Genomic DNA, 71,079 nt, shown 5'->3' with positions numbered 1-71,079 from the left:
GTGGGGCATCCCTTCCTCGGAATAGATTGGAGGGTGGGCCGGGCCACATTGAACATTCACGGATGCAATATGTTGGTGTTTCTAGTTGAGCTAGACCAGAGAACATTTGCATGGAACGGATCCACAAAGCTGTTTCTAGCTGGGAAAGTGCATTTCATGGGGAGTGGTCTGACCACTTAAAAAAATTGATTTGACATGAAACACGGACACCGCGCTGCTAGAGAGCTGGGACATACTGCCGGGCCCACGGGAGGAAAGGGGAGGGGCGGGAGAACCGGAACCAGGAGGGAGCGGCGCAAACTTTCTGACCGCTGCCGAAGTCACGTGTGGCTTGCGAAAGGAAATCTGTTGCTCGGAAACAATAATGCTTTCGACCACAGGGAGCGCCAAAATCTACACAAGACGGACATTTCTTGTTGTGACTTTAACATTATAGGCACAGGAATGTGTTCCCTCAACTTTAGGACCGTTTTTTTATTTCTTTTACAAGCCTTGATGACAAGCATGTCCAGAATATTTACAATAAATGAATATTCATAGATAGGCGAGTGAATAACATGGTTACAGTAAAAGATAATGTGGAAATAGATGTTTAACTACCAATGCTACTTTTGAACCAAAACCCAGGTAAAAAAATAATAATAATACACTTTATTTATACAGCACCCATAAAAACAGTTTACAAAGTGCTTTGACAGACAGAGCAGCATTGGCAAGGCAAAAATACAACAGAATAGATCTCTGCCACATGGTTCCGTTTGTGTGTGGGAATGTGGTTTGACATTTTCTCTCCATTGTTAAGATCTAAATGAACTCTCCAAATGGTGCCTTTTTTATTTCAGTAGGAGGCTGTGATTGTCGGATGCCTGGATAAACTGTCGGCTTTGACCAATTTCTTCCACAGCCATCTGGACCATTCACCATTAGCGCATTAGCCTCAATGCCTGCACATGTTTGGCCTCCCTACACAGGAGAGGAGATAGTGGCTTAGATGACGCCAAAGGTAATGACGGGAACTCCAAGGAGCCCCTGCCATTGGTGCACGGACCAGACTGATAAGTTGGAGGTCGAGGAGGAGGTTTTTCTATTCCGGGGCCAGGCTAATTGCTGCTGATTGCCCGGGCAGATTGGTGGATCGTTGGCTAATCAAGATGGCAGCAAATTGATTTAAACCCCGGCCAGTCATTTGAATGAGAGCCTGTTTCCTCCAGACTCAACGAGATATCGCGGAGATTAATCAGCACTCGGGGTGGGGGGGAGAGAAACACCATGGTTTAGTGAGAAAGAAATGTGTCGTGTTCGTAAACGTGCATCTTTTTTTTGTCTGTTTTCTGTTCATTTATAAAGACGCATTTTTGGCCGCAAGAAAACAATAAGGCAACCGAAGGTATTCAATTATACTCCTACTTTACATATTTGGTGGTTCATTTTAGGTGCTATAAATTAGGATTTAATTACATTATTACAAGGAAATTAGACACACTAGTGACTTCTTGATTATCTTTGAGTTATTTAAATGTAGTCCTATAGTTTTCAGAATGAAATGCCACAAAGGAGTAACAATGCAAACCTCTTTTTCCAGGGTATGAAGTCTTTCTCAGCAACACCAGTCAAGAGAACCAGTTTCCTGAACGTCACTGAGCTTGGAAAATCATGTACCCTTCTAATCTCTCTGGAACAAATGCAAGTCGCCAGGGATCACTCTCAAGTTTGATGATGTGTTCCAGAAGGCCTTGTTGATGTATACGTACGTTAAATTGATGGCCTCGCAGAGAAACTGATGTCACATGGAAATATAAATATATGATGGTCACTGGAGAGCAGAGGTTGAATAATCTCTGAGTGAATAAACATCTATTTAAGTAATCAAATTTATGTGTGTCAAGATATCATTTTTACAAGGAAAATAAATCCATCATAATTAAATAAAGCTCTGCAAGTATAATTTAATAGGAGAAAATAAGAGCCAATAAGAGAAGACATAACTGTAATCTCAAAATCTCTCTGTAATGTGAAATATTTGTTTTCTTTTTTGTTTTGTTCGAAAGATGATGAATGAGAGGGCGAAGCGGTGGACTCAGCATCAGTTCCTGGAATAGATCTGATCCCCAGATATCTTGGAAGATGTCATGTGACATGTTCCATCTCATCTCGTTCATTTTGGTATGGAGCTTTGCTCAAATGAAACTCCTCAGATGGCTCTGGCAGCGCGAATAATGTGGAATCGTGCATGTTTACGACTGCAGACCGCAACCGCAACTTTCAAACTCAATCATCAGCCAAATACACTGTTACTTTCTCTAATGAAGCGTGAACTATAGAAACCCGTAGTTCGAGTATTATAACACGTGTTCTATCCGCTTAACTAAGCAACGGCAACTAATTTCATCTATTTTAATGACAAATTAATGAAAATATAAATTATATTTATTTATAATATATATATATATATGTATATATATTAGGGCTGTCAATCGATTAAAAAAAATTAACTAATTAATCGCACATTTTAAAAGGTTTTTTTTCTTCTAAAGACTAAATCTTCTAAATGAACGAGTAATCACTTCAGACAGCGTGTATTTCAGACACTTGTTTAATTGTATTTGTTTTTAAAGACAAAACTTCACAGAGCTGTGTTTTCAAAGAGTCTCCTACATATAAAGTGCCAGCGAGGTATTTAATATCGTGGATGATAAATTATTTCTTCAGTGAAACATCCAGATTAGTAAGAAAAGGTGTATTAGAGACCCCATTGGTCTTGTCATCTTTAACACTGAACAGCAGCAGAACCAGTGGCCTTGGTAAACTGACACATATGTCACGTTAACCCTCTGGAGTCTGGGCTCATTTTCTCGATTTTACAAAAAATGTAAATTCACCTTTTAAAGTCTTTTGCATATGACACATCCCAGTGTTTCCCCCACCATTCTATCAGGGTGAGGCCCCGCCCCCCTGTAATGTTCTCTATCGTGCCAGATTACAGCAGAAGTAACGTACGGTTCTTTCCTTAAAGACGTGTTTGTTCTTGTATTAAACTAAACAGCAGAAGTAACGTACGGTTCTTTCCTTCAAGACGTGTTTGTTCTTTTATTAAACTAAACGTCTGTTGTTGGTCGTCTCTACAGCAGCATGTCATTCTGTCTCCACGTGTCGGTCACTCTTCTCGGCTCTCCGTCTCGCCGCAGAGCTCCATGCCGTTGTGTCTGCGCGTGCATCGATCGGAGCAAAAAACAAAAAAAGTCCCCTGCAGGGTTGCCAGGTCTGCGTGACAAAACAAGCCCAATGGCCAATCAAAACCAGCCCAATGGCCAATAAAACCAGCCCAAAAACCAGCCCAATATCAGAACTCAAAATATGCCCATAACTCCTTCATGATGCCCCCATGTGATAGGAAAGTGACCCACTGGAGCGTTGTCGACCCCGGGGGGGTGTGAGAGTGTGCTCAACTGTGTGCGCGGAAGTGTCGGCGTGTACGTGCTGATCTGGAGTCAGTTTGGTAGGATTTGGGTATAAATAAATTATTTCATTTTAAATATGGATTTTTATTTAAAGATATTCATGTAATTTGCATGCAAAATATGTCTACCCGAACCAGCGGACAAAAAATTCAACCCGCGGCAACACTTCAAAAGTAGCCCAATTCCGCGGGAAAACCGCGGACCTGGAAACACTGGTCCCCTGCAGTGGTGTATAAAGTACCCAAAAGTCATACTTGAGTAAAAGTAAAGATACTTGACTGGAAAATTACTCAAGTAAAAGTAAAAGTCACCTATGAGAATACTACTTGAGTAAAAGTATTAAAGTATCTGATTTTTTTTATACTTAAGTATCGAAAGTAATTTTCTGATATTAAATTTACTTAAGTATTGAAAGTAAAAGTAAATGCTGTTAATAAAAAAAACAAAGGGTCAGAATTTTGAGAATTATGAAGTTGATTTGTTTGGGTGCTGTGGCCGCCATGAACAAGGAGTATGAGCTAGGATGAACCACTGGTCCCCTGCACCTTCCGCCCCGCGTCACCGACACGTCGCCCTCTGCTTCTCTGTGACTATCGAGGAGCAGACCGGAGGAAGGAGGCGGACTGCCGCGGCTTGACACTCAGAGGAGTGCAACAACTTCAACGACACCGGAAGTAAACAAAGTTGCATTAATTGCGTTAAAATATTTTAGTGCGTTAATCCCGGCCAAATTAATCGCATGGAGTAAAAAAGTGGATTTTACCGGCGAATGTCGAGATGCGAGTTTTGTCCGACGTTGATTAGAGCGACCTCTGAGGTCACACCGCCAGCGAGCTACGCTAGTCTCCTCAGCCATCACCTCCGTCTATAACCGCACTGTTAACATCAGAGGCTGAATTTGACAAAAACAAGCTCACGGCCGGTGGACGCCAGCCACCTTTTCTTAGGGCCTCTCCAAGTGTGTCCTCATTATGAAACTGTATGGAATACTGCCTCAGACCAATCAGACGACAGCTCTGCTGAGAGCGACACTTCATTCGGGATAGAGGCACTGTGGAGACATGAGGTTTTGATGACAGTTTGAGGACGCAATAGAGTTTTTTAAAAAGTCTTTCCAATGGTTAAATACTTGTAAAAACCCACAGACAGACAGTAAAGAATGACAATTAGGATTGATTTATGAAGAATTCCGCTAGATCGCAAAGTTGATAATGTGTTTCTAGTCTTTCCTGTTTAAATAAAGCTTGCATTCCATGATGGAAGGCATACAAATGACACCTTTCAAAATAAGCACCAAAAAAGACATCAAGGTACCTGGACTTGTGAGGGTAAAGAAAAAAATGGAGTTCAGAACAAATTATGAACACCACGAAACTATTAAAAAAGAATATTGTGCATAGAACACAATATAAATGCACAATGCAGTTCAATATTTAAGGTCTGTTTTGAAACTAAAAGGTCCACATATCATTGAGCAGGCATGAATGTGCAGCTCCTCATCTTGGATGCAAGCTTTAGCTTTGAGTGGACACAAAGAGCCGATTGTCCCTCTTGCTGACCTGAACACCTTACTGTAGGGCAAAGGGATCTCTGTTACTCAGAGAAGAGGGATGGGGAGGTGGAGATAGAGCAGTGACCCTCTGAAAAATGCATTTAAACAGATCTAAGCTTCAACCGCTGTAAGATGGCGCGGCTGTGTCCAGACGCCGTCGAGGTAGCTCCGCGGAGATTGTGCGCTCTTTTAGTTTTTGTGTTTATTTGCCACAAACACATCGGCACTAACAGCATACGACCACAGCACACTTTTGGACATAAACTTTAAAAACAAGCAAACAGGGTTTTGTCCACTTTTCCATCGATCCAGCGTGGCGGCAGAGATCGTCTGGCGAACCACATCAACAACAGTGGAGCCGCTACTACGGAGACGACAAAAAACGAGGGAAAACGGAGCGAATTCGAACAGACTGAGAGTTCAAGCCCGCCCACCTCTGCCCAGCATCCTTCTTGCTAACGTCCAGTCTCTGGAAAATAAGATGGATGATGTTAGATCAGATTCCAACGGGACATGAGGACTGTAATATCTTTGTCTGGCGGAAACTTGGCTGACCCGCTGGTGCGGATCGAGTCATATGCGTCCTTCTCTGTTTTCCGTGCAGACAGAACGGAAGAGTCTGGTAAATCTAAGGGTGGAGGGTTTGCTTCATGACATGTGGTGCGACCCCAAGAACATTAAGACTCTTTCTACTCCTGCGCCCGAACCTGGAACATCATTCTACCTTCCCGGAGTTCAGCTCGGTCATCACCACAGCCGTCTACATACCACCACAAGCGGACACTCGGACCTACATGATGTGTTATGTCGGCATCAGAACAAGTATCGGCTGTGGTGGTGGCTACTTTAATAGGGCAAACCTAAAAAGTCATGCCGAACTTTCACCAGCACATTACGTGTGCTACCAGAGGAAAGAACGTTGGACCACTGCTATCGCCATTCAAGAGAGGCTACAAGGCTGTCTCTCCCTCCGTTCGAAAATCAGACCATGCCGCCATTTTCTGCTTCGGGATACCAGCGGTAGTGACGAAAGCGGTGGTCTGACCAATCAGAGGCTGAGCTACAGGACGCTCTGCGTGTCGCCGACTGGGACATGATCCAATCCAGTTCCAGTAGTAGCAATGAGCCTCATATACGCTAACGGACACCATCGTCCCCACGGTAAAGTTAGGGCCTTGCCTAATCAAAAGCCGTGGCTTGATAGATCCATCCGTGAAGCTGTGGACGCTCGTACTTCTGCCTATAACTCCGGTCTTGTATCCGGCAACATGGACGAGTACAAGGCAGCGGTCTATGGACTGAGGAGGCGGTGAAGGAAGCCAAGAGGAAGTACGAGACAGAGTGGAATCACAGATGGAGCAGCGCGACACCAGGCGCCATGCAGGGGCTACGGACTATCACAGACTACCAGAGCAGACCCGCTATGGTGAGTGCCGGCGCATCCCTAGCGGACGACCTGAACTCATTTTATGCACGGTTTGAGGCTAGCAACAACAGCGCTAGCCGCCACAAACAACAACACGTTTAAGCGTGCCGGTGAGTTCTACCGCTGGGGATGAACACACACTCTCTGTGACCGAGCACAGTGTGAGGAGGGCTCTGTTGAGGTGAACACCAGGAAAGCTGCAGGTCCAGATGGCATATCTGGGTAGTACTGAACCTGTGCTAACCAGCTAGCTCCAGTGTTCACCACAATATTCAACCTCTCCTGGCTGAGTCCGTGGTCCCGCCTGCTTCAAGAGATCCACTATTGTCCCTGTGCCCAAGAATGCTTCTCCAGCATGTATGATGACTACCGACCGGTGCCTCACCTCGGTGGTCATGAAATGCTTTGAGAGGCTGATAAAGGACTACATCTTTCCTCCATGGACCCGCTGCAGTTTGCTTATCGCCCAAACAGATCCACAGATGATGCTGTCTCCCAGGTACTGCACACCACACTCTCTCATCTGGACAGCCAGAAGGGGGGCTATGTGAGACTGCTGTTCATTGATTATAGTTCAGCTTTCAACACCATAGTCCCCTCCAGACTGGCCGGCAAGCTGATTGAGCTGGGACTGAACACCCCTGTGTGCTTGGATCCTGGACTTCCTGACCGCCAGGCCACAGGTGGTCAGGGTGGGCACACACCTCCAAATCCCTCACCCTGAACACAGGATCCCCCAGGTTGCGTCCTCAGCCCCCTGTACCTCCTGTACTGTACACATGACTGTGTGGCCAGGTTCAGCTCAACACCATCATCAAGTTTGCGGATGACACAGTGGTGGTGGGCCTGATCTCCGAACAGACGAGAAGGCCTACCTGGAGGAAGTTGCTGATCTGTCACTCTGGTGCCAGGACAACAGCCTCATCATGAATGTCACCAAAACTAAGGAGCTGATTGTGGACTTTAGGAGGGTACAACAACAGAGGACATACTCACCACTGGGGATTAACGGGACTACTGTGGAGAGGGTGAGGTATAAATACCTGGGAGTCCACATCACCGAGGATCTGACATGGTCAACAAACACAGACACTCTGGTGAGAAAGGCAACCACCTCAGGCAGCTGAGGAAATTTAAAGTTTCCCAGAGGATCCTTCAGTCCTTCTACTCTGGAGCTGTAGAGGCGTCCTGACGGGAAGCATCACAGCCTGGTTTGGCAACTGCTCCGCTCAGGACAGGAAGGCTAACTTGGAACCACACTCCCACCCTGCAGGACTTGTACACCAGGAGGTGCAGAACCAGAGCCGGCAGGATCATGAAGGATCCTCACCACCCCAACAACAGACTGTTTCAGCTGCTGCGGTCAGGCAGGCGCCTCCGTAGTCACGCTGCAAGAACAGAGAGACTGAGACGGGGTTTCTTTCCTCAGGCCATCAGGACTGTGAACTCCGACCTCACCAGGACCCCCACATAGACCCACACAACTGCCCCTCTTAGGCACACACACACACACACACACACACACACACACACACACACACACACACACACACACACTTACTGTAAATATTGTGTTGTTTTTTATTGTAAATAGTGTGTACTTGTTGCCCTTGCACATTCCTGCTGAGCATTGCCACTTTCATTTCACTGCACACCCTGTGTGTGTATGTGACAAATAAAACATCTTGAATCTTGATCTTGAATCTGAATCTTATTTATAGCTGCACACCAAATTGAGTCAACGCTTGTGGTAATTTTTTGTGGATTTCGTTTACCCTTCAATTTTGCGATGAAACCACAGGGAATAAATTCAATAACGTATCAAGCTGAGATTTGTCTCGGATGGATTTAAATCCGGCCTTATTTCCATTTTGGGGAAGGGCTGTTGGAGATACAATCACGTCAGAGACGAGGGCGGGGTACAGGGGACGGGGGGGGGGACAGCAAACTGTTGTTTATTCTTTAGTTTTCTCCAGGGCAACGAGAAAAAATGCCAACAAGGTTTCCATTGTGAAAGAACAGACGCCCTTTGTGTGCCCTGCCACTGAGTTCTGTGTTTCCATAGCCCTGTGCTCTCCACCCTCTAAATCATATAATATTCCTGAATTACAACGACATGTGCAGGATAGGGTTTCTCCTCTCTTAGACGCTTCTGTCAGAGCGTCTTAAAGTTTAAAGTTTTGTCTTGGCCAGGTAATCTGAGCCACGCTCCACAGGCAGCGCAACACAACTCAAGACAACGATCTTCAGTAATTTATTAATTTAGAGGGGTCTGGTGTAAAAGCCATGACAAGTTCAAGTCTGATGGAAGTTGAAGCAGTTGATTTTGGCATATTTTTGGTGACGACAGCATCCAACATGGATTTAGCTGTGCGTTCCAATACCCAAAACAATAATAGCCCAGCATGCCTGAAAAAAAGATGTTGTATGTCCCAAAATACATATCATATATCAAATACGTTCTCCTAAAAATACCAGGATGTTCCAAAGCATCCGGTCATATTTTGCTATAAGCTAAATGCTATCGCCAGCATGCTAACATGCTCACAATGACAACGCTAACATGCAGATATTAAGCAGCTGTAAGGCTTACCATGTTTGCCATCTTAGTTTTGTGTGTTGGCGCGCTAACATTTGCTAACTAACATGACTTGGACCACTCGAATATCTGTACCGAGTTGACAAGCTATCCAATAGTAGTCCAGATATGTCAGTCAACCGGCGGGCGACCATTCATTTCTTGAGGCATGCTGCTAGCAGGCCAAAGTAAGAATGACGGTCTACAATTTATGAGTTGCAAGGGCACTGTGTATTTGCAACCGTCAGTGTCATCCTAAGCATGCTAGCGTTTACGATGTTCCCCCATCTTTATTTAGCGCGTTAGCGTGCTAACACTGGCTAATTGGCATGAAACACAAAGAGCAGCTGAGCCTGATGGGAATATAATTAGCTTTGAAAGACATTTGGTCTTAAACCGAAGCAGTGCTGAAATTAAAGTGTTGACCTGATCATGGCGCCACATTGGGAAAATGTGGGTTGACCCAAGTTGTCCAATGTCTCTTCTGGGGTTGGACATGTCAATACGTCAAAAAGTGGAGACATTCTAAACCACAATTGTTAATCTAATGGTGGCCCTGGATGAAAAGTCAGGGGATTGCCAATGTAAGATTAATCATTCGGGCCCCAGAAGTGCCAACTTTCATGACAACCCTTTCAGACTTTTCTGTCAACCAGTGAGCAGACATTCATTCCTTGAGGCATGCTACTGAGCTTAAAATAGGAGTAAGATTGAATGTCTACAATTTAAGAGTTGCAAGAGTGCTGTATATATATCCGTGAAACGCATTTGCACATATAAGTGTGTGCTTCTCGGTTTGACTTATACATTAATATCTAATACATAGCAGAAATACCGTCCGTTGCAACTTCCCGCATACTTCTGCTTTTCTCCCTCCTTCAATCTCCATGCCCCCCAGGTCCTCCCATCCTCTCCTATTGGCTGCCAGAAACACATGTCTGTGGTTCTGTGGAATCCTCCCATGTAAACAAGCGTGTATCACCGCCAGCAGCCAAAACCACTCAAGTTGTCACCCCTCACACCCTCAGGGTCCGTAGGTGTTTTGCAGCTTGCAAGGTACGAGCAAAGGTACTTCAGGGGGTGGGGGGAAACCTCAAGGCAGAGTGAGGCCCAGAGATGGAGGAGATGTGGTCGGCGGCTTACGCTGTTTTGTAGGTGTGCTGAAAGTACAAACCACCAAACAGCCTCCAAAAGTAGCCAAATACAACCATCATCTGTTTACACTTCAGACTGTTATTTTCTTTTTTTCTAGCTTGACAGATGTTACTTCTGAGCGAATTAGACCGTCAGGTTGTCATATTTCTCCCGGCGCAGTTACGCTGTGTAACCAATGGTCACTGGCAGGCACTGCACAACCAGAAGTTGGCATCTGCCCGGTATGAACCACAAACCCACTGGTAGCACGTGGTTGGAAATGTTTAATATGAAAAATACATAAGTTAAACATTTTAAGCGCTTTGTATCCTCCAGCTGAAAATTCAGGGTCTCGAGAGTTTAACAAAAAAGCTTCAGAGAAATCCCATAATATCACTACACGGTAGTGGAGTTCATTTTAAAAAGGTCCTTTTTAAAACACGTTTATTGTAGAATTGTCAATACTTTCTTGACATTTGAGGTCTCATGAGCCCAAACTGAGAGGGAAGGAAGAAGGAAATGTGTATTGCAACCCCTAGTCGGGACCTCTTGAGGACAAGAGCCAAGTTAAAAACAATCATTTATTTTATAGGTCATCCACTACACTGTTTTTAATGGACTGAGAATTTCATTTACTGAACGACTCAGAAAGTGTTATGTTTCAGCAGCAGTTAGATTTTTTAATAAACATCTTTAGGTTTTTTTATTTATTTAGATTCAGCATCTTTCTGATGGTCATATTTAATGGGGCATCTTCTGGTTTTGTTTGTTTCTTCCAGTGTGGTCATTAGGTAAAAGTAAAGTAAAGTCTAAAATTGCTTTTCTAAAAGCTAAAAAAAAAAAAGTAGTCTAAAATCTTCTTAAATTTTGGTTGTTGGTTTAAATTTTTGGTGTGTGTCCAGGGTTTTTTCCTGGGTCAGTTGGTCTAATGTCGGTAAAAAAAATATGTTGGTTTATGGCACCTGCTTATTATTGAGGGTGCAGGTTGCGTGATGATCAGCAGGCTGTCCGTCCGTCCATTCCATTCCTCACAGTTGCCCAACAGTTTGACAAGACAAAGACATCATCTCCAGTGTTCCCCTATCCCCTATGAAATCCCCATCCCCAATCGCAAACAATTCTCGGCTCGCGCGCGGGCGCGCGGCATCGAGACTCTGCCGTGATCGATGCGACACGGGTGGCACACCGTATTCGGTATCAATCACCTAGCACTTTAGAAAAACAAGGCGCAGATGGCAAGTTCAACAACGGTTCAACAAAGAGTTCGAAAGGCTGAGTGTCGCGGTCGGTTCTGGGTGAATGATATGGTGAGCTGTCGCGAGACTTGGGCGACTTTCCATACGGTGGAATCAAACGTGCAAGCACAGAAGCGCCAGCAGAGGCCAGCAGCCGCCAGCAATAGCTGCTGTCCGCCTGCTGCTCCGCTCGCCACTGCGCGCTCCGCGCTCTTCCGCTCTGCCTGCTCCGCCGCCGCGAACGACGTCAACTACAACGCTGAGGAAATGCTTGCAACAACAAAGAGCTCATCACGAAGACCAACGCTGCAGTGCTTCATTCTTGTTTCCACGAGACACTGGACCAGACCACCGCGAGCAGACAGCTGATTCTCATGCTGCTATTGGTTATAAATGGCGTCCCAGAGTCAGATCCTGAGGTCATGGGGCATGAGACACAGGGACCTACTTCAGCGTTCTTGAACTGTGTTTCTTGTCTGTTGTGCTCATTTGACTGTCTATTGTTGTCTGTTTGAATTTTTGGTGGAAAATGAGTTTCCCCACTGGGGATTAATAAAGTTTTATAAACAGGTGGTTTTCACAGCCAGAACCGAGGTGCAATGGTGGCTTTGGAGCTGATCTACTTCAGTGTTAGACTATTATACTTATATACAATTCAATAATTTATTTGTGGTCTTAACTATTTGTACTTGCTAGGGATGGGGTTTGATAGCATATGATCAAATTCAAGTCAAGTTATCCCCTTATTGAATACAAATTATTTCAAATCTCCATATTGAGTCTAACGAGGTTACGTTTCAATATTTCAATATAGTTACTTAAATGTGAAAGTGAAAATATTTAAAAACGCCATATTCACGGCATGAATACGAGATGGTAAGCATTATATTTAAAACAAGAACAGATAAACGGTGCGACGAGAGACTTGTTTGCGTCTGACCTGCACAAATGAGAGTTTTGCTGGCCGGGAACAGATCCAAAATGGAACTGGCTATTGGAACCCAGTGGCGTGCCGTGGGCCTGGGGCCTGAGCCTTCAATATTTCCCTATTTTTCTTCACCTTTTCATTGTGCAGCTCCGTTGCCCTGCGCGCTTGTTCGTTGATCTGTAGATCCGCTCGGGTGTCCCCAAAAGTTTTCAAAGCACCATTGCTTGTAGGTGCCGAGCCGTACTTTGGTGTCTCGTTGCTGCCTCGGTTAGAGAACTCAAGTTTGCAAAGCCAGTGTGGCTCCAAACACCAAATCGATCACTTGCAAATAATAGGCATTCCCAGCAGTCCAGTGTGCAGAGCTTCTCGGAGTCTGAGCCATCGGTAGCGCTCGTAGTTGGAACTTTGAAAGTGGCGAGCGAGCCCCTGTCCCGCCTGTAGCGTCGGCGTCGGTCTTAAAGTTCGTCTTGAGAATGGCATTATAATTATATCCTCGACCAAATCGATATCTTCTCCTCCTTCCGCCATTGTGGGTTGAAAAAACAGCTTAGTAGTACGCGAATTAATTCGTTTATCAAATTCAGTTTCCAAGTTCTGAGGTTCTGCATTTACCTGCCCATAGGCCCCGCCTCTCAATATTGATAATCCAATCAAAAGACGTGCACGCCCTCCACCTGCTAGCTGCTCCTGTGCCGGTTCCGGGGCCAGCTAGCTGGCTTTCAGGAGCCAACTCTAAAGCTGATTGGTTGACACAAAATTTTCATTCCCATTCACTTTAAATTACCAGCGCCCGCAATGTTGATTCTGCAGGCCTAAGGGCAGATGTTAGCCCCCTGGCAACACACGATGGCTCAATATGATTGGATAAAAGATCTAAGATAAAGACCAGCCCTCCAAATCTCAACCTGGGGCTGGAAGCAGTGCAACCAAGAGGAACGCTATGAAATTAAGAGAATAACTCTTACTCTGGGGAATAATTGAATACATATTTGTGGGAAAATATATTTAGAAAAAAATATATATTCTGATGATGTTTAGGCCAGCAGATAAGGCCTTGCTGGCCCTGACGGCCCGCCACTGTTGGAACCCATCCCTGATTGTCCCTGATAAACCTGAGTAACAAAACACTCACTAAAGTTATCTCAGCCAAACACAGTCTGCACTGAGCACACTTAGAAATAAGGGTTTCAAAGGGGTTCTGCCTGAAACCAGCAGACACAGGAACAGCTTCTTTCCACTGGCCGTCACTCGGATAAACTGTTAATCAGACACATCCACATACTTGCATTTTCACCACTTTCTTTCTGCACTAACATCCCCATTCGTTGTCACTGTTGTTGTTTTATGTTGTTTTATGTTGTATAAACATTTATTTGCTTTTCTGTTGTCTTCAATGTCTTTTTTCTATTTATCCTGTTATTTGTAAATTCATAAATTACATGTATGTACGACGAGAGTGTAAATGAAACCGGAGTCAAATTCCATGTACAGGACTGTCTCAGAAAATTAGAATATTGTGATGAAGTTCTTTATTTTCTGCAATGCAATTTAAAAAACAAAAATGTCATGCATTCTGGATTCATTACAAATCAACTGAAATATTGCAAGCCTTTTATTCTTTTAATATTGCTGATTATGGCTTACAGCTTAAGAAAACTCAAATATCCTATCTCTAAATATTAGAATATCATGAAAAAGTATACTAGTAGGGTATTAAACAAATCACTTGAATTGTCTAATTAACTCGAAACACCTGCAAGGGTTTCCTGAGCCTTGACAAACACTCAGCTGTTATAAATCTTTTTTTTTACTTGGTCTGAGGAAATATTACAATTTTATGAGATAGGATTTTAGAGTTTTCTTAAGCTGTAAGCCATAATCAGCAATATTAAAAGAATAAAAGGCTTGCAATATTTCAGTTGATTTGTAATGAATCCAGAATGCATGACATTTTTGTTTTTTTAATTGCATTACAAAAAATAAAGAACTTCATCACAATATTCTAATTTTCTGAGACAGTCCTGTATGTGCACATATACATGGCCAATACAGCTGATTCTGATTCTGAAAGTTAGGGTTCTACATCGAACCAATTCTTCTGAGGAATCCTTGTTTTGAAGAAAGAGGTTTTCAAGGGCTCTTTGTGACACTAAGGGGACCAGTAAGAAGTATTGAAAGCATGGGTGTTGAAACTCAGCCCAAACTTTGATTGTGAACCATGATTGTTGGCAGGTCCAGCCCTTTAGGGTTCTAGATATAACCCTTGGACACAAACACACACACACATCTCCCATTACGTATCTGTTGTCTTTCTACGGCTCATATTCGCCTGATGCAGCATGAACAGTTGAGAGACAGTATGGGGGGGAGAGAGAGAGAGAGAGAAGAGGCAATAGTTAAAAGAAGAAGAAGATAGAGAGAGTTTGGATAGAGATGTGTGCGTGTCTGAGGGTTCACACCTGCAAGGTGGAGGAGTGGTAGGCAGGCCCGGGGTGGGTAATCGGGAGAATCGGGAGTGTTCCCGGTGGGCCGCTTAACTTCTGGGCCGGTCGAGAATTGTATTTGTTGACATTTGTCACGTTAGTCCATCTTCTCTTAAAGTGGGCTAAACACGTTCCGCATTCTGACACCGCAGCCTCTGCATGGGTTGTACCGTGCGAGGAAGTTCACCCCTCCCAAATAATAGAGTTGGTTCAGGCCATTATGGAACCAACCAACTCAATTTGGGAGAGGAGCACTTCCTAATAGAGTTGGTTCGGCCCTTCGCTGTCTTTTCCAAAAAGTTTTCTCAGCTCCTGATAGCTGGGCCGGCTCGACCGCAACGATACGCGTCAGGGAGGATGGACGGGAGGAAGAGGGCAGGAGGGGCTGAAAAAGCCAGGTTGAAAAAAAGAAAGGCATTGGAGGAGGATGCTGCCAAATGTGCCAAGCTTACAGATTTATTTTCAAGAGGACAAACACAAGTGGCAACTGGTAAAGAGAGACAAAGGCCTAATGATTAGCAACATAACTATTCGGCTAATGTTGTAGCCTTGATTAATATCATTGTAGCGTTGTCAACCTATTCCCAAGCAAAATATTGAATTGAATTAAAATATTAGCCTTTTTATATCACCCAAAATATGGCGATCCATAGACTTTGCAAATATTATGGAAATATTGATATATACTATTGATATTGATATTGAAGTATGCCGTAATATGACTCTTAATTTTTCTTTGTAGCTTCGGAGCAGCAGATAAGACAGTCTCCTGCTGAAAATGATGAGCCCAACATTTGCAATGAGGAGGCCATGACTACAGGGACAGGTAGAGAGGATAACAGAGGAAACAATATGAATTAAAGTTATATATTCTAAGAAAGAGCAGTATATGACAGTACTTGATGAACCAATATGCATTGTTTGCTCAGAAGTGGGTGTAGTAAAGGAGTAAATCACCACTATATAATACACATGCAGAAAAATGATAATGACCATGACAATGACGGCCCCCATGAGGTCTCACTCCAACAAATCTGGCCTACTGCCTAATCTGAGTCTGACACCCCTGCTATGACCTTCTGCCTTTTTTAATGTTATGCATATTTTTTGTTAACTTCTCATCTTAAGTGGATTATTATTGTTGTATTTAACCTTTACATTATTTGTTGGACCATGGTATTAATAAAAGAACTACAGGATAGTAAGAGCTGAACTGTTGCTTCATTTATCCAATTTCCACTACCATAAAAAAAGTGGGCTGGTCTTGAGCCTGAAATTCCCGGGCTGAAAAGTGGCCCCACTCCGGCCCTGGTGGTAGGGGTCAAGGGGACAGCAAGTAGGGGAGGAGAAGGGAGAAGGGAGGAGGGAGAGCAAGAGAATAGAGGGAGTGCCAACCTCCCCTTGGCCGAGCTGAAGAAAACACATGCCGGCCTCCCGCTGATGTCTGTGTTAACCGTGAAACCGGTCCGGACAGGTCCCCCCCCCCCCCCCCCCCGATCTCTCTCTCTTGCTCTCTCTCTCTTGCTCTCATTCTTAATCTACACTCACTTCTTCAGCACGCACCATTTGCTCTCTCGCTATGCATTTCCTCCCTTTTATTTTTCCTCCCCTGTTTGGTGTTGCAACTACTCAACCTTTCTCCTCCCTCTCCTGCTCTCATGCACTCATAGTTTACCAATGAGAAGAAGAAGAAGTAGTTCTGGGAAATAAATCAATAATCAACAGAGTGTTACTTAGTTAGTCACCTAATCAGGTAACATGGGCAGAACCTATTGTGGAACACCTGTAGTTGATGCCCATCCTATATTGTATACATATACCCAATTTTTGTCTTGGGACTCGTGTGTCCGTCTATCTTGTGACTGTACCTGAAAAAAGTGTCGGACTTCGCTTGCCTTTCCGCGCACAGCCTTTCCGCGCACAGCCTTTTTTCCTTTATTTTGCCACGGGGCACAAAGGTCAACCCGGCACACAGAAAAGGGCCCAGGGAGCCTCCCGGAGATATCTGGAGAATGCCGAAACATGGCCGACAAATGAAGACGCAGCTGCACTCGCCTGAGAGCCCCCCCCCCCCCCCCCCCGGTCTCTCGGGAATGAGGAGTTACGAGGCCGCTCACACACACACGCTCTGTTTGCTTAGTCTCTGACACGGAAAAGACAACTAACTCAAAGGATGGGATGAGAGGGGAGAAGAGGGGTGAGACTGTCACTGGAGAAAAGTAGAAGTGACATCAGATGTTTTTATTCATTCTAATCTCTGGCCACAAGGGTGATTGGGCCTCTTTTATTTTTTCTCCCCTTTTTCTCGTAATTGCAAACAGCTTCATCCATTTCTTAAAAGAATTGCTGAGTTTTGTTGAAAAGATATCTATCTATTTCGCCATTGAAGCCCTCGGGGATCCATTTTTATTCTGCAACTGTATCTTTTGGCAAAGTCGTCCGTAATCCTTTGAGAAGCTCGTTTCCCACATTTATTTTGAGATGTTCAGTTTCGTATCATAAATGACAGAGATAAGCACGACTTTGACATATTTAAAAAAAACTGGCAGCAGCAACAACAACAAAAAGAAGAAAATGAACCAACTCATCTTGACTTCGATATTGTAGAAGGACATGAAGGGAAACTGGCTTTCCTGGATGGAATACGTTTGAAAAGTAAAATGACCATAACTAAGGTAAAAGACTTTGATGATCTGCGGCAAATGGACCACAAGGAGCAAAGCCACCGGTGTGGTCCTTTAAAACTAACATGAGAATGATAAACACACCAAGACTTCATCCAAAAGGTGTCAGCCAGGGCTCCTGGTTGGTGGCCCGCTGCTGTCAGTCTCAATACACACACACAACCACAAACACACACCTACACACACACACCTACACAAACACACGTACACACACACACACTCACACAGTTGAAGCAGCTGGCCGAGCCAAAGCTGTATCATTGGAGGCAACAAGTTCATTTGAAGACGGGTTCTCTTTGAAGCGGCGTCACTCGGTCAGCGAGCAAACATTACTGTGAGCCGAGGAAGATTTACGACCATCTTCTCCCACAGCTGCTTTCGCACTGTCTGCTGGTGGTGACCCAGCAGGATGAAACTGATGATGACTCGCACATCAAGAGAAACACACCCAAATGTGCGTTGTGAAGTCAAACCCAAAGTAAAACTTCAGTATTTTGTTTTCTTTGGCCATTTTTGGTTTGAATATGAATGCAGAATTTAATTTGATTCTTGGTTTGAATCCTGGTCTCATCAGGTGTTGGAGGGAAGCTTCAGGTTTAGTTCCAGTGAGCCAGCCACAGCCTAAGTCATCAGCCAGTGAAGTAGCACCCCCTAAAGGCCACGGGCCAGTACTCTGATTTGGATCCTTTCTGGCAGGGGGCTGCAGGATATGACCGATAATCAAAATCAAAATGAAGTGTATTGCAAAGCTATGGATGGCTGCATTCAACCATTTGTATTATCCATTCATCTGTGGATTGTTTCTCTTTTATCAATTGTTTGGTCGAAAAAAGTCAAAAGAAATTGTGAAAAATGGCAACTTCCAGCCCGAAGCGACTTCTTCAATGACTCGATGCAGATGATGACTATCATCGGCGTTTGATCCGTTGATTATTTTCCCAATTGAGCGATTCATTGTTTGTCTAAAAATGTCAGAACATCTTTTTTTAAACTGTTGATCGGTGTTTCCCAAAGCCCACTGAGATATTTGGTTCACCGTCAGAGTAGAGAAGCAAAAACGTTTGTGAAGCTGGAACCTGAGGGGGGAAAAAGCAATTAATCAATCGTCAAACGTGTCGGAGATTAATTTTCTGTCTTTCGACAAATTGATTAATTGCCTTATCTTTGCAGCTCCGCCGATATGATGCACATTAATATCAATGGACACAAAAACATTGCTTATCTCAAATTAACAAAATCTGGTGCTATATCACACACACAGACACAAGTTTAACATACATTTTCAAATATCTAATAGCAGACAGCAGCGGCTGATTTAATGCTTGCCCACCTGTCTTCCCCCCCAAAGAAAGAAATAACCAAACTGCCCTTAAAGACCATTATTTATGTCCAAGCTCAGGTTAGAACAAAAGCGTTCATCTCTGGGGGCTCCAAGTGAACTGGTGGCCACCATTACTGATCTAATGCATCTGCAACGCCTTATTCATTGCCATAAAGCTCAGAAAAAGAGGTGCGCTCTGTGATTTCATGTCACAGAGCACAGAGGGACATGTCCCACTGCAGTTTGCTTCCTAAAAAGTCCTCTGTTCTTACCTCCTGTCACCTTGAAATATTCGGATGCCCCCTTCTCTGCTTTTCACTCAAGACGTTTCCCTAAAAATATGGCGATGAGGTCATTACTTGTAATTGTTTGGCTGTGAAACCTTGGGAAGCAGGAACAAAATGCTGGTCGTGCCGATTGTGTGACGATCTGGATAACAGCATCAGCTTCGAAGCCTATAGGGCTTGAAGGCAACGGTGGTCTGTGAAGTGGACCGAGTAAAAGACTGGATTTAAACTTCAATGAGCAGTTTGGATGAATTGAGATCTGTATAGAATCCACAACGAAAGGCAGAACACAGATAGAGAGGGCCTTTGATATTGTGACAGCTTCCGGGCCGTCACCCGTAGGTTTCCCCCAAAGCACCAAGGACCAGCCAACAACAGTGAGGTTCTGTTAGTTAACATGCTTTATTTCTCAGCAGACCACCTCTGCTCACTCTCTCTGTCTCTCTCTTACTCACAACTGCTCCTTTTATGGGAGCAGCGTCGGCAGCTGGTTAATTACCAATCAGCCAGTTGATTACCAATCAGCCAGCAGCCGAGGCCACTTGGAGACCCCACCCCCATAGCTGCCACAGATATATAACCAGAATTACAGTCTTACAGTTGAACGCCTCAGTCATGTTGCAGTGTGCATCCATTCATATCAATTCAATATCGCTTAATTTCTTTTATCCTATTGTGTGAAATTATCTTAGTTATTTAATATTTATTATTAAAATGTGACCTTTGACCGTCAACTCGAAGTGGACATTTGTGCCAATTTTTTAAGAAATTTGCTCAGGTTGTTCTTGAGACATCGCCTTCACGATACGTGAGGTCACAGTGACCTTTGGCCTTTAAAATCGACCCACTTCATCCTCGAGTCCGAGTGGACTTTGAACCTAATTTTGAAGAAATTTGTTGGAGACCTTTAACCTGCAATCAGTCTATCCTTGAGTCCAGGTGAGCGATTGTGCCAAATGTCAAGATATCCCATCCAGATGTTCCTGAGGCACAAAACATAATCCACACAGATGTCACCGGTACAAAGGCGGAGTGAAAACTGCTGCGAAAAGGAGAAATGGTGGGAACCCACGTTTGTTCTCACATTTTCAGTAATATAGTGCTTTGTTAAAGAAAATGTACCTGCACCTGTTTAAAGCAATATCCTCCAGTTCATAAGCATTATGTCTTCAAATATGTTGAAGAGCAACACACTGAAACATAAAATAGTTTAAAATGTCCTTCAGTTTCTCAAAGTCGATGTCTCCAAACAGTCCACAACACAAAGATTTGAAGTGTTACGGATGAAATAAAAATCCTCACACTGGAGAAGCTGAAACCAAAGAATTAGTTTCTTAAGAAATGATTTTTAAATAAATAATACAGTTCAAACTGTTATTGATTGTTAATACTGTTGAAGTCATTTACCAAAGAAGACCGCGTTGGTTTTCTGTGGTTTAAATCAATGTAGAGCTGCAAATGTTATCGAATTAACTGATTGGTTGATTGAGATAAACATTACTTGGCAGGTATTCTGATTATCAAATATTCCTTTAGCTATTTCTTCATGCAAAAAAATAACAAATATTATAAAAACCTGAAACATAGTCCAATAAAATAGATACAAGTGGTCAGGCGCGTGCACAGATAGAGCCCTAGTGGTGCTCAAGCACCAACCCTTTTGCCCTGAATGAGAAAAGTGCCCTTTTTGCTGGAGCCCACTTTTTTCATTCATCAGGATTTAAGAATAAAAGTTACTCTCTCTGTCATCAAGTCCCCCCAAATGTGTTTTAATATCAGACGGGGCATTTACTTAAGTTCTTGTGAGAATTTATCCCCGACATGCTCCGCGGCGCTCACGAGCCCCTCCTCCCCTCCGCGCCCATCCCTCCTCCTCCTCCTCCACTTAGTGCTCGCGCAGTGCTCCTCACGCCACCAAACGGGTGCACCTCCTTCTCCTCTGACCCGCAGCATCAGACACACAGGTCATGACGGTGTTTGTCCCCTGACGTTGTTTGGTGATAAATCAACCACATTAGCGCTGCTGAAAACATGACGTCACAACTGGTCCGACGTTTCCAAAAAAAATAAACAAACAAAAAGTCAAGAAATCCGTGATTTCAAAGCCTTGTCCAGCTGTTTACTGACGTTAATTATGTTTAGAGAATAGAGAGAGGGAGAGAGAGAGATTAGAGAGAAGAGAGTGAAGAGAGAGAGAGAGAGAGAGAATTCTTATTCCGTTCTACTTAACAAGGGCTAGTTTAGGATTTGCGTGGGCAGACTGGAAAAAAAATCATAAGGCCTCTGGTATTGTTCAGAGGTCCGGGCCAAATGTGGAGGCGGGCCGTATCCGGCCCGCGGGCCTTAGTTTAAGGACCACTGCTCTTGGCTGTTGATGTCTATCAATATCGCTCATTTTGAAAATGACGTAGGCCTAAGAGGGTAATACAGATCCATATCAGACCAGCGAGGAGGGCAATACGTGGCTGGCATGACGCCCATTAGCCAATCAGAATGCGTGTACTGTTGCTAGAAAATAATTCATCTTTATTCATAAAGAAAATGTAAGCTAGCGGTCTGATGCTGCCCAGAGGAAACGCAGGTCGAGGACAGCATCATCGGTGTATTGTTGCTTATGCTTCAACTCTGTCAGAATTTTTTTTCCGCATTGGGTGCCCTTTTTTGGGGTTTGAGCACCTGCCCCCCAAAATGTCTGTGCACGTGCCTGCATGTGGTAAATAACAAATGGATAACAGTACATTACGACAAGCATATATTATGAAATAAAATTGGCATGTGCTTTTTAATAAGAAAGGTAAAGATGTGCAAAGGGTGTTTGAAATTGTCCTGTGGATGTGAGATAGTGGGGGTCCCGGGTTGCATAGTCCTGGGGATGTAAGAGAGAGTCAGGTAGCGGGGGTCTCGTGGATAAGACATGTGACAGCGTCACCATTGGCTCACGGTGTCCTGGTGTCCGCTGCATGAAAGCATGGTGGAATTAGCGAGTTAGCTCGGTAACTAGCGAGCAGATATGAGTCAACCGTACTAACTTAATTCTCAATCCACAGAGAGAGCACATTGTTATTGTTGTGAGAAATGACAACTTTGATCAGGTAGTTTTGTGTCACCGGTGTTAGCAGTGGAAGCGCGGTGGAATTAGCCAGCCGGCTGCTAGTTAGCTCGCTAATTCCACCGCGCTTTCCTGCAACACTGGTGGCAGAAAATAATCCCGACAAAGAGCCATTGCTGTGTCGCTCTAATAGTTTAGCCCATGAGAAAAGTGCTGGTGAAATTACTCCTTTATTTTCTTCCTTTGGGTCACAATATATTAATTAAACTGGTAAAATAGAGAGTATAAGTGTCCATTAAACTCTTACTTTATTTTTTAAATGTATAAATGCGCATCTGTCCATAACAAGATCCGTAGCCATACTGTCAAGTTCGCATTCAAACGTGAAACAAAACTGCGATTCCATTTTACCTTTTCAAAATAAAAGTCAAATGTATCTATGAGAGAGGAAGTGGATTAAAACCTCTATAGATTCTTCAAAAAGACATCAAAACCAAAAAGGCAAATACCAAACAGACAATCAACCCAAAACAATAAACCTTATATGGGGTTATTTACAATTAGCATGCAGCGGTGCAGCAGCCTGGGTGAGCAGGTCAGTGGGAGGCTTCGCGAAACTATTTGAAACGCTTTGACAATATTGTAGCTCACCGCAAACTAACACCACAGTCGATCATCTGTCATCTACGCAATATTGATTCTGGCACCCAACAACACAGCATACACTCACAGTTTCAGGCTCACAAAGCTTCCTGCCAACATTCTATTCCTACCCGTCACTCCAGATTCGTACGCTTTTTGGACCCCAAAATCTCCAAAAATCCTACATCCTGTGAAGATTAGAGCTTGGCTTTCAAAAAACATGCAGAACTTCCGACACAAAAAAGCACAAACAAACAAACCCCAAGAAAAACTGGGGTCTGAAAATTGCTACGTTAGTAACCATGAAATTACAAGGCAACATTATGGTTTATAGAACTATGAAAATGTAATTGTGCATTGCGGCTTTATGAATACTGAGGCTTTTCAAACTTAGGTCCCTTAGAAAAGCGAAATACCTTTCTGTTAATTTGTTCCCCTTTTCCCAGGCCTTTGATTTGACCGCTGTGGTGAGATAAACGTTTATAAATCACGGGGTTAGCGGCTTTCTGCGTGCACACTAGGGCGTCGGGCCAGAGTGGATATGGATATGGATTTGAATCGTGGTGCGTGCCGGCCAATGCCAATCGCCAGGGAGCACTTGAGAAAACCGTAATGGGTTCCGCAGACATGGTTTTTTGAGCTTGGGGGATTCCGTCAAAAATCCCTTTAAGCGTTTATGTAATTTGGTTAAATATACAGAGTCCCCTTTTTATCCGTTTACGTGACCATCATTTTTTTAAACCGCAAGCCTAAATTTAAAAATTTGATGTTAAGTGGAACTCCCAAAGAAAGTCACCTCTGTTATGAGACTTGACCTCTACAGTGTGTGTGTGTGTGTGTGTGTGTGTGTGTGTGTGTGTGTGTATGTGTGTGTATGTATAAGAGACAGACCGAAGGTGATGCTGAGTGACAGAATCGACCGAAGGTACAACCAGACAATGTCATTTAAATTCCCACCGTGTCAAAAAATGTCCGCCGGAAAATATAAGGAGTGACAGGCTTCTGCAACCTGCTGAGCTTAATGAGAAAGAAGACAGCGAGGCTGATGTCATTAATGAGACCAGGGCGCCAGGTTTTCTTTTTGACCTTTTTTTGTATTTTGGATTCGAATCCAGGAATCCACAGACCTCATTATGATTAAATTCACAACACCCAGTTTTCACAGAAATATAGAATAGGTACCTTTTTAGCTCCGACACAAGCAGCTTAAAGAACATCATTAAAACTGCCGCTCTAAATATTTTGTATATAAATGTAAATAAAAATCTTTTATTTCCTTATGATTTAAATGTTCTCTCTACCAGTGGCGACTGGTGACATTTTTGGGGGGGGGGGGCCGCAGTTGGGCGACGCGGTTTAAATAGCACTCAACAATGAGAAGAAAAGAGGTTTTGAGTAGAATATTGTTAAAAACAAAGCTTTATTTAAAGAACACAGCGTGCTCAACACTGTCCAATAACAAGTAAACACACTGTAACTTTGGGCATGAGAGGTTCAGAGCAGAATGCTTTAAGAAACATTGGGTTGGGTTTCAGAGGTTTGCAAAATAAAAGAGTTTCACCCTCACATGAAAGAGGTTCAGAGCAGATGTTACAGATGTGGAACGGGCATGGAAGAAGTCGGCTCAGATGGTGGATTTTCCCAGCACTTATTTATTCTGCAGAAGACAACAGAACACACACATTTGCCTTCTGATCTGTCTCTGCACTTCCACTTCCTATACACGCAAAACAACACAATTTACACAAGGAAAATATACGTCGGGGCGACCGGATGTAGCTAAACAAACGTTGCCAAAGTGGCTCAATGAGACCGCCACCAAACGTATATGTTGACGGTCTAAATGACACGACAGCTGGACGCCGTGATCGTATTAGCGACCATTACTGTATGTAACATAAACGGTTAATTTGTATTAAAGAATATAGCCAAAATAGTGCGACATCGTTTTTCACTCAACTCACCTTCAGCAATATAAAACCATTGTGAGCAGGGTTGCCAGGTCTGTGTGACAAAACCAGCCCAATGGCCAATCGAAACCAGCCCAAAAACCAGCCCAATATCAGAACTCAAAATATGCCCGTGCCAAACCATATACACTGCTTATAAAGTCCAACAGCATTGCTATCATTGCCAAATGTATTGTAATATCTACAAAGTAACAACATATGTTTAGTATGCCAGCATTAAAAGCAGTTTTCCCTAAACAGTTATTTCACCTAGGTCCTAAAATGGCATTGTGTAATTAGATACAGTATATTATCATAAATAAAATGTGTGTGTACTTGCTGATCTGGAGTCAGTTTGGTAGGATTTGGGTATGCATAAATTATTTCATTTAAAATATGGATTTTTATTTAAAGACATTCATGTAATTTGCATGCAAAATAGGTCTACCCGAACCAACGGACAAAAAATTCAACCCGCGGCAACACTTCAAAAGTAGCCCGGTTCCGCGGGGAAACCGCGGACCTGGCAACGCTGCTCTATGGGCTGAGGGAACATACGGGTCTCTGATCTGCCGAATAGTCCACGTGATGTGACCAGTGGCCATGGCGCACATTTTTGTGACCCAAGATTCACGTTTCATCCGCCAATGAGAAGCCGTCCTTGCCGAAACGACTGAAATGTTTTTCTCGCTGCCGTACACACACATTGGGACGGTGTCCTGAAGAAGGGGAGGGGCTTCTCTCCGTGATAATGGCGATATATTATATTTTTTCACATTAACTTAAGTGGTTGTTGACAGGCTGACGGTCTCCCACACACATTTAGCGCGTCAACACGGTATATTTACTATTTAAATGATTTGGCATATAATGTTTTTTGACAGGATTTTTTTTTTTTTCATCTCAAAATTTTAAGAGGGGCGGCGCCCTAGCGCCCTCTATGGACGAACCGCCACTGCTCTCTACATTATCACCCGGAAGAGGAACACACAAGCAAATGAGTTTAAATGGCAAACTGAACATTAAATCGCCTTTACACTAAACACTTTTTGGCACCATTATTTTATTTAACGACACGCCATCAGGCAAAAGGTTGTCCGCTAGATGTCTATCTGTTAGTGCTGTAGGCAAGTTTAAAGAAGCGCCTCCATCGCTTTAATCCAATGCTATGTCTCAATGCAACTGAGGACGATGCCAACTTAAAAAGGTACAGTGTGTATGTTGTCGTGGCATCTCGTGATTTGTGGCAGGTTGAAACCATCTAAACACCTGTCTGATGGGACACTTCTGCGTGAGTCATGCCTACCATCTAGTGTTGGGAGGAGGAAGGGACACATGGCCAAGTGATTCTGCAGGGAGACGCATACGATGAATACATATGTCTATGTCCAAATCCTCCATCCTGTCAGGTCCGACACATCAAGTGCCACCCCGAGCCAATTAATAGGGAGTGGAAGTCCCGGGGGTAATCCGACAATGTTTAAGCAGTGCATCGCTGATTGGGTAGAAAAAAACTCCACTAATACCACTAGAAATGTATTTCTGTTCATCAGAAGTATGGAGCACCCATTGCAGACAGGTTCTAAAGCATCACTCATGTGCATGCATGCTCTTGTGTTTGTTGAGTTTGTACCAGCTGGAGAACCGCTCCCCGCAAGTACCGCACTCGTACGGCTTCTCCCCAGTGTGCATCCTCATGTGTTTTATCAAGACTGATTTGTGACCGAACAGCTTGTCGCACACGTCGCACGCAAACGGCTTTTCCCCCGTGTGCGTCCTGCTGTGCTGCTTCAAGGTCGACCGGATGGCAAATGTCTTCTCGCAAAAGGTGCACTTGAAGGGTTTCTCCCCTGTGTGCACTCTCTGGTGATTTTTGAAGGACGAGGAATCCGCAAAGTCCTTTCCGCAGTCGCCGCAAGTGTAGGGTTTCTCGCCCGTGTGAATTCTCACATGTTTCTTCAAGTTCACACACGTGCTGAAGCTTTTATCACAGGTGTCACACTTGTACGGCTTTTCCCCCGTGTGCACCCGAGCGTGCTGGTCGCGGTTGTACTGCCGGTAGAACCCCTGTCCGCACACCGTGCATTTGAAGGGCTTCTCGACGACGTGAATCATTAAGTGTTTATTCAGATCCCAACTCTCCCGGAACATTTTCCCACAAGTCTTGCATTTAAAAGTCTTCTCGATGGTGTGGGATTTCATGTGGAATTTGTAGTTTTTGAAATTGGTCATCACTTTGCCGCACCTGTCACACTTGTAAGGGTTGTCATTGTCCTGGACGCTACCGCCTGATGTGCTCCCGTCTTTCTTATTTGATGTCGGGTCGGCATTCACGTTTGATGTTGTGCTCTCGCTGTTGCGTTTCTCACTTTGTGTTTGCCTTGTTATTATGGTTGACGTTGTAGCTGCACTGGTCATCGTAGTCCTTTCATCCTTGCGTCTCTTATTTGGTGTTGGGTCAGTACTGCCATTTGATGTTATGCTCCCATCGTTTTGTCTCTTATTTGGTGTTGACTCGTCGTTACTGGTTGATGTTGGTCGCCCATCATTATGTTTCTTATTTGGTGTCGTCTTTGCACTTGTAGCTGATGTAACTTTCCCATCGTTGTTTTTTGTTGTTGTTCTTGGTTTAGTACTTTTTGCTGATGTGTTCTTACGGTTACAATTCATATTTGCTGTTATCTCAAAGCTTCCAGTAGAAGTTATTGGCCCATCATTGGATTTATTATTTGCAGTTCTTTCAGTTGATGTCTTCTCATTGTTACATTTCTTATTTGGTGTCTGTGCACTATTTCTGCTTGATGTTGGGTTATTGCGTTGCTCGTTTGGAGTTAGCTCGGTGACACTGGTTGACGTTGTGGTTTTATTGTTGCATTTCTTCGTAGGCGTTAGTTCAGTTCTTCTGGTGGACGTTTCATTCCCATCACTAGGTTTCTTACTTGGCCTTGGCTCAACACTTCCAGCCGAGGTTGGTCTCCAGTCTTGGTTTTTTGCATTTTGAGATGGCTCACCATTTTCTTTTGACGTCGGGTCATCATCATTACATTTCTGGTTTCGTGTCTGCTTTCTACCTCTAGTTACTGATGAGGTCTTAACTTTACTTGCATCTTTTGTTGTCGCTTTTGTACTTTTGGTTGATGTGTTCTCACCATTATGTTTCTTACTAGACATTAGCTCAGTACTTCTGGTTGATGTTTTTTTCCTGTGGTTCTCATTTGGTGTTGTCTCAGCATCTGTACTCAATGTTACGTCCTTGTCTTTGCATTTATGTGGTGTTCTTTCAGTACTTGTAGTTGATGTGAAATTCTCATTGTTGGATGTATTATTTGCTGTTGGCTCAACACGTTCATTTGAGGTTGGCCACCCATCTTGGCTTTTCTTACTTCCTGTTGGTGTCTCATTTGAGGTTGTGCTCTCATCTTCATCTTTCCCATGTGGTGTTTGCTCAGTACTAGTTACTAATGTTTTTGCATTATCTGTTGTATTATTCATTGTTGGCTCAGTGGGCCCGGTCAAATTTGATGTTGCATCACTATCCCGACTCTTGTGTGGTGGCGTCTCAAAACTTGCAATTGACCTTTTGTTCTCATTATGTTTCTTACTCAGTGTTTGCTCACTTGTTCCACTTGATGTTGGGTTGTCATTGTTATGTTTCTTATTTGGTGTTAGCCTGGTATTTCTAGTTGATGCTATGTTCTCATGATCACATTTCTCATCAGATGTTTGCTCAGTACTTGTCGCTAATGTTGTGTTCTTGTTGTTGCTTTTCTTATTAGATGTTTGCTTAGTACCTGAAGCTGATGTGTTCTTGTTGTTGCTTTTCTTAAGAGATGTTTCCTCTGTACTTGTAGCCGATGTCGTGGGCTCATCATTGCTTTTCTTAAAAGATGTTTCCTCTGTACTTGTAGCCGATGTCGTGGGCTCATCATTGCTTTTCTTCAGAGATGTTTCCTCTGTACTTGTAGCCGATGTCGTGGGCTCATCATTGCTTTTCTTCAGAGATGTTTCCTCTGTACTTGTAGCCGATGTCGTGGGCTCATCATTGCTTTTCTTAAGAGATGTTTCCTCTGTACTTGTAGCCGATGTCGTGGGCTCATCATTGCTTTTCTTAAGAGATGTTTCCTCTGTACTTGTATCCGATGTCGTGGGCTCATCGTTGCTTTTCTTATCAGATGTTTCTGCTGTCCTTGTAGCGAATGTTGTGTTCTCATCGTTGCTTTTCTTATCAACGTTTTGCTCAGTACCTGACACTGATGTTGCGTTGTCATCGTTGCTTTTCTTATTTTGTGTTGACATAGTATGTCTAGTTGGTGTTGCATTTTCGTGGCTACAAGTTATGTGTTCTTGGCTCTCAGCTCTCACATGAGATTGGAGCTGGTGATTGGTGCTTTGTGCTGATGCTGCAGAACTCTCCTCGTCAGATCCAGATAACACGTCTTTACTTGAGGTGCGGGATTGGTGATCTTTATTTGCTGCGCTTTCAGTTTGGTCAGGGTCCAAACACTGAGACTGGACACTTCTCTCACAAGTTGCAGTCGACTTCGAGGCTTTGGTCTCCTGTTGCTGTGCAAGCGGATGTCTTTCTTGACTAATGCACATTTCCTCATGTTCCTCTTTAATCGGCGGAGGTTCTGGTGGGACCAAACTGGTACTCGCATCCAGGTGTAGGTTCTGCTGCTGAATCAGGAGAACCTCTTCTTCCTCTTTATGGACACCCATCTTCTGGAGCTCTGAAAGGAAGGACAAAGAAATGTTGAAAATATATAAGCCTTTATTGCAGTTATAATTAAAGGCACTAAGTGACAAATAAGCACCAAAATTCTAAATGTTCTCCTTTAAATATTATATGGGCTGTGAATGGAGAAGAACGGAAGTGGTGGATCTGGCCTGTGCTGCAAGTCATTTAGGTAAATGTTCTTAAGACTTGTTCTTTTGCCCTTTTGTTGTGAAAATAACTCTTTAAAGGTGCAACAAAAGTTTTTGAAAATTAAATAAAAACATTATTATTGCATAGAAATATCTTCTTTTTTTGTATCAAAACAAGTAATTCGAAGATGTCACTATTTTCTGACATTCTATTTACCAATTAAGTGATAAATCGAGAGAATTCTTTTATTTATTATTGCAGTCCTTTTTTCATTCATATAATTTGTATTATTATTTGTTATTGTACAAAGTACACGGTCTCTTCCAAAGTATAGCTCATATTTCCTTCTATTTTTAGTCGTTAGGCATTTGTAAAAGAGACGTATTGCCTGTATTTAAAAAAATCTTAACTAACTGCCAGTAATAGTAATACAAGCATTAGTCATCAAAATCTCTCTAAAAGGTGCTGTGTGTAAGATTCAATTCAATTCAGTTTATTTTGGATAGCCCAATATCACAAATTTGCCTCAGAGGGCTTTACAATCTGTACACATAGACATCCCTGTCCCAGAACCTCACATCGGATCAGGAAAAACTCCCAAGAGATAGAAGAAAAAAAACTTTCACAGTGAAAAAAGGGAAGAAACCTTCAGGAGAGCAACAGAGGCGGATCCCTCTCCAGGATGGACAGGTGCAATAGATGTCATGTGACCAGAAGGAATCATTATAGAGTTACAACACGTTCAATGAGTATAACACAGTGTATGAATAGTTGGTAGTAGTCATGGACCACGATCCAGACCTCCACAATCCATCAGGCAGATGGAGGTAAAGAAGAGGAGTGGGTGGGGTAGATCAGCAGGGCCATGGCATCAGACCCAGCCAGGTCCAATGGACCCTATGAGACGTGAAGTCACAAGGACTCCAAGAAGTATTGCCCTCTAGTGGTGACATTGCGGATTGCAACAAACTAAAACGTTTCTTTTGTAAGAAAACTACAGTGGCAAATGTGAAAGTGTGTATCTTTCATTAACATTCCGTACACCTTCAGTAGCTAGCGTAGCATAGAAGCACTAATGCTAATTAATGATGTGCTGAGGTTCCCTGCTCATGTTAGCTCCACAGGTTTGTTTGTAGAAATGTCACAGTTTAGAAACAAACATCTCCGTCCAACCTCCCCGGAGAACAAGTATCACTAGTACACAATGTTTAATCACAACGAACTCCAAATTCACAAAAACCAGCCGGAGAATGAAAAAGATCTTAAACCATTGCATTAAGAGACAGATAATTGTCAGACCCTGGTCGGAGCTGGCAAAAAGCTGCGCTATGATTAGTCAGTCTGTGTTTGAGGGGCGGGACTTAGCGAAGGGTCAATTGCACGCATAGTTCCATTCTCTGAGGATAAATTGGAGAAAGAAATGTGATTTGCATGATTTTTTGGTGAATGTCACCCGTGACCCCCATTTCATGAAACTGCCAATATGTAAATTCTGCAATAGCTTTATCCAATCACCATTGTGTTACCCCCTTCAGAAATAGATATGGACTTAACAAACTTTAAATACAAATCTTGAAATATGTACATCTTTGAACAACGGGCTTACCCAGCAAAGTATATTGTTCATCAGAAAATCTAAGTCTCGTTCCCCCCTTCAGAAGTACTCCAGCTTTAATGGGCATCACATTTAGAGGGTGTAGCACCAGGTGGCTTACATAACTCAAAGTTAAAGGGAGGGTTACAGGGAAGAACCAATCTAAAAGCTGCTGCTGGAACTATTCTATCGTCCTTTCATTGCCGTTTGTTTCATGTCATTATGCTTTTGCAATACCTATTCATTTATCTTTTTGTATCAGTTTTTTTAACCCTTTGTTGCATCACCGCTGATAGCAGCTGGGTGCAGCATTATGGCGCAAGCAAAATGACCCCATTACTGGGGCAATAAATGATCTCTTACCCACCGTATCTTAACTCAACGCTGATTGAGCTTTTAGCCCCGTTGATAAAAGTATTGCTATATTTCTATATTTACAGGATTACAAACTGGGTGTCCCGTGGACCCTGAACACATAATCTCATCGTCATCACTCAAACAGACATTGTAACTCAAACCAGGACTTAAATCTTAAGGATTGCTACAAAACAAAGTAATGGGAGTACAGTATTATCGAATAAAAATAAGTAGCGTAAATAAACAAGTATCAGTGCTGGAACCATCATACCTTTTAAAGTATACCTTTGAAGCTGCATTTAGATACAGTACTTGACTTCTTGTTGAGAGAAAGTTATCCCACGAAAAATTAGCAGGAGTAGTGTGTATAATGTGTATTGTGATGGTGATTTGGTTCAAAATAAGCAGGCGGCTACAAAAGAAAACGTCCAACACAGAACCGGCTACTATTAAAAAAACATGTGGGCCAACCTGTCCGGTGAAACTTTATCTCGGGTGACAGGGCGTCATTCAGGAGTCTGCGTTGACGAGCCAGTTCCGTCTCGTAGTTTTCTATCTTCTTTTCGAAGGCTCCCAATATCTCCTGAGCCGCCGTCGTCAGTCGATCACACACGAACAGCCTCATGCTTTCGACTGTAGACATGGCGGGATTAGGTTGAGGTACTTGTTCTCGATAATAATAAAAATAAAAACGTTGTCAAACTCTTTAGAGGCAACAGAAGGTGCGTTCTCTTTCAATTTACTTCCGCGAGCGACCTTGCTTAACGCTCTTCTTCGTTGTGGGTTTCTCGTGTTACTGCGGACGCGCGCCGCGATTTGCTGCCCCGCTCTGGTGTGGCATTGTCACTGCATCTCTGTCGGCTCAAATACAAGCCCGAATAGAGTAAATGGTGTTGCTTTTTCCTTTCAATTTAGTTTCTATATTTACACCTCTCCCCATTCAACACAATATATAATTTTTATATTTAGTATTTGAGGAGTAATTGTAGAAACATCAAATGGAATAATAAGCACATTATGTAAGAACACTTTTTTACTTGGCTCTGTCAACAGAAGTTCCAGACAGCCCCAGATCTTGATTTCTTACTTTCTTTATTGTCAAAAACTACCCACAAGTAATATACCCTTTGTTACTCAGCAATTGTTGCATTTGGCCCATCAATTATGTATGTGTACAGATTGTAAAGCTCTCTGAGGCAAATTTGTAATATTGGGCTATATAAAATAAACTGAATTGAATTTCCCCGGAGACTACGGAGATATTTTTGTCAATGCTTGTTTGGATTGATGTTTTAAAAAATAAATTATCAGCTAAATTGTTGGCAATTGTCTAACCATTTAACTGACCAAGTATTCCAGCACTTATTTACATACAAAAAAAACAGAAAATATAGAGTGAAGACTACAAAACATACACAACAGTAACAATGCTGGCCCATCTTTTAAATTAGTCTTTCCCAATAAAAGTAGCTAGCAGCATTAGCTCAATAAAGTTGCTAAATCGAGCAAAAAAGTCGCCAAGTCGGCACCAATGACAGCCTGTGCCTTCAGGGGGGGGGGGGGGGTTCTGTCCAAAGCCACTCCCCAAAATGATCGCAACGAACATAAAGGACAAACATTGCTGTTATTTTGCTGCATTCCGAGTATCTCGGAAAATCAGAGCTGGGAACCGATGTTTTGCTCCAGTCAAGTTAGCTGTTGTTAGCAATAGCCTACCAGTTAATAACAACGCATCACAGACGGTATTTTAGGGCCGCTAAAAAACATAGCAATATGGGTTTGTCTGATTTCCCAGTTAAAATTTCCGATTGGGAATTTGGAAATAATTCTAATTTCTCAGTTCAAATGAAACGCCGCGTTAGTACGTACAGCTGTAAAGCTAGCAGCTCGCGGAAGACACCCGATTGTTACGTTTGGTAGGAATTAAATGATGATTAAATGATTTGAATATTTGATTGCCGTCTGGACGTCAATTTCAACAAACATAACAAAAACATGTTGTGGAAGAAGATTACCAATCCCAGCTCTAAATGTTTCAACATGACATATGATTGTGAAAACAGCCTCCGGTCAAACGATCACTTGCGACTTCGGGATCAAGCAGCTCGCAAACTCTTCCGGTTCGAAGTGAGCCCCTCCTGGACCTGCCGTGAAAGCCCTCCCCGGCGTCCTCTGGCCTGTGTGCCGCCGGACGTGTTTCGCCAAGGCCGAGTTTGTCGACAGCGCCTTCTCGCAGTAAAGGCAGCGGTAGGGCTTTTCGCCCGTGTGGCTCCTGGTGTGCACCTGTAGGTGCTCGACACGATGGAAGGTCCTCGGGCAGCGGTCGCAGGCGTGCGGCCTCTCGCTCGAGTGGGTCGCCATGTGTCGTTTGAGATTCCGCTTGAAGCTAAATCCTTTCCCGCACGCCGCGCAACTGAAAGGCTTCCCCGCAGGGTGGGTCATCATGTGAACTTTAAGGTGCGTGTACAGGTAGAAGTCTCGGCCGCAGACGTCGCACTCGAACGGTTTGTGGCTCGTTTCGGCCTCCGGAGACTTCGACTCGCGGGACGCGTGAAAAACAAACCGATGGCCGCTGCCTAGTTCCAATTCACATGTTGTACTTTCCGTTGGAATGCTGTCTGGAGACCGCTGCTCTGCTGCCTTTTGATTTCGATCGTGATCCAACTGCAGAGTCTGGACTTCCCTTTGGTCATTTCCCTCCAAATCCGTCGCCTGCGTCAGCACAAGCCGCTCTTCCTCCTGACCGCCGCATTGTTCCTCCGGTTCCTCTTTAACCCGTTGAGGCCCCTGGTCCTCACGGTCCAGACCGGAGCTCCTCTCATGGAAACAGAGCTGCTGGTCGGCGACAACCTCTTTTCCCCCCTCGCAGACATTTTGAAGCGGGAACTCTGAAAGGAACAGAGAACGAAGGAAGCACTGTAATCAGCTGGTGGTGATGGAAGGGAAGGGGTTAAACTCAATATCACAATATTGGTGTGGCAAAGTCAAACGAAAGCTGGAAAAAATATTTGATGAATCTATATAATATATCAATTGCACTTTTTGAATTGAATTACTGAACAAAATAACTTTTGACAAGAGTATGAGAAAAGGAAAAAGGGAATAATATGGCTGACTGCTTGATAGAGGCTTGATGAAAAAGGATGTAACATGCAGACGGCATAGTAACGGTCCGGATCCAGAAGATGGCAGCAAAGCAAAATACCGGGTATCAACTACCGTAAAGAAAAACAATGAAGAAGATCTTATAAAAAAACAACGACATTTCTGAGAGAAAGGTAGGACAGAAACGTGAGAAGGTGTACTGCAACGTCTGGGAATTTGACACGCAAAGGAAGAATACATTGTTACTCAGTATTGGCGGTACACACCTGTCCTGTGGAGCTTTATCTCTGGCCTCAGGACGATATCCAGCAGTGTGCGCTGGCGACAAATCTCCTCCTCGTAAACCGATAACGTCCGTGTAAAAACTCCTAATATGTCTTCGACCGCCTCAGTCAATCGCTCGTTGATTACAGTTCTCAAATTCTCAACGGCAGCCATCTCTACTGTAAGTGTGCGAGCGTGTGCGTGTGTGTAATAAGATAAATGAATTCTGTAGCAGGGTTTTAGTCGCGTGGCTTCCGGTCGATCTTTCAGATTAAAAGCGTCATGTCCACGAATCTCCAGAAGAAAAATCAAAAACGGACGTACACACTCTGTACAATGTATTTATACACAATAAATAGCTTTTTCGTTTAAATAAATACAGTCGTTGTGTACAGTGTAAATCCGAGAATGAAATAAACACTGGTTCCTTAAAAAGACACATTAATTAATGAATTGCCTCCCAGTTAGTCAGGAAGAGCAACAGCATTCAATTCATGCGTTGCTAACTTTTAAAGATAATGATTTAGACAAACATCAACTCTGTGTGTGTGTGTGTGTATATACACATACATATATATATACACACACACACACATTCTGTGAATACGTAAACACGTGAATACAGCCACTATGTGTTAGTTACAAACAGTGGCCGTATTCTTATGCATTTCCTTTTCTGTGGCTCGTGCTCCACAAGATAAATTTAAAAAATAACAGGAATGGGAAATAATTTTATGATAGCTTGACACACAAAACCATGCAGACTGTAAACGGACGTTTTAAATCCCGAGCCCTCGGTTTAGTCAGACCGGCCTTCCGTGCCAATGAATACAGTAAACACCTGTAAGTTAGGGACCCAAAGAGCTCTAGATGACATCTTCGTCTTGCTTTATTCGTCTGACCAACTGTTCAGAATCCAACATATTCCATTTGTAATAACAGCAAATATTATGCTGCTGCGTGCGGAAGACCCAACGGTCTAAATCGTGCTAAACTTTGAGTGTAGCGCTTTGCGTTTCCTCCCGTGTGTGGATCCTCCGGTGTATCCTCAGTCCTGTACCGTGAGCAAAAGTCTTCCCGCACACGCCGCACGTATACGGCTTTTCCCCCGTGTGGACTCGGGTGTGTATCTTCAATGTTGTGCGGACGGCGAACCCCTTCCCACACAGAGCACATTTGTAAGGTTTCTCTCCCGTGTGCACTCGGACGTGGTTCTTCAGCGACGAGTGGTAGGGGAACCCCTTTCCGCAGTAGACGCAACTGTACAGTTTCTCCCCTGTGTGCGTGCGGTGGTGCCTCCTCAGGTCCACCCCGCGGCTGAATCCCTTGCCGCAGGTGGCGCAAGCGTGGCGCTTCTCGCCCGCGTGGGTCCTCATGTGGGCGGTGCGGTTCGAGCGGCAGTTGAACTCCTTACCGCACACCGGGCACCCGTGAGGCGTCGCCCCCGCATGGATCCTCGCGTGCTTCCTCTCCAGGGCCTTCCGGGCGAACCCTTTCCCACAAGTGACGCCGCTTTTGTGGCTTTTTTCGCTGATGTGGGCCCTCGCGTGAACTTTCAACTTCAAGGGGTCGCAAAACTCGTCCGTGCAAAACGGACACCTGAAGCACGTGTCCTCAGGTTTCCGATCGTTGCTCCAGTCTTGGTGGGAGTTGCGAGAGAGACCCGAACCCCCTCGGTCGGATTCAGATTTGATTGCTGTGATCGAGATGTTGGTCAGTGTCTCCGAAAGCAGGGTGGGATCCATTACCGCATGGATAGGCCTCGAGATGAACGCGTCGGCCCCCTGCTCCCCTTCACTGGTGTGCAATTCCTCCAGTTCCTCTTTAATCCAAGGAGGATCCGGGTCCTCCTGACCCAGACCGGAGATGCTCTCCTGATCACAGACCTGGTTCTCAGCTAGAACCTCTTCGTGACAGATGGACAGCTGTGTGATCTCTGAGAGGGAAGACAGGAAAAAGTGATGAGGTTTAAAAGGAGCACCCATGCAACACGAACCCCCAGAAGCAGCCCTCCACAACTCTGTCGCTAGACCAGAACTAAACTAAAGAACATATCTCTCCGGTCTTAGCGACGCTGCTCTGGCTGCCTTTGGCATTCAAAATCGATTTGAAAGTCCTTTAACTTGTGTACAAAGATCTAAACGGCTTCGGACCGGTTTAACAGGCGACCCTGTTAACTGTCGACTTGTTGTCGTAGTTACAAAGGCCGTGCGAAAAAAAGGGTCGAGAACACGTATAGCTGTCATTGTGAATGCCTGCATGGTTTATTTTTGTAATAGTGTCAAACCCTCTCATATGCATAATAATATATACAATACAAATTAAACAATGCGGCATTCACGGTGGCAGCTACGTGTTCTCTTCCTATTTTCAACAGCAGTCTGTAACTACGACAACAACGGACGCGTTCGGTTCCAAGTCGCCAGTTGACACGGTCGCTTAGGATACCATAACACCGGCCTACATCACATGTTCCTCCGCAAACCCCATAAGATCCTCCATCCCTCTTATGCTCCTAACTTATTACAGCATAACTCCCAAAACGTTAGTGGACATTTTCAAGAATCGCCTAAAAACAGCATTGTCGGTGCGTTTTTTATTATCACTTATAATTATGCTATCTTGCGACCACTTTTTTATTTTATTTCATCTGTAAAAGGAATTATTTTGTATTCATTTTGATTAAATGTACAGGCCATTGGCGCTATAGGTCTGTATTTAAAGTGCTGTACAAATAAATATTATTATTATTTATATGTAAAGTAGCAACACCAGTACACCACCATAAATTCTAAATGTTATGCAAGGTGTGTTTGACTCCTAATGCAGAATGAGCTGTTATCCGTCACATTAGAGCAGGGATTCCCAAAGTGTGGTGCGCGCACCCCTGGGGGTGCGCGAGCTGTCTCTAGGGGGTGCGCGAGAGGAAAAATGTAATGGCGGTCTAATGGTGTAATAATTAATATTAAACATTCTCAGGGCTCTCAAGTGTCACGTATTGAGCGTGAGACTTAGTGGCGTCCCTAGGCTAAAAAACATCCGGGGCTAAAGCCCCGAATGTTAATAAAAATTTAAAAAAAGATTTGGCACACAAGTGGTTAACACCTCCAGGTCGCACATGACGTCATTCACCCAAAACAGCGGCGTCAGACTGGCAGCAGGCGCACGTAACAGCAAGCTGCTGTCTGAGAGTGTTTCTATGTCTACACATTTCGCTGCTTCACTCCTCTGGGCTAAGCCCAGCGCCGCCGCTCCCATAACGCGCATCGCTCTGCCGTGTTACGCGCTGACACATCCGCGCACACAGGTGAGCACACTCTCACGAGAAAAACTCACTAGCCCCCCCCCGTCAACAACTCTTCTCGGATCAAAAAAAGAAAAAGTGTGGGGGATTGGGGGTGCGTGAACCCGGTCGGGATGTAGAAGGGGGTGCGTGGCCTAAAAAGTTTGGGAACCCCTGCATTAGAGGAAATGTACAGGTGTGTTAATGTTGGAGCCGTAGCAATAAATCAAATCAAATGTGAAAACTGAACTATAATATATAAAAGGCACACGTAATGTGATGAAAGGGTCGGAGTCATGCGGACTGACTTCTCTTGTGCAGTTTGATCACCGGCTTCAGAACGGCGTCCAGCAGTCTCCGCTGCCGCTCGATCTCCTCCTCGTAGCCCAGCACAGCTTTCGCAAACACGCACTGAATTTCCTCCGCGGCGGCGGCGAGTCGCTCGGTGACGAAGTCTCTGAAGCAGAAAACGGAAGACATTTTTGGCGGCGGATTACAACGTCAATTTAATTTGTAATCCGGTTTGAAAACACGGCGGCTGAAGCAGAAAGCAAGAAAACAATCCGTCCGCTTTGCGGGTTCTAATGTTACTTCCGCCGGACTCATTACGATGTTACTCCGGATTAAAGGGAACGCGTGCTGCCGGCGGAAGAGGATTCCTTACATTTAATTTTTTTAATTATATTAATCATTCTTGCAAAAATCTATTTGTTTGAATTAGATACGTTTAAATTTACAAGCCACAGACATATTGTTGTATTCCTCCACAAAGAGTTTGACCTGTATATAACACATTAAATTCTGTGCCAACAAAAAAGCCATAAAACAAAAGCAGTAATGGGATGCATTGTCTGTAATATATATAAAAATATTTATTTATATATCACGGTTTTTTTTCGGAATTATGTTCTAAAAGTATCCCATATGTGCAGGCTCCATTTACTTGTTGCACGTTAGCTCCCTGCACGTTGCTAAACCACTGGGGAAATAAATTCCTTTGCTACATGGAGTGTCGTTATTCCCTTAGAAACACATTTGTTTCTATATATTATATTCATATAAAAATCCTTGATTGGTGAAGCTCCATCATATCTTAAGGAGCTTGTAGTACCATATTGCCCCACTAGAGAGCTGCGCTCACTAAATTCATCTCTCCATTGTATATTACAAACTCTTCTTCCTCCCCGGAGTCCTTTTGACTTCACGTCTCATAGGGTCCATTGGACCTGGCTGGGTCTGATGCCATGGCGCTGCTGATGCTCCGCTCACTCCTCTCTACCTCCATCTGCCTGATGGATCATGGACGTCTGGATCGTGGTCCATGCCTACTACCAACTATTCATACACTCTGTCATACTCATTGAATGTGTTGTAACTCTGTAATGATTCCTTCTCTACACATGACATCTATTGTTTTTGTCCATCCTGGAGAGGGATCCTCCTATGTTGCTCTCCTGAAGCTTTCTTCCCTTTTTCTCTGTGAAAGATTTAATTTCTATTTCTTGGAATTTTTCCTGATCCGATGTGAGGTCCTGGGACAGGGATGTCGTATGTGTGCAGATTGTAAAGCCTGCTGAGGCAAATTTGTAATTTGTGGGAATGGGCTATACAAAATAAACTGAATTGAATATATATATATACACACATATACACTACCGTTCAAAAGTTTGGGGTCACTTAGAAATGTCTTTATTTTTCAAAGAAAAGCACTGTTTTTTCAATAAAGATAACATTAATCAAAAATACACACTATACATTGTGAATGTGGTAAATGACTATTCTAGGTGGAAACGTCTGGTTTCAAATGAAATATCTCCATAGGTGTATAGAGGCCCATTTCCATCAACTATCACTCCAGTGTTCTAATGGTACATTGTTTGCTAATCGCCTTAGAAGACTAATATCTGATTAGAAAACCCTTGTGCAATTATGTTAGCACAGCTGAAAACAGTTATGCTGGTGATATAAGCTATACAACTGGCCTTCCTTTGAGCTTGAAGAACAAAATTAATACTTCAAATATTAATCATTATTTCTAACCTTGTCAATGTCTTGACTGTATTTTCTATTCAATTCATTTGATAAATAAAAGTGAGTTTTCATGGAAGACACGAAATTGTCTGGATGACCCCAAACTTTTGAATGGTAGTGTATATATTTACATATATATATACTCTTTAATCTATAATAAATGAAATTACCCATATTCATATATATTATTATTACATATTATATATAATGTAGTTACATCTATGTTAAGAGACATTTGATTGTACAAATAATTGTGCGCCTTTGAGAAAACCGTGTAGTTGTATTTTATGCAGTACATTATAGTTGTAATTGTATTTTATCTAGTACGTTAGTTGTCTTAATCTTCCACTTCATCCATGTCTTCTACGGCATGAATGTACTCAGAGGGTCATATTTGGGACACTTTGAAAAGAAAATGTACGACGTACTATTCAATGACATTTTGATGATTCTCAGTCATATACTATATTGTTCTGCTTATTGCATACTGTACATGTTTACAATATTTGTTTGACATCGCATCACAACAATTATACTACAATTTCATGTTTTTGACATTAGGACTTTTTTCATGACATAAGATTGTTATGGCATACCAGTTGATCTTTTAACTTTAACAACATATTGCACTTCAATATTTTCATCACATGACTAATTACATGTTTAATTTAATTAAAGTGTTCCCCTCTTCTGATCTCACCATCACTACATTACAGAATTTAATGACTTTCTGAAAGATATCCTGTATAACATGAGAGAAAACCAAAACTCACCGTCTCAATCTGGAAATGTGTTTATTCTGCTCCCGGGATTGAAGCAGAACGCAGCGTTCACAAGCAGGACCCCCGGACCCCGCCTCCCATTCCAGACGCTTATTCTCATTCAAGTATTGGATTAATTTAGCACCTAACCAAGTTAAAAAGGAAAGCAAGCTGATAAAGTTTCTTATTAACAAGGGGAAATTATTATTATAAAAGCAAAAAGAAAGGGTGCGCAAAGTGAACATTCTTTTCACAAACCAAAGCAGTTTTTTTTTTTTAAGTCGTTTGTTTTTTATCTATTTAAAGATTACACAAATACTTCCATGTATATGAAAATGAAAGGACATAAAACCACATTAGGGCAGACAACGTCACTACTAACAAAGATCTATCAATAGTTAAAGTTCTTCTGAATCTCTGGTGTTTTTTTATGTTTCTTCATGGTTACATGGAGCAGAGCAACAAGACCACAGCATTAAACATCACTTGCATTAAGCAGTTTTTCATATTCAAATAGAACAAAAGAAAAATACTATTTAGTTGGCCAAATGAATGCTTCACATTAACAACAACAACAAAGTCCACCTCCGCATGAGACTATACAGATGAATGAAGGCGTACATCGAGCCCTGCTGGTCATCAACTCCTCCGTCCCAGAAGCACATCGGGTAAAAACTGCATTTTCTAGAGAAGCCAAACTTGAAGAAATCTACAACTAAAACAGTACACAACCGAACATGTTGGTTTGTGTAATACAGAGCAGAGTGAAGCTGCGGTTACACTGAAACATCTGTAGCTTAGGGAAGAAAAACAAAACAGCCACACTGGCCCTGAGGCAGCACAGAGGAGGTTACACTGCGTTAGACGCTTTCGTAGTCCTTCTTGTCCTTCTTGCCTTCGCCCTCGAAGCTGTCCGTGCCCTCGCTGTTGTCGTGGCGACGCTTGCGGCTGTTGCGGACGTTGAAGCGGGGGTTTATCTGCGGCAGGGGGTCCATGCCCAGGACTTTGTAGATTTGACGGAACGCCAGGAGCCTCAGAGCAAACTGCGTTGGGAGAAAATGGACATTTCAAACAAAAGAAACAAGTCGCTTTTTTGTGTGCGAAATTCTTAAAACTTATTTAATGCGATCCTTCAAAAAGCCAGCACTATTCTGAGCTGGACCACTGAATCCAGTGCGTTAGTCATCACATGACCCCCAACGTCGTCATGATTCAATCAGTTTGATAGAATCAGTAGAATTCAAGAACTCGTACTTGGGCACTGGAGGTGATGTCCTCCCTCTGCTGCTCCCCCATAGTCGTGAGGGTATCCACGGGCCTCTTTTCACAAGGATCCACCAATCCTGGCCCACCTGTTCAAATAAGGGAAAGAAAGAATAAATAAATCATCTTTGTCAGTGTCTCTGGATAAAAACCAACACCCGAGGTCTCTGACAAATTCATGTCATGGAAAGTTTAGAATATTCAACACCAAAATTAAACAAAGAAATCACGCGGCTAAAAGCTCTGACGTGGTCAGGAGTTCAGGGGTGATGAGTTGCTGAGGGCGCTGCCTCTGGACTGAGATAACAGTATCATGATGCGTTCACATGTAATCTCGTAAAATGTAGTGTTGGCGATAATCACCTGCTACAATCAAACGAAGGGATCAGCATCTGCCAATATGAATAATCACTGATGGGCAATTAGCATTGGAGGCAGAACAAAACGTGATCAGAGATCATTTTTTTAAAAATTGCCACTCCAATCAGTGAGTCAGATACTCAATCCCCAGGTTTTTTGAGCCGTTGCGCGACTAATTATCATCGGGACAGCGTTTGTGCACACGACGTAGAAACACTTCAGGTCAAAAATCAAGTGATTTAAGAATGAATGTCAAAAAACAGGATTCTTGCAGTGCATTGAGGAGTGTGAGCTGACCTGGCAATTGTTTTGTCGAAAGACAAACGACGCAATAAATAAACATCTTACCAGCGAGTAAAATCCCAGAAGAGATACATTCAAAGATGCGTCTCACAGCATCACCGGGGCTGAGGGGGGCCGAGGCGCTGCTGATTGCCTTCTCCACGAGCAGCTCCATGGCCTGAACAGAGGGGAGAGTGAGGGTTTGGCTTAGACACCTGGCGCACACACAACATCACTGCTGCCATTACATTCGTCAATAAATTACACACTAAATCACGGAAACTGTTAAAAATGTGAACTTGTGGGTATTTTGTGCAAAAAGGGGGCAATAAAATACGACATAGGGACATGGGTGTTAATATATTTCTGGTTTAGTTTCTCCCACAGTCTTTAAAAAAATTAATGCTTCCTGTGCACGGTCATGATGTCTTGGTCGTAGCATTCCCGTCAGAATTCTCATCAGCAACATTTTTGGTTGGTCTTTTTCTCCCTTAGATTGGTGAGCAGAGATGTCACATTTACTCTCACGGACTCTCGTCAGTCACGAAGCGCCACCAATCCGTTTGCAATGTGGGCGGGGCACTGAACCTGAGGTGAAAAAAAATGCAGCCTGCAACCAAAGCTGCTGAGGAGAACAAACCCGACGTGGAGCCGTTGGCCAATCACTCAACCGGTAGATGAACAAGTGCAACACAGCCGTGACAGAACAAGCGCAGATAATTGCTGTGTGGGCCGCTGGTTGCTAATGGGCCTCCAAGGCCCACCCCCCCACGCCAAGTGACGCTTAGCCCTACTCCCATTCAATTTGGCGGCGTAAACTAATACTTACCCAACTCGGGAAGGGTGACCACGTGGGAACTCGCTGGCAGAGGTCTCGCAGGATCCGGATGATGATCACGCAGGACTGAAGGCCGTTGGCTCTAGCCTTTTGACGCAATAAAGTTAGGTTTTATGGAGTGACAAGAGATGGACTAAACAAGTGAATCAGTTCTCTCAGAGGTCCAAACACTACTGTGCATAATGGAAGCTTGAGTATGTTTTGTAGGGGTTCATGTAAGAGCCATTAAAGAGCTTGCAATCAGCTGCCATTCCCAGTAGTCTTGTACCTCACAGTTAGTAAACGGAGAGTTCAAGGTTTGCAAGATGCACAAGAAATGAGAACTTGTCATCTTCTAAACCCTGACCCCCGGGATTATCCAAGTATCTCACAAACAGGTACTTTTAAAAAAAAGTACAAGAGGCCACCTGTGAGGAGAGTATAGGGACTGAAAGAGCAGACATCTGCTTTACTTTACTTGTGCTTTTGCTCGGCGAGCAAAAGCACAGGAAACTACTCAGATGTTCCTTTTTCTCTCAATCCCTATTCTACTAAATGTATAATTGTATATATAGAGAGAGAGAGAATAAAAACAATACAAACGAGTAACATGAAATCACTTCTTGATCGCACAACTGTGCGCAAGTTATTGTGCAGCCTTATGGAATCATATGGAACTCTATTGCAGTACTTACAAATTGGAAATAGAATACAAGGATGCCAGTCAGATGCTAGAGTGTTTTTTTTTCTTCTCATTTTTTTTTCTTCATACAAGAGTTTCAAATGGACTAAAGAATCACAATCGATACATATGACCATGAACCAGATCTGTGTGGTAATACGTGGCATCCTTGAATATGTTTTTTCTTTTCTTTTCTAATTTTCTTTTTCCTTACTTCAAATAGTAATAGTTTTCCTCATTGCTATAACAATCAAAAAAACCAAATGTGTAAAACACAAATAAAGGACTAAACAAGTGAATAATGCATCTCATAAGGCTACAATAAGAAAGTAAAATGATGTTCCGAACCTGGAACCACTTAGCGTGGCGCAGAGCAGCCAGAGCGTCAAGGCATTTTTGCCTGTCCAAGACGTCCGCTGGGTCTTTCACCATACCCGAGGTTACATCTAAAAATGGATTTGAAGTGTCAAAAAAGGTGAGGAATGGGTGTTTGACCAGGTCAGCGAGGCTGGCAAAGAACAAACACATTGCCACACATACCAATGTCTCTCTCCGGGACGACCATTGCAAATTGGTTGCTTATTTTTTCCAATAAAGAAAAAAGTAAACGACAATAAAAAGCTAGCGAAATATTGCTGATTCTTATCTGACTGCGTATACGGCACTTTACAAGCCCGAAACTAACTCAATGGTTTAAAGGCTCTCGAATGTTTGGAGGCCAATATAATTTTTGAATCAGGTCATCTTAAAGCTTACCATGACCTCGGTAATGTCATGTTTCATCCGAGTAGTGTTTCATTGCGCAAGCGCTGAGACAGCAATTTGTGCAGAAATAAAGAAAAAAGGTCAAACATCTGATCTTTTTTTTTTTTTTTAAGTCGGATGGCAATAGTAGGTGTGGCAATGTTTTTGGGATGTGAGAAAACCTTGGTCAAAAATCCTTCCAAAAGCGGTTGGGCCCTACTAATCTTCTGATGAGACAATGTACTGGAACAAATTGTTTTGTTTTTGTTGTTTTTTTCCGAGGAAATTAAAGGAGTCTTTGTGCTGGACTGGTAAATATTACTATGGATACAAAAGAGGAAGCAATGGGTGCTGAAGAGAAAAAGAAAAAAAACGAGAACTACCAGCAAACAAAAGGGGTTAGGATATCACTGCATGCATACCTAACATCATTAGGTAGAAATAAGACTCCAACAATCATTGGATACCAAAAGAATGTACTCGGGTCCATCCAAAGATTCCTTTGTCGTAACCTTCTGTACCTGAACTTTTAACGATACTCCCCTAAGAATCATTGGATATAATAATTGGTTAATCTTGATCTTTCTATTGTCAATGAAGTCTAAAAAGAGAAAATGGTCCCATCTTTAAAAAAGGATTAGTTTCCTCATCTTTCCGTTACAATGAAAACGACAATATCGTCAGAGGCTTGTCTCATATTAATGCGTGTGAAGGAGGCTGTCAATCAACTCAGGGGACCTCAGCATGGTGAGTACACAAAAGGAAGATTTGTTTCCTGTGGGAATGTAATATCCAATTTCCTCTGCCAAATCTAGATTTGAGGTAAAATAATTTAAACAAAAGTTGCAAAAAGTCAAATAAAATCAATTCCAAATTAAACTAGAGTAACAGAAGGGTCTGCTGTTGTCTATTTCGTTATCTTCTGCAGGAATTGTCTTTTTTTTGTCTCATCTCAAAAGTAAATTTGGAAGAACGATACTGTAATGCACGTCACCCATTGGTTATGGCGGCAAACGGTAAAATGGAAACAGAATCCCCTGGAACACAGGAAACAAAGTAGAATCTCACCTGGGATTAACTAGACTGACACAATGCAAACACTGGTCATGCTTCGTTTAAAAAGGATCAAAGATAGCATTTGAGAGGTAAGAGCAACAAAAAGCCTCAGAGCAATACTGCTGGCACATTCCTCTTTCCATTTGACACGAAAGCTGATCTGACCCACATTTTTAGAAAAAGCAATAATTGCGAAAACCAAAATGGGCGCCCATCTTGGCCAATAAAAAGAAGATATCTCCGTAAAAAAATTTGTAAATAAAAATGATATTCAATGGTTTAGTCGTTTAAACAAAAGGTGGTGTAAAAATAATAAAATAATTTGTGTAGGCCAGAAACTGAGCACCACAGACGCTGAAGGAATAGACCACAGCCAAATATGGCAAACACGATGCGTTTGCGGGTCCTTGGTTGCCCTGTCGTTCATTTCCGATTTCTAAAATCCAAATTAATTGCACACGAGCGTGCCAGGATGAATCGGATTGAAAAGGTTTTTTCTGCGTGCCAGCAAGTCAGCGCTCTTCAGGGCATCGACGAACATACCGAGACTGATTTCATAGAGATAGCAGAGCGATAAGAGAAGAAGTGCAATGGGGGAGGGGCTGTGATAGGGTTTCTTTCTTTCTTTCTATTTTGTTTCCAACCTCCTTCCCGGACGCTTTCCTCCCTTATGACGGGCGACGTCAGAGTGATCGTCACTTGCATCTTCGGCTCGGTGCAGGACATCAGGATGATCGCCGCCTCCTGGGCGGAGCTACTGACGTCATATTTCTCCTGCGTTACCACCTGGAAGGAAATGCGCCGGCATTATTTCGGTCGAATCTCAAAGTTAGACGGGAGCGCCTACTCTCGTCAGTGGCCACTTTCAGAGGAGCTAGTCGTTCGTGAACATGGACTGGCATTGTAACAAAAGATGCCAGTCCATGTTTCAGCAACTACTGTGCTCGGGATGCAGGTTATACTATGTCATCTATTTTTCATATGTTTTGTTGCATAAACACATTTGTGCAAGTGCATATTAAATCGTTGTCATCTCTGAACTCATTGGACCAAATACATTCATTAGTCTTCATTCGTTTGAAGTCATGTCTTTGACGACACAATTAAATAGAAACGGGAAAGAATTAACTCAATCTGGGTAAATATTTTCTGAAGTAGTTTGCTTCAAACGTCACAACCACTGGTAAACCCATTTTTTGGTTTTCTTGCCTCAAGCGATATATATTGTGTGCGTGCAATTCAAATTTACAACGCGGCAGGTCAGGGTTATCGTTCAATCGTTAACAATCCACCACATATTCAGTTTCTTGATACCAGTTACAACTGAGTCAACAAACGCAAAAAGATGTCTTCGGACGCTCAAGCCTGCTTCTCATTAAAATGGCCACTGAAGAAAATAGACAGAGTTGCGATATTTGTAAAGATAGTACTGTGAGCTGCTTGGGGAGGTGCTCCACAATGCGGGTGAGGAGGCTCTGTGTGGGCTTCTCGGAGCAGAGCAGCACCAGGTTGACATTCTTGTCCCCGCGAAGCAGCAAGCCTTTGGCCAGGACTCCAACCCTCATCACTCCCTTCAGGGTTCTAGACATTCACACAACATGAGGAACGGGGAGAGAAAAACAACAATTAACACATTAGCATTCTGGGAAGTGAAATACATCAATATACAGAATGAAGTGAAGCGACCGGTCAATTCGCCTGTCATCTACATTTTGCCAACTTATTGAATTAGCTCGTCTAAATAATGTGCAATGGTGGTTTGCGGATCATCTCGGGTGACCGCGCGAGTACAAATGAATTTGTGCTCTTTCGTCGAAATGAACTATAAGCGGGCGTAGATCCTGAAAAAAACTAAACAAATACCTGTTGTTATATGACTATATACTGATATTTAACCAACAGAAATAAAGAGCTTCAAACTCTTGGATGTACCTTAGAAAGTTGTACTTTCATGTGCATCTGAATCAGTGCTGATGTAAAAAAATACATTCAACCAAACATTATGCACGAGCAGCCCGTCCCACCTGTCTTTAGTGGGTTCTTTCTCCTCTTTGTCCTCCTCCTTGGACTTGTCTTGGTCCGTAATGATGTCTGAGACCAGTTTGAGGGCGCGCTCTGTGATGGACACGATCTTCTGGATGGACTGGAGCTCGTCCTCCGAGGGGTAGATGGCCGCATGCTTGGTCATGACGTAGCGGTCGTCCGAAGAGTCGGGTCGGCGTGGAGGCTGGAGGACAGAAGGAGTTCAAAGTAAGATGCAGGGTTGTGTTTTCAAAAGGGACATTTTAAGCTGGAGGACCATGTTTGGAAACTTACACCCCAAACTAAATCTTAGAAACAGACACATTGCACTATTAATTTAGAATTTTAGCTTCGAGGATGAATAATGGTACGACCCAAGTTCCTTGCGTACGAACTTCCTGTACTTTGACCATTGCGGTGAAGAACTCTACTCACTATTGTTATCTTGATATGTGACCTGGAAACACCCTCCTCTGAGGATTTTAACACTTTCTCCAGGAGTCAGTTTTACAATAGCAATGAAGTCAGTTTTGCTTTTAGATGGCGAGTGCTTGCCGACGTTTATTACTTTATTTTCTATTTTAGTCATTTAAAGTACAGGGATGGACACAATATTTCTGCTGCAATACAATGCAAATTATTAGCAAAGACTTGCAATAAACACAACAAAGATGTTTGCTGAATATGCAATGTGCTCATTTGTGAGTCATGAAATGATTATTAACAGAGCTGCACTATTCTTCATTTTTTATTGACTGATGCGTCTTTCCCCAAATTTAATATTGCAGTTTTACGTTTTTTTAATATATTGGCACTTAAAGAAACGTATATATATATATATAATAGAGAACGTCTTCTTAACTTTACTGGGACAAAGACCCGCCCCTTACTGGGCTAGTCTATGTTATAGTGTTGACCAACCTCTGGCAATATATTGAGACCAAGGACCACAACGGAAATAAGTCTGTGACTTTTTGTGCTATCCTTGATATTTTTATGATGCGTGACCTTTTGTTTCATGTATTGTATTTATGTCCAATAAACTAAACTAAACTAAACACTGCATATACCCAATACTATATTATATATATAACATAACAACATGATAAAGTCTCACCACAGGACCCTGAGGCTGCATGCCTGGCATGCCAGGCCGGACTCCAAGTAGACCAGGAGGCCCAGGAGGCCCCTGCGGATACCCTCCATCTGGCATACGTCGCCGGTCATCCCAGTGGTGCTCCTCCTCCATCCGTCTCCAGTACATGTCTTCTTCATAACGCCTGAAAACAAAAAACCACAGCTCGTCTCAGTTTAAGTGCGCACAATGAAGATGGTCAGACACGTCACTGCCTCCTCTATCTTTTCCTTAACAAGCATAAAGAAAAAAACTTCCACACACGTACCGCATCTCCATTCTCCAGCGATCCTCCTCTTCTCTTCTCCTCCAGTACTCCTCTTTCTGCATCTGCTTTCTCATCTTCTCTTCCTGAATCTTTCTAGCTCGGATGCTGGGCTTAACCTCCACCTGCAGATCTGGGTTCACCTTTTTCTGCAAAACAACCACGTGTGAAAAAATGTCATGGTGGCAATATAGAAAGAACAGGTAATTATTAACATACCTGCAGCACCATTGAATGTAAAATAAATGATCAAACTAAGTTATTGTTAGAACTGTAATGGTATTATTAAGTACTCATAGCAGTACTCTGTAAGCATGCAAGTACTTAGTTTAAAAAACATATTGCGGGCTTCAATGTTTATCTCAGTCATCACAAGACATTTGAGGACTTGTACCTCTAAGCCACAGGTGTCAAACTCAAGGCCTGCAGGCCAAATCACACCTGCCGTGTAATTTTATGTGGCCCGCGACAGCTTCATTCAAAGGCATATGATCAGGTGGGTTGCGGGCCTTTGCCTAGGCCCCAAAAAGAAAGGTAAAAAAAGAATCCTGTGCTTTTATTTTGAAGGGGATTTTTACATGCAGCAAAATGCCAGCTATTTACACTCTTTCATACTGCAGTCTGACCAAAAGCGAGGTCAAAAAGAAAAATCACTATATGTGATCGTTTGCACCGGAGAGGAGGCATGGCTTATCACCATAACAACAGTTCATTACCACTAGAGATGCACCGATCAGGTTTTTTGGTACCGATCACTGAAATCAGTATCTGCCGATCACCGATAATACCGATCACCGATCACTGAAATCACAGGGCTCCAGACTAACTTTTTTTACTAGGAGCACAGTGGCCCCTAACTTAAAATTTTAGGGGCGCAAGCAGAAAATTTAGGGGCGCACACAGGGTTTTTCCTGGGTCAAAATGGGTCTTCGTGCTCCCAAAATGTTTAGCTGCGCGCGCACCGTCTATTCGTGCAGGTCGAGCTATTGAGTGAGTGATCAGCAGCTGGCCGCTCTGTCCATTCACGCACCTCACAGTTGTGTATTGATCAGACAAGAAGACACGCTTATCAACTCCAGTGTTTCCCCTACCATTATAACAGGGTGAAATCTCCACCCGCCACTCTGTAATTTTCGTCTACTCCCCCCGTCAACAATTCTCGGCTCGCGTGACAGAGCGATGCGCGCACCGACATCGAAGTTCTGCCGTGATGCGCGCACACGGGTGAGCACACTCTCACCCCCACCCATTGATTGAATGCATTCATAGAAAGCAGTTTCTTTTAGGAAACGGAATCAAAATAAATATTACTATGCAGCACGTTCTCTTTTCAATACCATCTAGGGTTTGATGATGTTATGATTAGAGATGCACCGATCAGGTTTTTGGTGCCGATCACCGATCACTGAAATCAGTATCTGCCTATCACCGATAATACCGATCACCGAGTCGATTGAAGCATTCTATTTATTGTGTAGCATTATTGCCTAGGACTATGAGGAAATACATATATAAAGCAACTCAAACATTAAAGAAATTACAGATTTCTTTAAACATTTAGGACTTTTACTGAAAAATGTCCTAATTGATACATTAAAATTGTTTGATTGCTATTGTAGGGGATTTCAGATATGTATGGTACACATCTGCATTATTCATTTCCTGGAACTCTTGGGGAAATCTATATACAGGACTTTTCTTAACATACAAAAGTCTGACTAATTTTTATAAACTCTTCCTTAGTCCAGTAAAAATGTTTTAATGTTAGCATAATTTAAGCTAAATCTCAGAAATGATCTATAAAGATACATCAGTTCAGTGTTTATTTTATATGTTCGTGTATGATTTGTCGACATCTTATTTTGATAAACGGATGTTGTTTCACGTGGTTCTTTCCGCTAACTTTGCAAAACCGGATGTTGTCACTTAGATCCTTCCGCTAACTTTATCAAAATCCTCGCGCGCTCCCGATCGAATGCGTTTACCGTGAGCGACAGTCTATAGGGGCTCAGACATGTGAGAGTCGGCTGAGTTGACCCAAAGATTCAACTCGGGGGACGGGGACGCCGCTCGGTGGTGAGGATCCTCGTGGACCTCTCACTCTGCGGCCTCGCCGGGCGTCTCCGCTGGTGCGCCTCTTTCCACACATTAGCCCCCGCTCACACACAGGCCAGCCTTCTGCTTCGGTTTTCGTCTCCTTTCTTCTTCTTCTGGAGTTAATGTCGGTTAGCAAACCAGTCATTCAGGCATTACCGCTAACTATAGTGGGCTGAAGTGTAGAACACTTCAAAATATTTAATAACAAAAAAAAGAAATCTGCTAATTTACTGGTCGCGCATGCGCGAGTTGATGAAAAATTTACTCGCACTGTGTCTAATTTTAGGCGCAAAATGCGACCATTTGGTCGCGGTCTGGAGCCCTGAATCAGTATCTGCCGATCCGATAATACCGATCACGGTGTCGATAGAAGCATTTTATTTATTGTGTAGCATTATTGCCTAGGACTATGAGGAAATACATATATAAGGCACCTCAAACATTAAAGAAATTACAGATTTCTTTAAACATTTAGGACTTTTACTTTGAAAAATGTCCTAATTGATCCATTAAAATTGTTTGATTGCTATTGTAGGGGATTTCAGATATGTATGGAACACATCTGCATTATTCATTTCCTGGAACTCTTGGGGAAATCTATATAGAGGACTTTTTTTAACATACAAAAGTCTGACTTATTTTTATAAACTCTTCCTTGGTACAGTAAAAATGTTTTAATGTTAGCATAATTTAAGCTAAATCTCAGAAACGATCTATAAAGATACAAAATCAGTTCATTGTTTACTTTTATATGTTAGTGTATGATTTGTCGACATCTTATTTTGATAAACGGATGTTGTTTCACGTGGTTCTTTCCGCTAACTTTGCAAAACCGGATGTTGTCACTTAAATCCTTCCGCTAACTTTATCAAAACCCTCGCGCGCTCCCGATCCAATGCGTTTACCGTGAACATCAGTCTATAGGGGCAGACATGTAAGTGTCGGCTGAGTTGACCCAGTGATTCAACTCGGGGGACGGGGACGCCGCTCGGTGCGTGAGGATCCCCTCGTGGACCTCTGCACTCTGCGGCCCTCGCCGGGCGCATCGTCTCCATTGCGATGCGCTGCGATTGAAATGTCTGATAGTTCTCGCAGATGTTACGTCATCTGATCGGCCAAGTTTGATCGGCCGTTTTGAGAACGCCGATCAAAACCGATAATGGGAATATCGGCCGATATGGATCGGCGCCGATCAGATCGGTGCATCCCTAATTACCACTGTCCACCATGGAGGAAATAACAACAATTTCTGCTTTGTACATGTTGCGGAAGTCCAACAAACGTTGGAACATCAAACGCCCTCTTGTCTGGGTTCATATTGTTAATATTACACATTATATATAATATTATCTGTAGCTTCCAGACTATCAACGTATCCTCCATAGTTACTGATTCAACACTGCATGAGTCAGTGATGTCAGGCAGAGCATCTCAACGCTGATTGGCTTTAACGACACCACCAGTTAAAAATCTCAGCTTGCATGAGGCGAATTTTTCAGTGTTGAACCACTGCCCCAGAAAAGTAGAGAACCACTGCCCCAGACCAGTGGAGAACCACTGCCACCTGTCACACATGTTCTTAGCAGCTCACAATAATTTGGTGGACCAGAGTTATGTCCTTCTCAACTGTGACAAAAAAGCTTTGAACAAAGTTAATGTAATAACGTGCTTTTAGGGTTGCACGGTGTACCGATACTAAAAGGGTACCGCAGTTCCGATACTTCATTAAAATAGTGCGCGATCAGAGTGCGCTCACTGCTGCGCTCCCTGTCATGCTGCCTGCACACAGGCAAGGGGGCGGGGCTGCTCAGCTCTCTCACTCCAACAGGCAGCGCAGCGCTGGGGAGACGACATGGCATAAAGAGCTGAAGCAATTGCCGATCATCCTCGGCTTTTTGTAAAAAAAAAAGAAAGATGCCAGAAGTGCAATCTGGAAATACTTTGGCTACATTGCTCACACTTATGGAAGGAACTATGTAGTCATCTGGTCAGCTGGGAAAGGATCGGCCCCTGTCTACAGCCAGGACATGGTCCAATCCTAACACCCCTGTCCGTTTACTTCGCTCAGTAACAACCAAATGACTTGTGAATCCATCACTTCGAGCTAATCATTCAACAAAATGTTGCTGTTCAGGCTTCTCAGCGGTGGAACAAGCCTCCCACTGGCACCAGGACAGCAGAAAGTCTCTACATTTTCCGCCGGAAACTAAAAACACATCTTTTCCAACTTTACCTTGACTAAAAACAGATTAGCGCTTCCATGGCACTTGACGTATTTTTGTAGTTTGCTTTCTTGAAGAAATGTTTCTTTCTTAATTCTTGTTTGTACTCATGGTGTAATGCACTTATTGTAAGTCGCTTTGGATAAAATGCACTTATTATAAGTCGCTTTGGATAAAAGCGTCAGCTAAATGACAAGTAATGTAATATGGATCTTTTACCAGCATAAAATCATTCAGTATGACAGATGTCTTTGATTTTGCATTGCAAGTGTGCCTTTAAAATCAGCCGATAGGCCTTCAGATCACACACGTTAGTGCCTGCGTTGAAACATTATCTGAAGAGATATCAGTCATCCTATGTTTATGAAGACAAATCACTGAACCCAAATCTGTAATATAGGACCGAATGTGCGTCATTCAGCACTAATTTCCCTGCCACAAGGCGCCTGATGAATGCGTGTATCAGAATCCTGTGTAGCGGGTGTAAGACGCGTCAGCTACAAACCTTGTATTGCAAGCGATGCCTTCGTCCTTTTAGATGCATTTCCTTTGCATTTGGATCATTGAAGCTACATTCACACAGCTTGCAATGGAAGCGGATGACTTTGCCCTCGTCGTTTCGGACCTGGGAACAGGGGGTCCACGTTATAGTGCTTAAGATTCGAATGCGCGTCTGCTCAGTTTAAGTGCACGCATTGGTCCTATCAAAACATACCTCCTCGACGTAGTCGTGACCAACCGGCTGGACGTCGCTCTGCAGTGCCGCCAATACCGATGTGGACAGAGAATCTGACACGTCGCTCTTGGAGTCGTGAGTACCCGGGGAGGTCGCCGCGGGCTTAGACGCCTCCACTTTGGCCTCGTCTACCTTCACTGTGGTCTGCAATTTATTTCCACCTGTATTCAAGAAATGACAATGTCGTTGAGTCATAGATCTTTAACAGCGCTACCATTAAAACCATGGTCCAAATAGATCCACATAAAAACACAATGCGCCGTCATAATGGTTAATATGATTGCTAGGTCATCATGCTGGCTGGTAGCTGTCATCTTAAACAACTCATAACTCAATAGTTAGAATAGATAACATGTCTTAACAAGAATAATTAATTGGAATAACTAGACTAAAAGGGCTCCAAACAATGCATTGCCAATTTTTTGAGCGCTAGATCTTTCCACACTTTAAAGAAAATGTTTACTTCTGATAAATTGCTCCCGAAAGTGTAATGTGCCCTCACGACTGGTGAAACCCAACAGTTGTGGTTCCAGGTTAGAGTACTACAGTGCACTCATACGCTTGCCAAGTGTCCTTTCATGCATGTGTAAATAAAAATGGGATTATATAGGTATATAAAAAGAGCATCAAAATATGTGTATCTTTTGTATCACTGTATCTTTTATAAATACAACAAATTAATCCCGACCCGGGGATATTGTCCGTGTGGTATGACATGATGATAAAGTGAACAACATTTGGAGGAGCAGAGCAAAGCGATACCCAAAATGGGTGTTTGATGCAGTAAAAAAATTAATACAAAAGTTTTGTGATACGGGTGAGGATATAGTAAGCAACCACGACATCTTCTAACTGTGCAAATGTAGTACAGCACAGAAAAACAATATTAAGTCAACCTCCAAGATGTGTTGGAGTAGTTCTGACTCAGAATATGTCTACATCTATATAAAAAAGGTGCAGAAAGCGAGCAGATAGTGCTAACAGCATAAAAAGAAGCACAAACAGCAGCAACATACACAAAGAGGAAGCATCCTCTGCTCAGGTGGACTACTCCTACTAGATATTTACAAAGCTAATAGATGTTTGTTGCCATTTTAATGCAAAAAAATTAGAAGGCGAATAATCTTTATTGAACAGCACTGGATGGAATTGAAGCTTGCTCGTTTCAAAATCAGCGAGCATGTTCCTAAGCAATAACAAAGCATGATTATACTTTTGCAAAAAAAATTGATAAAATATGCGCCAAGTGGGATAATAAGATAGAAGCTTACACACCAACAAAATTGATCTTGGGGGCGCTGACTTTCCTCACGGCTGAGGCCGAGTTGGCAGCAGAGGTCAACGGGTTCTTGACACCTGCTATCCCACCGCTGGCCATGGGTTTCAGGTACGCGGAGCTGGAGCTGCTGGTGGAGGAGGCAGACGCACACAGAGAGCCGCTGGAACTGCTCAGGGTCGCTGTGGTGGTCTTGCTGGGAGCAGCCGTGGTGGAGGACGACGTCTGAGTGACCATGCTGGGCTCGGTGGAGGGAATGGGCTTACCAAGTTTGGTGTGAAGCTTCACAACCTGGAGAAGAGAGTTCACAGGACGGAAAGAGCACATTTCAGAAGGTATGAGGTTTCCAGATAACATACACAGTAGAGCAAGAACTCCCAATTATTTCATTTACATTGTGTTCATCACTTTAGATGTTGTGGTTTGTCCTACGGGTGGACCGAGAATTGTTATCATGCAGAATATTGCAGCAACATATCACTCATCTTAAAAATGCTAAATCCACTTGGCAACATTTTTTTAAAGGAGTAGCACTGTAAGCATTGACAAATAAAAAGGTTATCTCTATATAACATTTTCTCCTTCGACCCTAAACTCAAAGAGCGATGGAGCTCATCAAACAAGTGGTAGTACCACCATTAACCTGCGACTGATTCACGATCGACATGCATTATCCCTCTGGTGTCCTTACCTTCTGGTGTTTGGCTCCACGGATATGGGCAGCGTAGGCGTCAGCGCCAGTGCAGGAAACATCGCAAAGCTCACAGCGGAGCTGGTTTTGAACATTGCGGGCCAACGCCCCTCCGCCACTGCCGCTGCTGCTGCTGCTGCTGCTGCTGGTGCTGGTGCTCTGGGAAACCTTCAGCGCCGCTTCCTTCTTCTTGTGCTTCTGACCTTCAAGGTGCTCCTTGTAAGTCTAATGCATTAAATGTTTGGGGGAACGACAAAAGCCATTGGTCTCACCGGTTTTCAAGTATGACTCGAATATGCGCGAGGGACTTTTAGACACGAAACCTAAAAACATCCCAATTCCATTCAAATCAAGTAGGATGGTGAACTCACCTGCGGGCCAGCACAACTGATCTTACAGACATCACAATAGTGGATCTGCGGGGGTTTGGGTGGCTGCTTGGGCCGAAGCTGCTTGCTCTGAAAAGGGGATTTCTTGGTGAAGGTGTTCCCCGTCCAAGCCGCCGTTGCCGCTACAGCGGCTACGGCGGCCTGCTTTTGTTGCTGTTGCTGATGCTGCTGCTGCTGTTGATGCTGATGCTGCTGCTGCTGCTGATGGTAGTAGCTGGAGGCTGCAGAGTAAACTGCTGCCTCATAGCCCGAGTATGAGGTACCTGGAAAAGGATAGACCAAGGATGTTGTACCTTTCGAACAGGCTCCGTGAAAAAGCAAATCAAAGGATTGTGCACCTCGTTCCAACCATCTTCACCATCTTATTTGTGTACATCTCAATAGTTATTTCAACATACGAACTGTACTTCAGAAACTACAGTGAAAGCTTACCAGAATAGGTGACAGCATTTGTGCTGTAAGTGGGGCTTTGGGAGTAGGACGGGACCACGGAGGCGGCAGCAACCGGCTGGACAGTAGAAGTCACTGGGTAGATTGAGAATGTGGATGCGGCTGGACTGAGACCAGCTGGCTTTATCACTGTCACCTGCCGACTCTGCTGGCTCTGGGTGTACGACGTTACCCCCTGGCTGTATCCGGGTTTGGGGGCTGGCGGACACAAAAGATGACACATTCAAAAACATTCTCCTCAATGTAAAGTAATGTTAAATTACCTTGCTAACTTTGTGTATGTCTTGACACACGAGGAGCATCAATTCGAATCCAGCCAGTTACACCTGACCGGCTTTGGGCCAATTGTCGCCCGTTTGCTAGACAATGCGAATGAGGTCCGGCTCTTGATGTACAAACCTCAAGAAATGACTCGTTTTACAGTCCGAATTTGTTTGTCAAAAATAGGTTTGTGGTGAGAAACCGAATTTGATACAGTTTAATATTTATAGGTCCATACGAGTTGGTTGAACATGCAATTATTAAACCAGTGTCTAATGCGCATCCGTTTTCTTAGAAGGGGTACAAGTGTGTGAAATTAAATTGAATGTGCATTTAGCATACCCGTCTGGTAGTAGGAATCTACCACGCTGGATTGTGCAGCAGCGACTGCTGCTGTGGCAGTGGCCTGTTGGTAGTACTGCTTGCTGTCATACGTTACAGCAGCAGGAGCTGTGGACCGGACATACGAGTAGGTGTCCTGCGAATGAAAACCAGAGGGTCAGCGGTTCAAAGATTGATCATGTGAACTGTTGAGTACGGGTAATCCTCACACCGTCCACACACTTTTTACTAAACAATTTTTTTTCACAGGGAAGTTACATTTAGGGAGAAGCAAGGAGCCCGGACAGCGGTTCCTTCGGCTGCCATGTGAAAAAAATAATAAAATGATTTGCTAATGAATTCATTAGTGGACTGTTCAAATTAAATTAAAAAAGAGGGAATACATTCATGCTTCCATCAGGAAACAAAAGGGTCAAATTAAAATATATATATTAAATGAAAATAAAAACTGATCAATTAATACCAAAAGAAATGCTGGAAAAATAGCAGCATTAGCAGATAAATAAATAAGTGAATTCACAAAGTCAATTAAGAGTACAGATTTTAAATCAGTTAAGTCCCACTGACTTTCCTTTTGCTTCTTTCCGTACCACCGACATGACACTTGGGGCTTCGCGCTGGTAAAACAATGCAGTGTCCAGCAAAAAAACAACAACTTGAGTGCATGGATCGTTAACACAGAAAGAAATCTGTCGTATCTCAAATGTGTTTTCCAAGTATTTCAATAGTTTGCAAATGTAACTGGGTTTATTTCATATTTATTGTCAATACAATGAGAGATCCTCCTCATGTGTTTTGGTACATTTTGTAAAAATGATCAAATTAAATCTTAAGTGAAGAGGTAAAAAGGAAACACCCGAGTGTATTTTACATTAATTTACATTTCCGTGTCATTTGTCAAGTGCCTTCATCATATCAAGTTACGATTGTAAAAACAAATGTTACCTGCATTGTTTTACGAGAAATGTGTCAAAAGGTGAGTGAGGAGCAAACTGCCGATGAAAAGGAATTGCTTAAAGAAAATCTGTGCTCAAAGTTACTAACCGAAACCACAAATTGAAGTAAAATATTCTAATGTATTAAATGTATTTTAAAAAAATAGTGTACAAAATAGATGCATATAAAAATTAATTGTTATAACTAATAAACTATTTTTAAATGATTAATCAATTGTTTTATTAATTTGGATCGATGAATTCAAGCATAAGTACTTTTCCATTTAAATGTCAATCAATTTAATGAAAATGAATTCATTGTAAATAAATGCTGAATAAATATATATCGATGGCACTCTGGCTATCATGGAGGCCGAACTGGTCTCTGAGAAATAAATGCAAATCCAGAGTCAACGGTTTCTTAGTCGTTTTGATTCCTCTGAACCCTGTGGCTTACCTGGTAGTTTTGTGAGGTGACCGGTGGCGGTGGTGGAGGGACTTCCGACTGGCGCTGAGGGTAGCCGTAGTCTGCCGCCGTGTGGGTTGGCTGGTACGCCCGATAAGCCGCGGCCGCTACCGAGCCGGGCGCCACCCTAGCAACACCTACCGTGCCTGCACTGGGCGCGTACGCCGCCGCCACGCTGTGTGCCGCCACAGGTGCTTGATGAACTGTGTAGCTGGCCACCGTGGAAGGATGCGTGTAGGCCACCCCGGCAGTTGGCTGCTGACTGGTAGAGCGAGAGAGAAACATCACATGTTAGCTGGCCAGTCAAAACCGTGTTGGTGTTGCTCGAATTTCACACGTCGGCAGCATCACCTTTTTACTCGTGGGAGGGATCACACCGTCTCAATACTGTAAAGGAGACTCTAGCTGTGCAAATAATAGCCAACGTATTCAAAGCCAAATCTTACGATGGGGCTGGGTAATTACTCAATATGATAATTTATCACTTTTCAATGGAATTACATGGTCATTAAAGCTGTAATATAACGCAATATACAATTTAGTTTTCCATCCATCCATTCTCATCAGCTTAATCTGGGGTCAGGTCGAGGGGGCAGCAGGTCCAGCAGGCTGACCCAGACTTCCCTCTCACCCTCAACATTTTCCAGCTCCTTCTGGGGGATCCCGAGGCGTTCCCAGGCCAGCTGGGAGATATAATTCCTTCAGCGTGTCCTGAGTCTTCCCCGGGGTCTCCTCCCAGTTGGACGTGCCTGGAAAACCTTTAAAACGGTAGGCACCCAAATTAGATTCACGAACCACCTCAGTTGACTCCTTTCAATCTCGGTGGGCGCCGGTTTAGTTGTTTCCCAGTGTTTTTTTTCGTTTTTGTTTTTTGAACTTCCGCTCCAACTTTTTTCGAGAACTTTTTTCAGACTTGAGCTCTTGAACATCAGGAACAACTTTTAAAAGTTTTAACCATACCAGGGTTTTTGGTTAACTTGGGGACCCCCGACGTTTTTGGTGCGCCTACGGGGACGGAAACGGGAAGAGAAGGTACGCGGGGGGGCATAAGCGAAACGACGGGGCTAGCGCTGCGGTATATTTCTACCACTGGCTCACGCTGGCAACAAACTACAACTTCTCCTCATCTGGTGGGAGACAGGAACCTCATCCTCCGCTCTGTGTTTACTGGAATCATGGCTCGCCTCTGGCGCTGAGACTTGGTGCTTCCCCAGCTGCTCGCTTCACGAGCTCCGAAAAAAAACCGCGGGCTTCCAGCTTTACCTAAAGGAAAAGTGGAGGAATCTGCTTTTACCTCAACGCGGGGTGCAACGTTCGTAACGTCAAAATCAGCAGGTGCAAACGCCGGGTTCTGAATCTTTCATTCTCTTTTCATCCTTCACGAGTTTTCGCATTACTCGGGGGAACACGCATTGCAGTCCCGGACCCTCGCCGGACAGAGCGTACGGTGTGAGGGAGGCGGAGGCACAGTTAGTTATTGCCGAACAGCGGACTCTTTACAGCTTGTTACAGATTTTAATACCGTTAAATTAACTCTTATTTAACGAACTCCCCAGAGATTAACTCCCTAACAGAACAGAGAAGGCCAATAACCAACCATCTAGAAGAGCAAGCTAATCCACTCTCGAGCTGCACTCTGACGCCTGGACCACTCCTCTGATCAACATCTGGGAACCTCGCCACGCTCTGGTTGACCTGATTTCTGGAGACTCTAAGAAGAAGTTGCCTGGAGTGACTGAAGTGGAAGAAGTGGACCTGGGCCAGTGAGGCTCTGACTGGACTGGGCTCAGGACTGCTCTGATCATCTGGGGTACACAGGCTGTGCTACCAACAGCCACACCTTGACATCAGCTCCTGCTCATCAGGCTGTAGGACAGGTGCACACAACCCTTCCTTCCAGCTCATCCTGAGGAGAGCTAACTACGAAAGCACCCAGCAGGTGAGGAGAAGAGCCAGGCAACCAGGAGAGTCCAGGAGTGGGGACACTAGGTCAACAACAGAGAGAGAGATACAACCGAGAGAGTTGAGCGACTGCAGCAGCAGCCTACTACAGCGAACTCTGCAAGCAGTCTCTCAGCATTCAGGCAGATCACCAACCACAAGAGCTCCCCACCCCACATCTTCCACGCTGAGAGATCAAGGCAGATCCCAACTACAAGCCCAAAAGACCTTAGGAAATGAGTCTAAAGTCGCTCACAGCCACACGGAAACCCCACAGACCCACCCCAGAGCCCCCCCCCCCACCACCTCACACACCCCACCCCCACCCTCCCCTCCCCATCCCCTCCATCCCCTGGAGAGAGCCTCGTCATCCTGGTTTAAAAGCAGAACCCTCCAGAAAGAAAGCAGGACTACGAGCTCCTCCCTCTGTTTAAAAGCCCCGGACTACGCTCCCTCAGTGAAGCACTGCTGTCTCCTCCTTTCACCCTGACACTGTGCTGACCAGCTCCCTCCGTGTTCACCACCATCCCACCTGCCCCCCACCATCACCACCATCCCCCAACCCCCCCCAACGTCAGATCACACCCCTCAATGACTACAGGCCCGTCGGACCACCTCTGTCACCTCAAGACCAGTGCGACACCTCAGTCACCCCACCCCCCAAGACCTCCACCCCCCCACTCCTGACCCCTGCAGCCCTCACCACTGAGCTAACAGACACTAATCAGGACGAGACAACATGTGTACACATCTCCCTCCATCCTCTCCCAGCCACTCCCAGAGGATCCTGTTTGTTCCTTTCCTTCAATTGCTCCCTGCTCTCCCCCCTCATCCAGTGCAGGCTGCTCCACTGCCAGCCCAGCTGCGACTGCCTGACCCACAGGAAGCAGGATCATGAGGCTGGAGCAGCACGGAGGCTCGGGACCCCAGGCCCAACCACTCTCAGGCTCTCACTTCCACCAAGGCCTGTAGCCCCTGTACCTCTCCTCTGCTCTTTCACACCACCTCCTACACAACACAGTCACTCAGTCCACCAGCTCCCTCAAGTCTCTGGACACCACCCTCATTGACCCACATCCTGGTGAGGGAGCAGCCCTGGTGACCTGGGACTGGGTGACCTGGTGACACAGTGCATGGAAGAACAACCCTGACTCAAGTGGCGCCCATGAGGGAATGATGCCCCACCACGCCCCCTCATCCCTCGCCCTCCCTCCCTCGTCCTCCCCGCCGACGCCACCTCCTCTGCTCCATCCTCTCATCTCCCCTCCCCACAGGAGCAACATCGGCTCCATGGCCATCTCCAAAAGGCAGCCCCAAGAGTTCTTCCTGAGGCAGCACAGGAAATTCCAGTTGCTGAGAAGATGATGATGGTAGTTACATACACAGTTCACAGTCCATCTCTCATCTCATCCATCTGGCACCCTGCAGCCACAGCCAACAGACAAAACACGGCTGCAGAGCATCATCCGCCCGGCCGAGAGAGGAGAGGGTTATCGGGTCTGCCTCCCCTCCAGTTCCTTCCAGGTCACTTTCCAGGCCAGAAAGATTGTCGCCCACCCCGACCACCCCCCCCTCCCCTGTCCTCCCTCCTCCCCGGGGAGGAGCGGGGCATCCATCATGACCACGACCCTCCGCCACACCAATAGCTTTTCGGCGGTCGGCCTCGGCTCATCCCGGACCGACTGGACCGACTGACTCCCCCCCAGGACCACCACCACCTTCCCTTTCCCTCCTCTCCTCTTTCTTCGCTCCCTCCTCTCCCTCCTCCCCTCCTCCTCCCTCTCCTCCTCCTCCCTTGTTGTTGTTTGTGTTGTGTCAATGTTGCATGCACCACCAAAAAAAAAATTCTCGCTGTTTGAGAAAACATTTCATTTTTGCATAAAACCCTTTTTGATTCTGATTCTGATTCTGATTCAACGCAAAGTAGTAGCGGCTCGACTCCAAGCTTGCCCTATCTCTGAGGCTGAGCCCGGCCCCCCTACGGATGAAACTCATTGTGGTCGCTTGTATCCGAGACCTCGTTCTTTCGGTCCGACCCAGAGTTCGTTACCATCGGTGAGGATTGGAATGTAGACCGACCAGTGAATTGAGAGCGTTGCCTTTAGGCTCAGCTCCCTCTTGCACCGATCCTCCCGTCGATCTCCCGCTCCATCTTACCCTCACTCGTGAACAAGACCCCGAGATACTTGAGCTCTTTTGCTTGGGGTGGGCATTATGTCCCCACCTGAAGGAAGCAATCCACCGGTTTCCGGCAAAGCACCATGGCCTCAGATTTGGAGGTGCTGACTCTCATCCCCGCCGCTTCACACTTGGCTGCAAAACGCCCCAATGAATGCCGGAGGTCACGGTCCGAGGATGATAACAAGATCACATCATCTGCAAACAGCAGAGAGGCGATCCCGAGACCCGTAAACCTGACCTGCTCCACCCCCAGGCTGCGCCTCGATATCCTGTCCATGAAACTCACAAACAGGACCGGTGCCCCACGATCACTGAGCCTCTCAAACTCCTCCACCATGTTACGGTGGTGATTCGCGGAGTAAACTATTTTGTTTTAGAAATTGATTATAAACCGATTATAACTCAAATATATCTGAAAATGTGCAATAAAGTTCTTCATAAAAATCTGAATTCGGTACTTTTCATTTTATGCAATGCTCTATTTTTCTATACTTTGAGAGTAGTTATTTCATATATATTTACTGAATTGCCAAAATACATGCTATATTGTGATAGTTATCTGTAGATATGAAAGGACCCATGTCAGGAGAGATGGATTTGGCCAGGATTCATGACAGAACCGGTGTGTGCACCCAGACACATAAATATACGGAACTGGTTGCATGTGCATAAACCTAATTTCCACTCCCAAAGTTTGCCATAAATGGACACAAAAACAAACTCAAAACACCAGCTTGCGTCCCGATACGTGTCCACTCAGACCTGCCAGTGATGTGAAAGGCAAGGAAGTGCAATGTCACAGATTGTGCTGCATCGGCAAGTTTCTCCAACAGGACCAGAGCAGCGGCCATTACACACGACTGCGGCCATTTGTACTGCTTCTTACACTGAGGCAATATGGCGAGATTAATTCAATTCAGTTTCAATTCTGATTGTTGATCTGATTATTGTTCATCACAATATTGGTCCTGAATGGTCCACGATAACAGAACAATATTCAATTATACAACGCCCGTTAGGAATTTGGCGCTCTCTTTTTCTCTATGCCTCGCTGCATTGTTATAGCATTACAAACGAAAGTCTGATTTAGTGTTATTGTGGTAAATAAATTAACTTCAAGGTGCTGTAAGATTGCTGCTGGAACATCCCGTTAAAAACTGGTGCTTGCAGGAGCAGAAATTGTCTTTTTTTATTATTTAAACTAAACAAATATGGATTGAAGCTAAATATTTAGTTGGATCAAAACATGTTGTGAATAATGGAAATTCTGGAAATGGATACATCTGTATTTAATTCAATGATACAGATGTAATCATCTTACTGAGTGCTTGGCGTGGGAATATAGCGTTATTGTTGGTACCCCTGTTTGCCAACGTAAAACTGTCTCGTGTAAATGTGAATTTTAAAATATTGAGATGAAACAGAGTATAATCACAGTAGGATCAGCTAAACAATTGGATGGTTTAGATTGCCTGCTGATACTGTTGCATCTCAAAGATGAACTGCATTGGCTAAAGAAGATGTGAAATATATTGCTCTTTAAATTATTATTTCTCCCATTCGGTGCCATTAAAAAATCTCAACATTAACACAGAGAGATTATAGGAACAAGAGTGTGCTAAATCCACAATAACTCAATCAGGGAAATTGGCAAACAACAATGGACATTTCCACCTCACTCTTCTTTTGAAACTACCAGCTTATGTGGGTCGGAAACCGGTCTGGGTTAGGTTGACGCTTGTTTATACACATGGCTGCTGTGCTAAATGTTTGCCCAGTTACCCCTTTTAGGCTGATGATCACAGGCACAGGCCGTAATAGTTTGAAAGATGTATGAAAACTAGGGATGCACCGATCAGGTTTTTTGGTGCCGATCACTGATCACTGAAATCAGTATCTGCCGATCCGATAATACCGATCACCGATCAGTGTCGATTGAAGCATTCTATTTATTGTGTAGCATTATTGCCTAGGACTATGAGGAAATACATATATAAAGCACCTCAAACATTAAAGAAATTACAGATTTCTTTAAACATTTAGGACTTTTACTTTGAAAAATGTCCTAATTGATACATTAAAATTGTTTGATTGCTATTGTAGGGGATTTCAGATATGTATGGAACACATCTGCATTATTCATTTCCTGCAATCTATATACAGGACTTTTTTTTAACATACAAAAGTCTGACTTATTTTTATAAACTCTTCCTTGGTAAAGTAAAAATGTTTTAATGTTTAATCTCAGAAACGATCTATAAAGATACAAAATCAGTTCATTGTTTACTTTTATATCTTAGTGTATGATTTGTCGACATCTTATTTTGATAAACGGATGTTCTTTCACGTGGTTCTTTCCGCTAACTTTGCAAAACCGGATGTTTTCACGTGAATCCTTCCGCTAACTTTATCAAAACCCTCGCGCGCTCCCGATCGAATGCGTTTACCGTCAACATCAGTCTATAGGGGCAGACATGTGAGTGTCGGCTGAGTTGACCGAGAGATTCAACTCGGGGGACGGGGACGCCGCTCGCTGGGTGAGGATCCCCTCGTGGACCTCTGCACTCTGCCAGCCCTCGCCGGGCGCATTGTCTCCGTTGCGATGCGCTGCGATTGAAACGTCTCTGATAGTTCTCGCAGATGTTACGTCATCTGATCGGCCGTTTCGATCGGCCGTTTTGAGAACGCCGATCAAAACCGATAATGGGAATATCGGCCGATATGGATTGGCGCCGATCAGATCGGTGCATCCCTAATGAAAACACGACACGGTGAGAAGCAAAGCAGATGGCGGTTATAAAACAAGAGTAGGAGCTTCTCAGGGAATGAATTTTCATTCTTTACACAACTATCACTTAACAGAGGGAAACAATTGTGGATGTCTTGTAAGAGATGGTCTATAACAGTGGTTCTCAAACTGTGGGAAGCGTGTCTGAACACTGTGGCAGTGGACAGTATGAAGCACAACAAATTAAAAAGACACTTGGAGACATTACACCCCACTCACGTAAATAAGCCACAGGAGTTCTTTCAGAGGAAACTTGGTGAATACCGCATGCAGGCAAATCACTTTGTAAAAGTGTCATCAGCTGATCAGTTACCCGACAGAACTCGGGCTGAAATGAGAGTTGTGTGGCTTTGAGAACCACTGGTCTAAGAGCATGTCTCACCATCTTTTAATTATTATAGCTCTTGCAATATTATACGACTGATGGCTTTTTATCCTGCCTTCAGAGGACTGTTGCGCAAAGCAAGGTCAACATACCCAGGGTATCATTAGGTGACCTGGCTTAACTAACCCCAAACAGTGATCCCGCTAAGCTGTTTGTCAATTCTGTAATTTAACCCAAAATATATAATCATAATTTAAAAGCACTGAGGTTTCCTTCCCTGAATTAATTTGCAATGTAAAAGTAAAACTATAATACTTTCACACCTCCAATAACACTGACGCAGGCTCTGGGGTCTGCCACATGAAACCACCCAGCAGCACGTGGAGCGAGAGAAGTGACAGTGTGCACATTCCAGATGGTCGATTACTTTGATGCATCACTACCACACAGCAGGTTCACCTGACGTGTAAAAAACATTCTCACAACTGTAGAACCGCTATGTTGCGTTGAGGTCCGCCTGATAACGGGTGTATTACCGATGGCCGTGTGGTACTTTCACTCCCAAACGGGCGTCGAAGCAGGTTTTTCAATTGTTGTTTTAAAACGCAGCCAATGTGCAGCTGGAAATCCCGTTCGCATTCAACTGCAGCAGCCCCCTCCCCCAGCTCTAACAATGGTAGCAGTGAGAGCCGAACAGCTTGTACGTGACTGCCAGACGTACGAACTTTTGAGCGAGGAAACAGCATTCCTCCAACTAAAAGACACCGGTGTAAGCCCCCCTCTTACCTGTACTGGGCAGCAGCGCCATGGGTAAATCCAAAGTAATTGCCAGTAGCCATTTTGGCATCTTCACCAAGCCGGCTGGGCACTGCGGAGGACAGACATACAGGGTAAAGCTAAGCTAACAGTTAGCAACAGGCTCGAGCGCCCCAAGGACTAACGTTATCCGTTAATATCGCTATGTTAATATTGCGTATACATGTACGAATCGAACCCACATCGTTACAGCTTGAACACAGATATCCACGTTTATAAAGATACTCACCATAGGTGAAGGACACTACTGGACATATGGGAATCATTGGTTTAGTATAATCTATCGACGGCCGAGTTGGAGACTAGCTTATTTGTATTGCATGTCGTACCCGGAAATAGTGTTTGCGCCTGCGCGAAAGGGAGGGGAGAGGTGTGACGGAGAGTTCTGCATGCCGTTCACGTTAGCGCGCACGGTTTCATGAAGGGAGCATGCAGTTCCCCGCATAACGTTTGTCCGGTCCGTTGTACACATGTTTTTGTTTTGTTTTCTGTTCCTTCATTTTATTAAAGCCGAAATGTATTCTGTATTCATGTCAAATACACATTATTGTGGTCGTCATGCTCCGGTTTATTTTTTCAGTTTTTTAGATGTGAGACGGGAGTTGTTCTTCCAGAAAGCTCGTCGGCCCAAAGATGAACGGGACGATTAAAGTCTCCGTTTGATTCCTTCTACAGGTTGGAACCGACATGCCACGTTCAACGAGTCCAGAAGGCTGAGCCCTTTGTCCGGCTGCTGGGAGGCGAGGAGCTTCCAGACGGACTCTCCGGGAGCTGGTGGACGAGATGCCGGCTCATGTCTCCTGTCCTCAGACTCCAGAGAACATCCATTCATGCTGCTGAGGTCCAACGGTTGTGGAGACGTCCTCCTCCATGTTGTCTGTTCATTGGTTTTGTTTCAATGTTCTCCATCCAGTTAGGAGTTTGGTATAAAAGCATAATTTCATATAGGCTACTGCCGGGGTCTGTTACTTACTTTCCTATTTTCTATTTTTGTCAATGAAAATCTTGTAAATAGAAATGATGCATTGCTTTAGTTGGATTATTTAGAGTGAAGATATATGTTGGTATTTGTTACTGATGGTTGCCAACTGACATGACACGTTCTGCCATGTAGGATTTTTTGTACGATAAAATATCTTTGTGGTCATTTAAACTATGTTTGGCAAAACACAAAACAAAAATATAATCGTTTAATCGTTTATCCGTTATGAAGATGAAAAATGAGCACTGGTGTAAACTAACAATATATTAGACATTAATTATTAAGAATCAACACAATAAGTAAATATAAAAACTATAACATTGTAGTGCATAAGTCTCAACCATTAAAGTTGATTTATAACCCAATATGAACATCATAACAGTGTTTGCTGACCCAGTAGTTTTTAATAAAAAGACATTTAGATGTTGTACATGTATTTATTAAAATCAGGAAATAATCTAAATACTGTACACAGTTTACATGAATGTACAGTATTCCATGTGAAATTGAAGAGTTGTGTCTTGTTCAGGCTGAAGCGTCCGTCTTCTTCACAACTGCTTCCTGTGTGGGCGGGCGGTGTCAGGGGTTTGGGTGGACGGGCGGGGCGGGGGGGGGGATAGCCTTATTGACTTGTGTAGTGGTCTGCTGAAGGTGACGGGTTGGTTGACATCCACCTCCAGCTGGGAGTGAGACAGGAGTCCTACCCTGTGAGACACAAACACCAGACATACGTTTGAACTGAACTAAACCTTTACATTATTGTGTTGAATCTGGCCTCCAATGATGGGATCGTATTACTGATACTTCTGTAGTCTGAGTGAGGGATTACTTACTCCGCCCACTAAAAGAAAGGCAATCGCCGCTCTTCATCTGGTCCTGTAGTCCTTCATCCTTCTCATGTGGTCCTCCCTCGTCATCTTCTTCGTCGCCGTCAAGGAGATCCTGGAAGTTTCTTCTTGTGTCACAGCAATCGATACCTAAATAAAAAACGTGGAGACTTTTCTTAATGTTAGTACGGTAGGTATAACGAGGGAAGGCTGGTTGGCACTTTATCAGTCCTGCCGGGGCAGTCGGGCGAGTCCTCTTCCCTGCTGCTCCTGGTAGACTCTTCTGGTTTCTGGGGGACTGGGGCCGGAGCTTCTTCAGGACGTGCCACAGCTAAAGAGAGGGTGAGAGGACAGGAATACCAAAGGACAGATACGGGAGAACATTCCTGCCAACTGCTATAAGACTTTATAATAAATCACCTCGGACCATATCCTCCTTAAATTGATCAATAACCCTTTCACTGTATATACACTCTATAGACTTTGCATTTTCTTTATCATCTAATTTTCTTAAATTGAATATGTCCTGCTCTATTTTATTGTATATATTGTGCGTTTACTCTGTAACCTTGCTTCTATAACCAAATTTCCCCCTGTGGATGAATAAAGTATCTGTTCATCGCTCTATCTATCCGTCTATCTATCTATCTATCAATTGTCTCTCGGTCTGTCTATCCATCTATGATAGATCTATCTCTTGTAAACTATATTTTCACATACAAGGAATGTGTCATGGCGGGTGGTGCAACATTAGACAATAACATTAAACAATCAACAATCAACACAGTGCAAGAATTGTAACATATTACATTTACAGTAGAATAAAAAATAAAGTGCACATACAAACCAATAACAGTACTTTAAACAGTGTAGTGTAAGTTTAAAGGGACAAGTGTATTACTAACCTGATAACTTACCTGCGGGCCTGTTCGCGTCGGGCCCGTCGAAGTTGGATGCATCGGGCGCGTCGGAGGAGTCGGCGGAGTCGGCGGACCTCATCTGGTGGGTAACGGGCGAAGAAGAGCAACAAAACCACCTGCGCATTGTTAAACTCATATTGCAAAACGTTACCTTCCTGGACAAACCTGACGGCCGCAGGGGGGCCAGGAGCTCCAACGTAGTCGCCACCAGCTGGAGGGAAACATTTAAGGATTCTTCATTACATAAAATAGTTCTGGATTACATTGAGCAATAATAGATTCAGATTCCAGCTGCTAATCAATCAGTTAGCAGGTCATTATGCACCTGTTTAGACTCGTGAGCCACACCTTCCAGACTAAACAATGTTTCATAACTTCTCACTTTCCCCCTATATAAACCTTTAATTGTGCATTGCTCTGATTTCTTACCTCCGTCGTCGATTTCGATGGCGGCCGTGGAGCTCCAACGAAGTCGCCACCAGCTGCAGGGAAACATTCAAACAGGATTCTTCATTAAATAAAATAGCTCTGGATTACATTGAGCAATAATAGATTCAGATTCCAGCTGTTGATCAATCAGTTAGCAGGTCAATGTACAACTGTTTAGACTCGTGAGCCACACCTTCCAGACTAAACAATATTTCATATCTTCTCACTTTCCCTTTCTAAACCTTTAATTGTGCGACAGGAGGGTTAATTGTTAAAGAAATAGTTTATGGAATAGTATTTAGTAAAAGGAGAAGATGTTTGTTGAATAAGTGACGTTTCAGTCAAAACAAACCAATCAGATGCGCCTCTAACACACCTGGTGCAATGACGT

General features: G+C 43.7%; 4 protein-coding genes and 1 long non-coding RNA gene across 7 annotated transcripts; 1 reads left to right on the top strand and 4 right to left on the bottom strand.

The window, feature by feature from the left end:
- Window positions 1-24,178: 24,178 nt before the first annotated feature.
- LOC130196085 (mucin-5AC-like) lies at window positions 24,179-29,796 on the bottom strand. The gene has a single exon (XM_056417951.1). It carries the CDS (start codon window positions 29,443-29,445, stop codon window positions 26,317-26,319), a length of 3,129 nt encoding a protein of 1,042 aa, XP_056273926.1. The 5' UTR covers window positions 29,446-29,796; the 3' UTR covers window positions 24,179-26,316.
- Window positions 29,797-30,786: 990 nt separating this feature from the next.
- LOC130196087 (zinc finger protein 135-like) lies at window positions 30,787-35,136 on the bottom strand. The gene is made up of 2 exons (XM_056417955.1): window positions 34,916-35,136; window positions 30,787-34,432 (listed from the first exon to the last, which is right to left on the bottom strand). The coding sequence occupies exons 1-2, from the start codon at window positions 35,085-35,087 to the stop codon at window positions 33,615-33,617; spliced, it is 990 nt and encodes a 329-aa protein (XP_056273930.1). The 5' UTR covers window positions 35,088-35,136; the 3' UTR covers window positions 30,787-33,614.
- A 104-nt stretch (window positions 35,137-35,240) lies between these two features.
- On the bottom strand, window positions 35,241-41,282 carry LOC130196086 (zinc finger protein 239-like). Of its 2 annotated transcripts, XM_056417952.1 has the most exons (3): window positions 41,001-41,282; window positions 38,505-38,653; window positions 35,241-36,849 (listed from the first exon to the last, which is right to left on the bottom strand). In XM_056417952.1, the coding sequence occupies exons 1-3, from the start codon at window positions 41,231-41,233 to the stop codon at window positions 35,903-35,905; spliced, it is 1,329 nt and encodes a 442-aa protein (XP_056273927.1). In that variant the 5' UTR covers window positions 41,234-41,282; the 3' UTR covers window positions 35,241-35,902. The 2 variants fall into 2 exon arrangements, with proteins under 2 accessions (XP_056273927.1, XP_056273929.1); XM_056417954.1 differs by lacking the exon at window positions 41,001-41,282 and having other exon boundaries at window positions 38,505-39,008.
- A 355-nt stretch (window positions 41,283-41,637) lies between these two features.
- zfr (zinc finger RNA binding protein) lies at window positions 41,638-67,832 on the bottom strand. 2 transcript variants are annotated; one of them, XM_056417949.1, is made up of 20 exons: window positions 67,760-67,832; window positions 67,501-67,582; window positions 59,471-59,741; window positions 58,079-58,214; window positions 57,458-57,673; window positions 57,008-57,288; window positions 56,637-56,861; window positions 55,945-56,236; window positions 54,649-54,830; window positions 54,439-54,558; window positions 49,618-49,763; window positions 49,332-49,494; window positions 48,217-48,419; window positions 47,623-47,773; window positions 46,837-46,978; window positions 44,741-44,838; window positions 43,723-43,818; window positions 42,960-43,071; window positions 42,243-42,340; window positions 41,638-42,031 (listed from the first exon to the last, which is right to left on the bottom strand). In XM_056417949.1, the coding sequence occupies exons 1-20, from the start codon at window positions 67,794-67,796 to the stop codon at window positions 41,849-41,851; spliced, it is 3,234 nt and encodes a 1,077-aa protein (XP_056273924.1). In that variant the 5' UTR covers window positions 67,797-67,832; the 3' UTR covers window positions 41,638-41,848. The 2 variants fall into 2 exon arrangements, with proteins under 2 accessions (XP_056273924.1, XP_056273925.1); XM_056417950.1 differs by lacking the exons at window positions 41,638-42,031; window positions 42,243-42,340; window positions 42,960-43,071; window positions 44,741-44,838 and having other exon boundaries at window positions 43,729-43,818.
- On the top strand, window positions 67,516-68,478 carry LOC130196088 (uncharacterized). Its single transcript, XR_008832182.1, has 2 exons — window positions 67,516-67,604; window positions 68,206-68,478. It is a non-coding gene; the product is annotated as an uncharacterized LOC130196088 (long non-coding RNA).
- The last annotated feature ends 2,601 nt before the right edge of the window (window positions 68,479-71,079 follow it).

This window comes from Pseudoliparis swirei, chromosome 7, assembly GCF_029220125.1.
Source record: "Pseudoliparis swirei isolate HS2019 ecotype Mariana Trench chromosome 7, NWPU_hadal_v1, whole genome shotgun sequence".
NCBI lineage: Eukaryota > Metazoa > Chordata > Actinopteri > Perciformes > Liparidae > Pseudoliparis > Pseudoliparis swirei.
Note: the sequence above shows the minus strand (reverse complement) of the source record. Positions and strands in the feature narration are given on the sequence as shown.

Excerpts from the sequence above, each read along its gene's own strand:
- LOC130196085 (XM_056417951.1), bottom strand. The coding sequence starts at position 29,445 with ATGGGTGTCCATAAAGAGGAAGAAGAGGTTCTCCTGATTCAGCAGCAG.
- zfr (XM_056417949.1), bottom strand. The coding sequence starts at position 67,796 with ATGATTCCCATATGTCCAGTAGTGTCCTTCACCTATG. Across the intron at positions 44,839-46,836 it reads GGAAAGCGTCCGGGAAGGAG|ATGTAACCTCGGGTATGGTG; the intron begins GTTGGAAACAAA and ends ATCCATTTTTAG. Across the intron at positions 43,072-43,722 it reads GGTCACCCTTCCCGAGTTGG|GCCATGGAGCTGCTCGTGGA; the intron begins GTAAGTATTAGT and ends CCCTCTGTTCAG.
- LOC130196087 (XM_056417955.1), bottom strand. The coding sequence starts at position 35,087 with ATGGCTGCCGTTGAGAATTTGAGAACTGTAATCAACGAGCGATTGACT. Across the intron at positions 34,433-34,915 it reads GATAAAGCTCCACAGGACAG|AGTTCCCGCTTCAAAATGTC; the intron begins GTGTGTACCGCC and ends TGTTCCTTTCAG.
- LOC130196086 (XM_056417952.1), bottom strand. The coding sequence starts at position 41,233 with ATGTTCACTTTGCGCACCCTTTCTTTTTGCTTTTATAATAATAATTTC. Across the intron at positions 38,654-41,000 it reads CACATTTCCAGATTGAGACG|AGACTTCGTCACCGAGCGAC; the intron begins GTGAGTTTTGGT and ends TTTCTGCTTCAG. Across the intron at positions 36,850-38,504 it reads GATCAAACTGCACAAGAGAA|AGATCACACAGCTGTCCATC; the intron begins GTCAGTCCGCAT and ends CTTCCCTCTCAG.